At 46.5% G+C, this 72089-nt stretch overlaps 1 long non-coding RNA gene across 1 annotated transcript; it reads right to left on the minus strand.

Moving 5' to 3' along the window:
• Positions 1–5491: 5491 nt before the first annotated feature.
• LOC121621063 lies at positions 5492–56152 on the minus strand. Its single transcript, XR_006007602.1, has 4 exons — positions 55542–56152; positions 21500–21562; positions 8681–8745; positions 5492–6342 (listed from the first exon to the last, which is right to left on the minus strand). It is a non-coding gene; the product is annotated as an uncharacterized LOC121621063 (long non-coding RNA).
• Positions 56153–72089: the final 15937 nt, after the last annotated feature.

Consider the following 72089-nt stretch of genomic DNA (forward strand, 5'->3'; position numbering starts at 1 on the left):
TCACTGGCTGTGTAAACAGGGCCTGACTACCCTGAGAGTTGATGGCTATCGACCATCCCAGACCCAGGAATGACAGGTCTTATCTGGGCCTGGCATTGGCTATGTGAAATGTGTGTCTATGTGTGCACGAGTGTGTGTGCGCAGTACCTACAGCGTGTTTTAAGCAGTCTCTGCTCAAACTTCCAGGGGAAGGGGTTCAGGTTTTCACAATGTGTGAGTGACACACGGCCACCATCTTGTTTGTGCTATCATTGTGATAGATGGCTGTGTGAGTTCTCGTTGTTCCTCACCCCTCTGTCAGCTCTACACATCAGGAAACGAAATTCATGTGCTGCATGTAAAAAGGAACTTTGTGTGTGTGGGTCAAGGGGTCACTCCTCTCTCTGACCAGAGGATTCCTGCAGAGTGAGAGGCAGCAAAAATAAAGAGATCCTGATATACAGCATAATCAAGCACAGCTTCTAACTCAAAGGGCAAATAAAATCAGCGGAGCCTCGGCGCAACATCATCAGAGATCATCAGCGACTACTGGTACAAGAAGGCAACATTAACAGGCTGTTTATCAGACGTTGTACAGGACTGTATATGGGATTGCTTTGGATATGCATGAAGGGTCTGTGCAGTAGGCAATATTGAATGAAAGGGGAAGGATTTTTTTTTCTGCAGCAATCAAGGACGCAGACATGACTACCCAGAAATGCAAGCAAAATGTCTGAGCATGTGCAGGAAGTGTGAAGCATTTTGAGGAAAACGCGTGACTTCATCATATGCAAATGAGGCAGCATTTTAAAAGATACTGATGTGTAAACATAGATTTACACATCTGCTTGTTTTTTGGGGATTTCACGTCAGCATATTACTTTTTATATCTCAACAACTTGAAAAATATCAACATGATTTCAATCTAATTAAAATGTTTTTTCCTATAATGCTGCAAGCATACTGCAGAATAATGTGGCCAATTGATTGTCACATTGCTTTCTGACAGCTTCACTTGAAGGCATCATTTGTCCCTGCAGCTGACATGTTGACACCCTCTGTCTAAATTCACCAGAGTCATAATGACACATCTCTATCTGACTGTGTTTCCCAAGGTAAACTCCAGAATATCACCAGTCCTTCTAACGAAGTGGACAAGTGCTGACCTGACCTTTGGCTTGACCTTTCTTTCGCAGAGAGAAGAAATGAGCGACGCTGCCGGGGGAAAACGCACCTCTAAAAATTTTAGTGTCTTCCATTTAAATCTGATCCTTCCTCTTTGCCAGTGAGTAAAGGTCAACCCACTAAAGCTGCCGTGCTGAATCACCCTCAGCTGGAAAGTTTTCAGATTCTGAAGTAAAAAAAAAAAAAAAAAAAAAAGGGAGAAAATAAAAATCATTTGTCATAATATCCCCCGTCGGACAGATCTGGCTCTGCTGCCAGTGGGCAAAAAGTTCAAACGTGGCGCTCGGCGGCCTGGGAGTGACGTTCTCACCAAGCAGGGACAACTCAAAGTGTTTGAGGTGGTCTCACGGACGGAATTCTGAATCCAGGAGTGAAATGGTCTGTCAGTGTGATGTATGATGTAGAGGGGACGGAGGGCTGGCATCCTGGACTTGAGAACGTCTACCAAGCCCCTGCAGTCCACGCAGACAGGCAGGAGAGAGCGCACAAATTCTGCCAGCGTCTCACACATCTGTGTTATATACTTGCATGAAAAACGTGTCGTTAGGATAAATAATAAATAATAATGATGTAAACTCAGCTTAGCTCCTAATGTGTGAGGAAGCGGACTTGCTGCTAATCAGCGCTGACTGTAATTCATTAAAAAGCACTCACCCGGTCATGCATGACCTAAAACATAAAAACCAAATGACTTAATCGGAGGTAAAATGTTCATGATCGCTGGCTTGACATTTCATAATGCACTCTATAGTTCCTCTTACTATGAATATTTCTTTTCTCGTAATCTCTTCCCCCGAGAGCGCCCATGAAGGGAAATGCTGCGCTGAATCAAATTGTACTCGCTCATGAGGTCAAGCTCACATCATCTTTGCCGTAATTGAAAGTAAACCCACATCACTCCCCACCTCACCACCTCTCTCACTCTCATTACAGCAAACCCCCCCACACACACACTCTATTCCGCCCAACCCAACCCCCAAAACTCTCCCACACCCCCTTGCCCCCGCCCCTCGCCTTGCCACTGCCTCTCTGCATTGATGCTAATAATTACCACTGAATGGATCTGCAGATTCCCATGGATGTCAGTGGAGCCTTTGGCCTGTTCTGTCGCTCCCCTCCTCCTCTCCTGCTTCCCGAGTCTCCCCATCCCCTTCTCAATGGGGATTAAGAGAGAGGGAGAGCGGCGAGGGATGGAGAGGGTGAGAGAGGGTGCTTTGCCAGACCGAGGGATGGTTTCCCATGCAACTGCCTCATCCATGTCACCTTGCCAATCAAGGCTGTCACCATGAATAAACCAGAAACACTGCTGCATGTTTTATGGTTTTTTTGGAAGCACGCAGCCTTAATGTCACAATCAATTTACCGTTCATGTATTGATAAAGTTCGTACTTGCGTAAACGTGGTCATAAGAAACTCAAGGTAAATCCCATGACACATTCGAAAGTGAAAACCGGTTGGAAAATAGGTTACCTCTATAAAGAACAATTGTGGAAAATAAAAGAGAGAAAAGGGAAAGCAGCGGATTCCCACCATTTCTCCTGTGCAAGCAGAGCTGAGTGGATCGACGTCATGGTCACTGGGAGCCCACGCACCCTCAGCATGCCAGAGGTAACCGATACCCAGTCAGCGCTCATCCAAGCTCAAAAACCCACTAAAGCTATGCTTTCTTCCAAGGAAGTCCAGGGAGGGGCCAATCCAGCACACCACAGTTAATCACATCACACCACAAGGAACAGCAAGAAAGGGAGAATGCATGAAAAGTGTAGAGAGGTGCACTTTAAAGTGGCTACGAGACTTGGCATGATGGCCGAGATAAAGACAGAACGGCGTATGGGAAGCGCAAAAAAAAGGAAGTTATCTTACGTTTTCCATTCAAACCGGTATGTACCAGCGCTTCCATGCGTCATACGTGAGTCTTTAATGCAATATGCAACGTTCGACACGAAATGTGGACCTCTTCCAAGACCAAGTAGTAATTGTGTCATTTTTTTCTTCAGATGCAGCTCCAATTTGAGGAAATGGTTTGGAGTGTGCTTCAAGGCGTCTATGCTGCAGGAGTGTTTGGAACCAACAAGGTTTGGCTCCGGGCTGCATGTCAACCTCACTTCAAATTATCCTCATTAACGACAATTCCAAGGGGAAACGGCCATTTGTATGTGTGTGATACTCTGGTATACAGGGCCTGCAACAGTCCTGGATGCACACCAGCATGAAAAGTGGCATTTATTAGTCAGGGTCACAGGTTGCACCGAGCCGAGCCAGGCGGCCAATAGCAGCTCTTTTGGCTGATACTGTGGGAGAACCCTAGAATTACTTGACGTCACAAACCGATGCAGGAACACCCCAATTACTGGGTACATAGAAAAAGAGGAAAACAAGAGTTTATCTGCGACAATCTGCCCTGCATTAAAATACATTATCAACGAACAGGCGCGAATCCTCATCACTACAACAATGTCTTCACTAATTAAAGAAAATTAATCATGCCTTGTGGGCTGTGTATGAGGCCACATGCCTTTTCAAATGCCCCCCTCCTCCACACCCCACAAACACACACACACACTCCCTCCTTGAACCTCATGAGAGAGACAGTGAGACACAATGAAACTTGCAGCAGAACTTGGCAGAGCTTCAAGTGAGAGCTCAGAGGCGGCCACGAAGCTCATGCTTGACATTAAAAGTTTGTGGCTTGACACCGCTTGCTGGAACGCTCTTCTTATTGCGGAACGTTACATCAACACTCCCTATAGGGGAGAGGTGGAATGAGGAGGGAAGTCGGCATTGACAGTGTTTCGCACCCCCCCCCCCCTTATCCTCCCGTCTACTTCTATCATTTCCCAAGACTGTTTACCGCAAACACAAGAGCAACGCTGCCTGAGCTCATTATGGACAGCCAAGCCTCGACGTTCTGCCAAGTCCTGCCCCACAGCCTGGGTCTAGCTCTGTTGTCTTGGCAACCCAGCATCCAAGAACATGGAGGGGAGGGTTGGTTGTGCGCTGGTGCTGGTTGTGATGTGTTGAGCTGGGTTGGGGGGGGGGTTGCATGATGTCATCCTGTGGCATGGAGGGGGCCAATCAAACCCTGAGAAAATTATGTCACCTTTTGTTGAGCCGGTCCATTCAGGGCTATAGAAGTGCAGTGAATTGAGAGCTGCAGAGAGGTCATTTTTCCCCTGAGCTGTGTATGTGTGTGAGAAAAAGCGGGGGAGGAAAGAAAAAAAAAAAAAGGTGGTGGGGGAGGGGGGGTGGCAGGCAAGTCCATTGTGGACATGCTAATGTTGTTGACCATAAGCAGGCCCATAAAGATGTCATGAAGCTCAACTTCCAAAACATCAGCGGCGGGGCCTTCACTCTCCTTTTCTTTTTCAGATGGAGATGACCTTGTCCCCCGCAAATCTGATCCTTAATATGATCCCGATGACGCTTTGAACAACTTGTCAGAACATCGTCAAGCGGCGGAATAAAAGCGCGAGCACACTGCAGTGGAGGCTAACCGGGCCCGCTTTGTTTTATTGCAGAGAGAAAGGCAACAATAAGCAACCCCTTGAGGAATAATTGCCTCCTTAGCAACTCTGCAACCCCGCACTCCTGCACCCACGTCCCATCCCCTACAGGGCCCGCAGTCCCCCGCCCACTCCGAGCTGGCCCTCATTGAATCACAGCTGAAATTGACAGTGAAAGAGTTGAACTGGAAGTCGCTGCCGAATTGTCGAGCTCGCTTAAACTAAACAAGAAACGCATGTTGTCGCTCACGCTGGAGCGTCTTTCTGCACAGGATGAACAGCGGCGGGGATTTCTGGCCACAAAAAGGTGAAAACTCCCTGAAGGCTGACCCATGTTGACCTAGACGGTGACATGAAGCACTTCTCAGCCAGCAGCATCACGCCTGCGTTTACAGAAACTAAACCCAGCAGGCAAGCGCGCTTTCCATGATGTCATCTTTTTCAGGGAAACTTGTGATAAAAGTGCAAATCACTTCAAAATCGAACCATTATTACCATCAGTGAAGTAAACCCCTGTGATTCCCAACAACTTTCACTTTATCAACATTTTAAATGTCACATTTTGTCATTTTCACTTTTCAGTTTTACTCTGCTTCTCGTTTCCTGAGCAGTGAGGAAAATAAATGCGATGCAACTCCTGTTAGTCCTCCTGGTAGCAGATTGGCACACGTACCGGCCTGACTAGTAATGAAGCCAGCGTGACTAACAGTAACAGCAAACACACATATGCAGACACATAACGAACATCATTAAAGTATCTTATCAGCTCTTGGTCCCACAGATCTGCAGCTGCAATGACAAAACAAACAGGCAGCAGCTTGGATAAACTTTCTTTCTTTCTTTCTTTTTTTATTCCGCTAACAGGTTTTCACAGACACAACAAACACTATGAGGTTATAAATCATCATGAGGATAAACACCTTGACAGGATTATTAATCAATATCAACACAGGCTGCCAATGTGTCACAATGAAATGCAGCATCAATAACAGAGGGTTTTGGGTTGCATTCATCAGCACCTTGATCACAAAGGCTTCTTTGTGATGGCAATTACAAGATGTCAAATGATAATGTCACATTTCCAGTGAATGAGTAATCCTTCTGAGAAACCTCGATCACATGCATATTTATTAATTTGACGCTCTTTTCGGGAGATAAACTTTGTGTGTGACTGCACTGGTGGAAGTGCTGCTTTCTGGTCCATATGGACGGAATAAAAAATAACATTTGATTATTTTCCATTTACAGTTCCAGTGCTTGTTGATACTGTACCCAGAACACAACAGCATATGTCACAACTGCAGCATAGGAGCAATAGAATATCAAGAGCAGATGTATATTAAGGGAAAATATTAATCCAGGTTCAATTTAGAAGAAGTGAAACAATGTGTTGATCCATTGTGGTAACTCCGGTACATTCATCGAGCTCACTTTCCTATCAAGCAGCGCTCCAGACAGGCTTGACGGATCTGTTCCATAATGTCTGAGCGGCAGATTACGCCTCGCTGTCCCGCTGAGTTTATGTCACGGCTCCTCCGCGTCCAAGCTGCCGGCGCTGGATCCCGAGAGCGAGACTGTCAGTCACGGAGCTCACGCTGTTTCGCAGCCACGCCAGGAGCAAACATCTGCCGCAGGGGATGCTGGTCCGCAGTCCAAACCAGGATTTAGTGTGATCCTAGAAACATAATACAGAAACTAATGATTGACTGAGGCCAAAAACCACTTGAAGCCTGAACACTGACACATGTTTCTCATACCCACACTAAAGAAAATTAGAGGTATTTAATTTTCTCTGGCAACATTTGTTGTAACGTTAAAAGTAACTGCTCAGTGATCAGACTCATAAAACACCCAAAACTGATCAACGCAAACTTCTGCTCTGCTGATTCCTTTTACAGATTTGGCTGCTTTTCGCAAACTTTCCACACACAGAAAAAAAAAAAAAAAAACAGCTTGAGGATTCAAACTGGCACAAAGAAGCCGAGCCACCCAGATTCTCGTCCGCAGCCGAAATTATCACATTATGAGCGGTGGCAAATTCCAGCCTGCGTGTTTCGCTTCCAGCAGTGTGGATGCGAACCAGCAGGCCTTCTCACGGTGCAGCCGGAGCGAGCCACGTTTCCGTCCGATGCCGTTATTAAGATGTCACCCTAGTATCACTTCAGGCCAAAAAGAAAAAAAAAAAGTCCCGATTAAAAAGATGTGCATCATTTCAGTGATTAAAGGGATGAAACATCACTTTTATGTGTGAATAGTTGAGAAATCTAAGATCAAATATCTTAAATCAAGGCAATAAATGCTTGTTTTTTGTCTGACAAGATACAAGATACATCTCTTTATCAGTTTTTATGTGAGCAATTCACTTGCTTCAAGCTTTTTAATGCTAAATTATCTTAATAAGGTATTGCAACGTTTTAATGAGATTTTATTACTGGTGGGTAACTTAATGCTTGAAACTAGAATTTCCAGAATTATGAAGCTCACAAGTGGAAAACTGCTTTGTCGACGTCAGATTTTCTTTGTTCTCCAATTTTATTGCCTTCTTGTTTTCGATGGCTGAGTTTTTGCAGCGAAGATGATGAGAAAAATGTGTTTGTATCCGGAGCAACAGCTGGGTGACGGTGTTGTTATCTTATGAGAGCGGCGTACATCTGCTTCTTTCACAACAATGTCAGAACAGGTGAGGTAATGCAGGTAGGTGGCCCCCGGACAACCTGTGCTCTTGCTCTACCTGTGCTTACGCGCACAAACCTCACGCCCACGCACGCCATCCGCGCAACCCTGCGGTCGCCATGGCAGCAGAGTGGCGGGACCGGCCTTTCCCGCCCGTTCTTCGCCCGCGGAAGAAATAACGTGTCAGAGGGTAAGTAGTCATCCATCAGTGTTTCTCATCTTCTTTCTGCCTGTCTGCACCTCTGAGCTGGTTTACCTGCGAGGAGTCACGTTCCACCAGTGCACAGGAAGTGGCCTCGCTCTCGTACTCTTTCTTAATCCCCCTCCCCCGGGCCTCACACATCATCATCTCTTTCCAGCCCGCCGAGCTGCAGCCGCTCTCTTGCTTTTTTGTTCACACTCTATTATCTACCCTCATTTTTTTTTGGTTGCATGCTTTTTCAGCTTCACCACTCAACAATCACCCGTTTGCCTGATTTTGTCTATCTCGCTGTTCGCCCTCCATTCTGGTTTTTCCCTTCCCACGTTTCTCTCCTACGCCTCAGCTTGGAGCTGAGCCCGTAGAGCAGCATCAGCGCACAGAACCACGTCCCAACCTGCCTCTGAGTCTCAGCCTGCCCGCGTTTGCCTGTCTGTGCCTGGGGCTGCCACTGAGGCCGGCCCCTATCGCCCTCCCTCATCAGCACATCTACTGTACCTGTCTGCTGGCACTCTGCCATCCACACACACACGCGCACACACATACACACACACATATATGGTTCCCCTTCATTTACCCAGAGAACCTGGTAGAAGGAAAGAAAGATGATAACGCAAGCCTTAAATCTATAGAGAAAGACGACTCATGTTGGGGTCAAGCATGTTTGACCTCCTTTGAGAACACCCACGGGCGCCCTGAGAGGAGGCGCATGCATACAGTGATGCTCATTCAGCCTGCTGGCTGCCCCGCACAAGCCCATCAACAGGCTTCTTTGAAGGCCACCGACTCTGTGGTGGGTCATCAAAGCGTATCTTCATTCAGTTGCACTGAAAGGATCTGAGGCTCCTGAGAGACGCCGTGTTTGAAGTGATATCTCTGTGCCACTGCATTCTTTACCCTGCTGTCATGACTTGAGTTACACAATAAGGAAAAAAAAGCAAGAACACGGGCACAAAGCCAGTGCCACCACCCTGATCACGTCTCACACATATGTGAACTACCACTGATACCTGTGTTTGATCAGTGAACGCACCGTACTCCGGTTGTTTATAGCAACTGTCACTTCATAATAAGGCTTCAGTGTGTGATCACAGATTCCACTGAGTGAAGATCAAGCAAAAAAAAACAGAGTCATCCCTACCGGTTGAATCTCTTGAGATCATGTTTCCATGAGTCAGCTCCCCCTCGTCGCTCACCTGAGATCATCTGAAAAAGATAAAGGACGGGGAAAATGAAGTGATTCAGAGAGCAGCTCATTCGAGAGTAGACATAAAAGTCGGGAAAAAAGTGAGGATTCAGATGTCGTTTGGTTCGGCTCTGCCCGAACTTGCATTAAGACTCTGACAAATATTTTATTTTCTCACACTACAAAGAGAGAGCAATCAGTTCCTTCCTCTGTTTTTATAGGTGTGATGAGGTAGCAGTGGGTCTGGTCTCCAAAGGAAATATGAAGGGAGAGGTGATTAACACACAGAGGGAAACAGAAAAATCACTTGTTTGTTGACCAGTGAGTGATATGCAGGAATAATATCACGGTGCTTCAGTTTAGTGGGACATAAGGTCAGTCAAGAGGGCTGGGAAGCAGTGGTATAGAGGGCCAGGAAAGGCCCTCCAGCCCTATACCTTCTCGGTGCATTATCCTTAAGGCTCTCGGTCAACAGAATCTGGTTTTATAATGACCACATGGCTCAGACCTTCTCCGGTCTCTTCACAGAACATTTAGAAAGTCAAATCTGGAGTAGCGACACAGATTACTCCACTCTGTTTTATGTAAATCTAAGGTTTCAGCGGGGCTCTGCAGTAGCTGGCAGCTCGGGAGAACAGAGGCAGTCAAAGTGGATTTTCCATTGTACCATTTGAAATTATGTGGTGTGCTGGTTTTGTTTTATAAGGTTAACAGGTTCAGGTAGATATTGGATGAAGAAACTTCTTTTTTTTTTTTTCAATTGCTGGTCTCTTCAAACAGACATGTTTAAGACCGACGCTGTGCTCTCTGGACCAATGACAGCTTCGGTCCCCTCTTCATCCATTCACGGACAAAGGTGCTCTCTGCTTCTGAGTTTCACTGTCCCGAGCCTGTTACCTTGGTAACAAATGTACTGTTTCCGAGTGACACAAAGACTGAACCTAAGAACCTCCTTTCAGGTTGAAGGCTCCAAGTGTTGAGGGGAAAACAGCAATAACAGGACGGCGGGGAGAGAAACTGAATACCGGCAAATTTCTTCCCAGAGTTTCTGGAGGACATGGTAAAATGATTCTTTCTTTCCTCTCCCTTTTAAAATACCTTTCCCTGGCACCAGGCGCCATAGGTAGTTGTGTGCTGGTCCCACTTCTTTTATGTGCCTTCTTATATTTCCATTTTTTTCGAGCTATCGTACTGAGCTAAGTGAGTTATCATGTACACCAGCGGGCTGGAGCAGCATGCTGCTAGGCTAAGCCTCCAGATGAGGTAATGTTTAGAGAGTTGGCGAGCCAGGGGAAGGGTTGGTCAGGTCTTGATTAGCTCAGGGGTAGGGGCTCTCTCTAATATTGGACACCCCTTTGTGTGGCGAGATTACTACCTTATGAAAAACTGCCCCTGCTGACACGCCTGATGGGATCAGAGCTTCCTGCCCGCCGCATCGTCCTGCTTATGAGCCCTCGACACACAGGAGAGAAAACACGCAACCAAACAGCAAGCGCACACACTTGAAGCCCTCGGAAGAGGCGGGCGGGGGGCCGGGAGAGCGCGCACACAGCTCACACATTCTGTGTGTGCTTATGTGTAAACAAGCATGCACACACATGGCTGTCACCTCCCACGGCCGCCTTTCCCCCGCTTGTGTACGTGACGACCACAACCGATGACCCCCAGATGGGGAACAACCTGCACTTATTAACCAGGCCAGATGACACACAAGCACGCGCTCGCGCACGCACACTTGCTTTCGCTGCGGTCGTCTCCTCCGGCCACTCTCCAATGAAAATCACATGATGGACCACATCCAGCTCTGAAAAAAACGGCCGAGAATCTCCACCCCGAAAAAAACATCAACAAACAAAGTTAAAAACACACACAAACAAAAAAAGAAAAAAACACAGAGAGGATTCAGAGGCAAAGCTTTCAGGGGATTTGATCCCAGAGGTCCTTTAAAGTGGGCTGAGGCTATTGGATGATTTCAATTATTTGATATAATTTCTGATGGTCCATTAGTTCAAAATAAAGCTCTGATTATAAGAGATGTGTAAACAGAAAGTTGCAAACAAAAACCTGCATCGGAGTCTGAAGCAGAGCTGTACTTTTTTCCAGATGTGTAATCACCGCTTAATTAGCAGTGGCCTTACTTTCATGTAACCGTTTTCAAATAAGGCTTATTTAAAAACCAAGAACAGCGGAATAAATGCAGCACTCTGGTTTGTTCTCCAGCAAACTTCGACACCTCTCTGCTTCTACTGTTCGGGAGCCCACACCAACAAACGCTCGTATTTCTGTAGCGCACTTTGTGAAAATAAATAAATGCTCATAGGTGTTTATACACAGAAGCATGCAAGCACACATGCATGCACCCACACAGACACACACACACACACACACCGGTCAGGGACACTGGCACAACCTTGCGCCAGTGGTCCTTTAAACCAGTCATGTGAAACGACCCATTCCTTTCTGCAAATCAGATTACATCTCCGAGCTGAGGTCCACACACACACACACACACACGCACACACACACACACATTTAAAGCTCGGGCCTGAGGTCCACGCAACACACACACACACACACACACACACACACACACACACACACACATTTAAAGCTCGGGCCTGAGGTCCACGCAACACACACACACACACACACACATACGAACACACACACACACACACACACACACACACACACACACACACACACACACACACACACAGCTTAATCAGATTTTGCCCCACAAACCTTATCGTCTTTGTGAATGTACTGCAAGTATCAGCCAGGTCCGGAAACGCTGGCTCAAAATGTGCACATAAACCTGCAGGATACAGCAAATACACAGCATGTATGGACTACATACTGTCTGCTAAAATGAATGCAGTTAATGTTGCATATTTCCCTGAATAAGAAAAAAACAAAACAATTTCTTAGTCACGGGAAATCATAGAAGGCTGTGATAAGCCTCCTTTCAGGCAACGCTCGACTGCTGTTTGGCAGCTCTGCTGTGGAATGAGCACATGTGGAAACATGTTTATAGTGTGTTTGGCAGGAATGCAAATGATAGATGATTCGCAAATGATTCAAGTCCTATTCAGGTTACCGAGCACTGATGTGTTAAAGCAGGACAATCACAATAGTTTCTTCCGCTTAAACTAGTGTCAAATTTGCCTGGGTCAATGTTTTGTTTTAATTATTCTGTTGAGTGATCGACTTAGCAGCTATGTAAGTACATGAATGGCTGAATGAACACCATGATAAAACACGGTGAGCATACGAATGCTATCATGCTCATACGGGGCCGAACATTTTTGCGACTCTGCACATTTCAGATTCAGCGATCAGGTTTTTCTCTCAATCTGAGTCGCAATGTAAAAGAAGCTGGTTGCTGGCTGCTGGTGGACTAGTCGGCTTAATTAAACCCAGACAGTTGGAGGAAGTACAAGTCTCTGTCCCTACAGGCTCTCCGTTAAGTCTCCACTCTGCTAATCAGAAAGCCCTGCAACTGCATCAGCATGTCCCTCTGGCCCGAGCAGCAACCAAATCCCTTTGGTCTTTACAGCTTTTTAAGGAAATGGGAATTACTTCTCTATCAGGCTGTGTAGCTCATTGTCTGGGCGCATTTCGCCCTTGGTGCCGTGGAGGTCAGAGGGTGGGAAGTTGTGGGTGGCAGGAAGCTGAGACAGTTGCGCCAACAATGGGGTGTCAGGACTCTGTCAGTCAGCCCAACTCAAGTTCAACTCAAGCGGGTCATTCTCTCTTCACAGTGACACCTGAGACGGCCAGCGATGGAGGCCGGCAGCGAGGGGAGCGGAGGAGCAGAGGGACCGCGCCCTGGGTTAGATTGCACTGGACGCTCAGATAAGACGACAGGAAAGGGCAGACTGCGGCAGGGCAACAGGGGAAGCTGGCTGGGGCTACTGTTACCCCAGGAAGAGCTCACTCATCCCTCAGATCACCTGCCACACCTGTGGAGGCCAGAATCCAGTCAGTCACACGGTGCAACCAGCCAGGAGTAGGGAACTGGTCACCAAAGCCTCAGATTGGACTGAACCAATGACGAGTGCAAATCACTGTACTGGGGGCTTTATGCGTTTTGGCCAAAGAAATTAACATTACTACCATTTTTAAAGATTATCAAGTTTTGAGTCATTGCTGTCAGTGTAGAAACACAACTTACAGAAAGACGTCCTTGACATAGTAATCAATCAAAGTAATCTCGCCATCATTTTTGTCAGTGTTACACTGTTATGCTGTCAGTCCATCTGGGTGCCTTCAAGGACACCGCACGTGCATCTGAGGTTTGAAAAGTAGCAACTGAACAACAACTATTTCATGCAGGAAATGAAGAGACGTGTGTTGCATGTTGTCAGATTTTGTGTCAAAATAGCAAATGAATGCAACACTGGCAGCTGCTAGTTAAAATCCTGTGTCCGTGTACAGCTGCAGAACAATGTGACAACAGCAATCGCGAGGCAAGCAGGTTTCGAGTCTCTGCATGTTGGTTATGATGGTGGCATTTGTCATCATGTTTGATGTTTATGTATGCAAGCTAAACAATCAATCAATTCATTGATAGAAATCGAAAAAAAGAAAAATGCTGCTCGAGTAACTCAAGAGACATATGGTCATTCCTACAGCACACATTCTTGACAACACACACACACACACACACACACACACACACACACACACACCGGTAAAATAAACCACAAAGTCGTATCTTCATCTGGAGTGCATTTCCTGTCCTCTGGGTTGGCATATGGCGGCAAGTTCCTGCTTTACACCACTGCATCTCTCTGTTGTTGTTCCCTGCCTGCACAGGAACAACAGTCTTACCACTGAAAACCAGACGGGGCTTTAAGGACAAGGACCTCAACCTGACTTCTGTTCTGGGTGGAGGACATGTATAGCGGTGCGATGCACATGTGGAGGTGGATTATGGTTAGGATATAGTTATAGTTCCCGGTTTTGCTTAATTTTCGCACCAAGAAGCAGAGAGGTGCAATCATCGGTGTCATACACCGACCCAAAATCTGGAATGCAAATTTAAGAGGATAATAAAGTTACATCACGCGGCTCTTTAATAAGACAAATTAGACCCTCCTGCCTTGGTGAGCATACTGTGGAAAAACCCTAATTTGTGTCTCAAATTTCATAAGGTTGGAAATGAGAGAATTGTCTTGTGTGGAACAAAAATGTCACCAAATGATCGTCTTTTTTAACCCTGTAGGGGCAGTGGCCCGAGTGGTCAAAGGAGCTGTGAAATGTTAGTTTTAGAGTGAAGGTAAACAGCCTCTCCCATGGTGGGCCTGTACCCAACACAGAGTAAGCACATGTTTCCTATTGTGGTTAAAAGGGAAGGGGATTAAAGTGTAGAGCAGCCGGAGCCACAGCCATACACCCCATGGTGGGATCACAGTCCTCTCAGGTCTTTCAGTACTGCTGATGCAGCCCAGTTGGAAGTGGCTGGTGTGTGGGGAGAAGCTGTGGCCAGATCTATCAGATGGACCAGCCAGCGTCCTCTAGAGCCCAAATTTGAGGCCTTTCTCTGGGGCCGAGGAGGCAGGCATGTTACCATGTTGACAGAACGGCCCGACTGAGGCTGGCAGGCACTCGCGCAAACACGGGCTAAGCAAGGATTATGAAAAGGTGTTGAAACCGAGCGGATTTTACTTTTTGGTGCCCCTGTGAAAAAGTGATCACCTTCAAAACGCATATTAAATCCAGAAACAGAGGAAGAGAGAAAAAAAAGAGGTGAAGGCGCAGTTAGACTGGAAACAAGAAAATAACAGCCTTGGTTTGGGCTGCCAAACATGAGGTTTTCACCCCAGGGCCCCAGGGTCAAATAGGCCACATTCAGGTACCACAGGGGACAGTTAAAGCAGGAGACTGTGACTGTGCAGCCAATTAAAGGACACTTTAAAAAGGCAAATACTACAAGGGACATTGAGGAAGATATGCATAGTGGAGCATATCTGCACTTACCAAAAAGTGCCAATTAACCAACACCCCATGAAGCTCAGCTGTGACCGCTGCAGCTGGACAGCTTCCATGCGCAGTGAGTAAAAACACTTTGTGTGCAGGGTAAGAAAGGATTCGGAGGGAGGGCCAAACGCTGGTTGAGGGTTTACTGAGCTTGACTCGAGCTGATTTTCAAAAAGTCGGACCCGAGTCATAAAAAGCGACGCCTTGAGACTCGCAGGTGAAAACATTAAGTCTCAGCTTTTGACCTGATAAAAATCTCACAGTAAAAAATACATAAAGACTGCGTCCTGCAGGCACTGCAGACCTAAACACTCTGAGGATTTAGCTGCTGGGCCAAAAGTACTTGTTCTTAGCTTTGTATAACTATCACTCCTGGTTGGAAACAAAAATGCTCAAGTGCTCTGCCATGTACTTGCATCTTGTCTTGCAAATTGCTTATAGTGTCTTCTGACTTGACTTGGATGCGCCTTAAATCACTTGATACTTGAGCTGGCCTTGTTGTTAATCATGCCATGTACACTTTGCTCCATCCACTGAGATGGGATTCTTAGCCAGACAAGTTTAACGCAAGTATTCCAAGAAATTATGAAGTGTCATTCTTAACCTTTTGGCCTCAAAGCCTGCACACACAAACACGGATAATTACATGTCTATGTAACGTATACGTCTGTCAGTCTTGCGATGCTGGTGCGTCTCTGTGTGTTTGTGGGAGGAATTGGGGAGCAGGGATTCAATGCAGGGCCTAAGTGTTTGTGCAGATTTGCAGGACTTTCTCACCCGCAAAAACACGGCGGCATGTTAATAAGCATGTGCGGGTTCGTGTTTTGAAACTGGAAACAGATTTATGTAGTGTTCGGGATCAGCTCTTTAAAGGTCACACTGAACAAGTTAGCTCTGCTCAGTAAACCCTGTTCCCGCTCTGATCCAGGTGACTCTCGGCCAATAGTTTCACAACACACGGGACAGACACGTAAGCACTGCTCTCTCCTCCTTCATGACACAAGAAATTTCCGATTCCACTGACGCCACACTGACATTCAGCATCCTTGATTAAATGGTTCCTATATAAAGTGTTTCCATTAAAAAAAATAAATAAAATGACAAAAAAAAAGAAAAAAAACACTTTCTGGAGCCCTGAATTGTCAGTTCCAAACATGCCTCCAGCCGCAAGCACTGCCACAGAACAAGATGCCCTGGCATGGGATAAAATATCAGCCACAGTGACAGAGTTTTCCCACTGATCACAGCGTCACATGTGATGGAGTCAGAGGGGGACAGCTGTCCAACTCCCCTGATTGCAAACATCCTTCAGTGACAAACACACTTCAACTCATATGCATAGACGCACAAGCCTGAAAGCACGCCATTGCATGCAGACGTGCGTGGCCATATGGTCCACGCGCGCGTTAACATGCACATGCACTCTGATGCGAATGTCTGGAATGCGAATGAGGACTGCAACGGAGGGAAAAGGTGGGATGATGAGGAGCACGTCAAGGCTAATCCATCGCGGGATTAGGAGCGAGCAAATATTAGCAATAATAAACAAATGACTCACTCTTCCAGTCTGTGGGGTTTACAGGCCCCGGGGCTGCAGCTAGAACCCAGCAGGGTCTGGACCCAATCCCTGCTGTTTATCAGCGCGATTAGAAGCGGCCACTTGTAAAACCTCCATGGCAAACACTCGAGGGACTAAGTCTGAACCAATCGCTCCTCCCACACACATCTACAGCGCAGACCTAACAACCCTAAACCTGCTTACAAGCTTAAAGAGCTTATGTTAGTAATATAGAGATGACACGTTTATACAGAGAAAATTCAATTCAATTACATTGGTTAAAAAGTTTGATGAGCTGTCTTGATTTAGAAGTCCACACCACAGATGGCATCCCGCTCTTTAAAAGTAAATGTTTGCATTTCTTATACGCAGTGCATGCAGTGTGATATATCCTGAGCAGATATGAGCGTTTCCTGCTTTTCTGTGTATCATTTTAAATGAAACGTCTTTGGGTCAGGGTTAGGGTGTGTTTCTTTTTAAACAAATAACTAGCAGATTAATCAAAGTTGCAGGCTAGGATTTATCTGTTGCTCTTAACTAAAATGTTGCAATATGAGACATCTTGCTAATATTACCAACTTATTTCAAATAACATAACACAAGCTAGTCACATCAGTTAACACCAACTGATGTGAGTCAGACGTCTGGAACCACGCTACAAAGGGCAGAAGTTATTTTATGGCACCAGAAGTCAACATGGCAACGACAGCAGTGCTGCACACCTGTTCAGCATTATTGACAAAATATTGATTGCTTGCGCAGGTGTCACCATGGTGATAGTTATTGCAGAGGAATGTTGAACTGATAAACTAATGGCCCATAAAGTCCCGTTGGTTAATTAGCAGTGTGAGATGAAACTGAGATCAAAGGTACGGCAGTGACAGCAGGCTGCTGGTTGGTACAGTTTTCTGCTACCAGGGAATTAAGCACAGAGGAGAAAGGGCTTCCACTGGAGACGGAGCATGTTTCCCTCCATCTCTTCTGCCAGCTCTTTTGTCAGATGTGACTTCAGATGAGATTCTCCACTAAGTCTTGACATGGGTGGATGTTCGGAGGCCTTAATCTTACTCTGTGGATGGGTGTGTGTATGTGTGGGTGTGCTGAGAAGCAAAGTCTTCCCTTTGCTCTAATCCACCTTTTTTGTTTCGGTCCGCTTTTCAGACTCAAGGTGGAGAAGTGGCGAGACGGCGACGATTTGCCCGTCTGTGCGACCCGCGGCGCTTTACCTGCTGAGCCCAGAGACTCACCGAGCCTTAAGGACGCTGTTGCTTTAACCCTGTCCCCAAGCATGTCCCTGGACCGCACAAAAGCCATCTGGGGTGCGGCTGAGAGCTTTAGCAACAAAATAACGCTTTCAATCTGCACTCTGCATGGTTCTGACTGCAGGGCGCTGAGGTCGCCAATACCAAGACTCCTACTGGACCTCCTCCTCCTTCTCCTCCACCCTTCTAATCCTGGCCTACATGACTGACTCCAACTGAAAGCACCACACGCCAGAGGTGGGAGCCAAAAGCACTGTGAGATTCAAAAAAGACCACCTGCTCATCAAACTAAATTGCACTCACTGAAGGCAATGGGGAATAGAGAGGCTGAAAAGGAGGGGAGCAAGAGGGGAAAAAATAAGTTAGAATGAAAAGAAAGACAAGTCACTGCGCTCCCTCTGTGATCTTGGCAGACAAAAGAACAAATTACATTTCTGCGTCACGGCACCCGAGGGTCAGAATCGGCATAGGGTCCCTCTCAGCGCTGTTTGTGTGCGAGCATGCTGATATAGGTTCCATCAGTTCCCACAAGAGAGCCAGAGAGGTGCACAGGCCTACCTTTCAGCCTTTCATCTTGGCTTCTTTTGTATTCCGCCATACACTTGTGTCTGTTGTCTCTCCCCTCTATCGGGCAGAATTGACTGTTATTATTCCAAACAGCATTATCTTTATTAATGCCACAGGTCTCAGGACTGTGCACTCCCTGGGAGCCGGGTCTGGAGAGAGCTGCAACCAATCTCCCTAGATAAAAGCTCAGCGGAGAGCTGTATGCAAGCCAGACAGCTCGGACAGGCCTTCATCCTCCCTCCTCGTTCTCAGAGAGAGGTATTAGGCCCTACAAAGACTAAGATATGGCTTTAATCTTAGCACTTTCAGCCAGACAGAAACATTTGAACTGAGAGCAGCTCTCTGAAGGCTATCAGAAGTCACTTCAGGCTGTTAGGCACTAGTCAGAACAAAAAAAATATATATTATTAGTAAATACATTTTTATAATATCTGAAAATTGCAAAAAGAAAAATATCCAGAGTGAAAAAGTTTTCAAAGCCACACTGAGGGAAAAGTTTTAGAGTCGCAAACTGTTCAGGCTCTACGTCATGAAACTTTATCTTGCGGCGCTGCTGTTTATGGACGTCCCCTCCGCTTCTGCTGCGGCTCACGTTGTTGGTGGCTCGTACGCAGGCGGCGCGGAGGCCGTTTCCCAAAGTCAGCCATGCGTGACAAGTTATTTTAAAGGTGGTGTGGAGAGCTGACGTGTGGCCAGGCCAGGCCAGGCCAGCGGCTGGGGTCTCGGCTTAGTGCCTCAAGCCCCTCGCTCCACTGGTCACACAGCTCCCGGCCCGAGCCCGGACACTGATTTATGGGACAGGGGGATTACCATCAAACCAGCCGTGAGGACCACCCAGATGGTGGCACAGGACGGCGGCCGCACAAACACACACAGGCACACATGCACGCAACTTCAAATATACATTCGCACAGGCACTTGTACGTACCTCTTTACACAGATATCCACAGAAACCCAAACAACTACTGACTTAAAAGCACAGAAAAAATCTCGCCGTTTAAGATGTTAATTGTTGAAGATTAAAACTTTCTGGAAATAACCAAACATGTAAAGCTGCACATGTTGTTTGTAATGGCTCTGTTAACCACTCAAGTGCAGTTGGAGGGATTAGTTTGCTGAGGCTTCCTCATTACCACAAAACAAGGGAGCCAGCTTTGCTCATCAGGGTCATGTGTGTCTGCAGGATGTGCCTGGTTAGAAGTAATTCCTCTCAATCACGTCATACTATTTCTTTCTTTCTTTCTTTCTTTTTTTTCTCACTTCAGTTTGCATAATGCACGATGGCTTGTGTAATTTTCTATCTCAGCTGAGCCAGGGCCAAAACAAGAGCCCTCCATGTAGTCACAGATGAGGAGCAGGAGCCAGGCTTAAACTCTGGCTTTCATCAAAACTTTTGTAAATTCTTTGAAATTGGCGACACCGATCGCAATGTTTAATAACTCCACTTTCCACTTTTCTCAATGCAAGTCTGGACTCCTCTCATTTTCACTCCAAATGCATTTACCATCCTTTAATACTTTTCCACCGGGTCACATTTTCGTCCAAGACCACGTGCAAATACGCTGACTGAAAGAGGAAAAAGGGAAGGAAACCTGCACATATTTCTCACTTGCCAGGGCACAGCACGGCTCAACCTCAAGGCACCGGCTGGATGAGCCGAACAATAAGAGTCAATGACAAATCGGACGTGGTGCATTCCTTGGGCAAACACTCACTTCATAAAAGGACGACAGGTAGGCAAACACTCACCTGCCCTAAGCTAATAACGCATGTGGAGGCAAACACACACTCACACATGCACGCACTTGAGCTTGTCGATATGTTGGGACAACGATGGGAATTTGACAGTGCAAAACTGTTAGCATAAAGATCAGATTTGCCCAGAAAAAAAAAAAAAAACAATCTCAGCGAGAGCCATGTTATATTATAACAAAACCACAATACAAAAGAGGAATGCAAGAGATCTGTGTCTCTTTGTGCTGTATTACAGTGCTATGTGAAGTGTGGAAATTGAATGGTAAGCTACATGACCATAACATATGATAGGCCCACTCTGTTTAGGGTTTAACTTAATCACTGCACTGCAAAAATAAACAGAAAATAAAGTATTTTAACTAAGGCCAGCATGATGGCTGCAGGAGGAGGATTTATGGGGCTTACGGAGAACGTATTTCATAATAAGTTGCATATTATAAAACACGTTGGTTTGTGCTTGTGTGCATGCGTGTGCAGTTTTGATCGTCCGTGAGAACGTTTAAAGAAGGTCGGCGTCCTCGTGTGTCAGGAGACCCCTGATGACTGCGCTCACTTTCCTCCCAAACACACACATTTTCCCTCGCGGCCTTCTTTCCCAGCAGAGCAGAGCGGCCCTCCGGTGACAGCACCGCTTCGCTCATTGGGATGCACCCTCAGCACTTCCTGACCATGTGACTCCCTCCAGCTGCCTTTTGATTGGACGCTCAGGGGCGGACAGGATGAAGAGAAGAGGAGGGGGGGGGGGTGGCGGTGGCGGAGGGACGGCGGGGAGCTGCCTGGCAGCGGACGCGTGAGAGAAAACAAATTCCTGCCCGATCGCCATGGTGATGAGTCAACAGCAGGTCGGGAGGGGTGCGGGAGGGGGCAGCAGAGAAGGCCGGGGGTTGTGGGGCACAGGCTGACCTGCTGTAGTTAACAATTCATCCCCGTATCCGGCTCCCAAATGATTGGGCAAACACGGAGTGCTGCAGAGTCAAAAGGGCCCCAAGGGGCTGAGAGAGGGGCATCACCCTGGGGTGACACGCTGACAGGCACACACTGGTTGGTAGAGGGTGGACCAGCTGAAAGAGGGAGCAAGGGATGGGGGGCACCAGTGAGGAGGGAGGGGGGCCTAAGTACATTGAGTACCACAGGCCACAGCGTAGTCACAAAACAGTATTGATGGCTGTGGCTTTGTAAAGCGGCGCAATTAAATGATTTGTGTTAAAATGCCGCTCTGAGGACGAGAACAATCTTTTAAGCAAACCACAACAAATACCACTCAGTAGCTCCTGGTTAAATTCTTCACGTTAAGCTAAATAATTAGCAACATTTGGCTACGGGTTGTGCCAGCAGTTAAAGCAGGAGTTGCATCAGTTTTATAAGCCTAAACCGCAGTAACACCACAGTATAAAGTCTCTGGCACACATCTGCTTTGTTACAGATAGTTAGCAGTTAGCACATCTGGGCGAGCCACAGGAGGCACGGAGCAAAAGCACTACTGGACAAAAAAGCTCCGGGACGAGGACATAACTTCATCTTATGACAACTAAGCTTTTGCCAGTAGGGACACGTGGTTCAGCACACGGACAGAGAGGGTTTCCAAGAGAGAACTTTCACACCACAAGCACACTGAGGCTATTCGTCTTCAGAGGCACACATACTCACCACAAGATCCCCGGGAAGCAATTAAAGGTTGACGTCTCAATCCAAGAGCTTCGGATTCCGTCACTGCGAAAAAGAAAATCAAAAGAGGACAAACGTCACTTCACGCACCAACTATATAGTGTTACATCGCTGTGTCTGTTTAACTCACTCGCTCCCCATTTGCTCAGCTGGGTTTATTTAGGTGAAACAGTGTCGGGGCGTGTAATATGAGGTACGAATGGAAAGCGGTTCAAAGCCTCAACCCGCAGGCCCAGGTTCCAAAACACTGACCACTTTTACGGCAGAACACAGCGCCGCTTGACAATAACGGGTCAGAGGCAAAAATAACAGCCGAGCGACGGGCGGATCTCATCAATGTCACATCATACAGAAGAAGAACCGCAAGATTCAATGCTGCACTTATATTAGGCTAGACTTTATGTAGTGTAAGCTTCTGTCTCAGTCAGCAGAAGCTGTCATGTGTAACTTTATGCACTGTCACGGCTTGGTCCGCGCCCCAGAATCTGAATCCTATTATCCCGCTGGCCATCTTGCTTTGAAGGGTTGAAATGCCACCATTACAACAGACCTTTCCCTGGGCAGCGGTGCAAGGAGGGTGTGTTAGCAGAGTGGACCTGTTACTGGTTCTCCACTGCTACTCACGTCAGAGCGCTGTGTTTTCACAAACACTGCTGAAGCATGTCCTTTCTTTGGAGGGAATTAGGATCCTCTCTGTAATAATCCACCCAACAAATCTTATAAATGAAAAACAGGACCGCATCATTTATAGCGTGTCTGTCAGAACACAAAAAAAAGAGGAGGGAGAGGAACAAAAACAAGGGGGGGAAAAAGCAAGATGATAAAAATAGCAGATGTTGAGAGTCACTTCTCGAAAGGTGTGTCATTCGGGGAGTCTGGGACGAACTTTTGGCCGTGGCTGGGCTCTAAATTTAGCATATTTGCTAAAATAAAAAGTGAGTTCAGTCGTTGGAACTTTCTCCCCTCCATTCATGACCTCAGCGGTGCAGCCGGCGTCACTCGATGACGAAATACAAACCATATAAAACAACAAAAAAAGGACCTCCTCAAATACTCTGAGTACATAAGGAAACAACCGCAACTTAATGTTCCCTGTAAATGATCCTATTATGGCACTCTGAGTCCAAATCAACAGAAAAATATGGCTGTGCACAATCTAAATTTAGAGCAGAGCTCGAGCATGAATTACAGCACCTTTTACATAACGACTTTAAACAGGACACAGCCTCTAGTTTGAGACACAAAAAAAACAAGGATTGCAGCCTTTTGCTTAAGTTTCTTTGACTGTAGGTTCGCAAAGTGAATGAAAGGAAGCGTGACACATGCAGAAAGCTGCCGTGCTTTTTGTTTACTGTATCCCAACATGCCGGAGATGAGCCTGCGTGTGGCGGGCTGGGGAGGATGCCCCTGGGCCAGGCTGGGGAGCAGGCGAAGCACAAGTCCCATCTAAGCACTAAAGCATGCTAGTGTCGGGCCTGTAACTAAAACACAGGCGTAAACACAGGCGATGCTAAGGATTACACCCAGAAATACAGCCGCGGGACAACCCCAGACAGCACAGGTGCAACCATCGCCGCGGACGCATTCTTACCATCTCCGTTCTGCCACTGGAGGTCTGACTGACAGCTCATCATCTGCCCTTGTTGGCTGCGTGAAACTTGTGTAAACATCTGCGGGCTTTTGTATGTCTGTCTGTGTGTGTGTGTGTGTGTGTGTGTATGCGGGGGGGAAGCCACAGGTGAGCAGGACACACACACACACGAGGATTACAATGACCGAATGTCATGTCGAAGAAGCCTTGCAGCACAATACCACATTCCTTCACAGCCTGTCAAATCTTCTATATTTGATATTGTTTGTCTCCTTTTCCCCTCAGGAGTTTCATCTGATCTTCATCAATTTTGGAAAATATCTACTAAGACCTTGTTTTGACCAATAGGAAGTTTAAAAAAAAAAAAAAAAAAAAACATTATGTTTTCTAGAAAGCAAAGAGAATATTTGGTGAGAGCTGCTGGGATTAAGTGAGAGGGAAGCACATTTCCTCAGTGAACAGCACCCTCTAGAGCAACACCCTACATTCGATCCTGCACCTCACTCTCATTGTTGCTCTTCACAAACAGCAGAGAATGACACCCCAATGACAGATTTCATCCGTAACCATTACGACATGTAAAAAAATAAAATAAAATTTAAAAAAAAATCATTTTCATTTGTACTGTGTGAAATGAGGAAATCAGACATGCTCACAGGTTTATGGTTGTTGTTTTTTTAAAGACACAGAATAAGCAGGTCGTCTTGCCCTCTGGCTTATTTCTGAGCCGCACATGGACGATTCCAGAGGTGAGGTCGAACCGCTCATTTTCCCACTGTGAGTTGATAATGAGGCAGGCCGTTATTAAGATGTTTGCTTTAATCGTGTTCAGGGTTATTAGGGGCGGTTTACAGTACACAAGAGAGATTAAGGTAGGCCACGCATGACGGAAAGAGCCGGGGAGGCCCACGATAAGCCCGCTACCCACAACTGGGAAGCGGGCTGAGAAATATGAGCGCTCAGTGGGACACGAAGCCCAGCAAGACAAACCTGCATCCCTCTCCCTCACTCGCCCGCTCTCTGCTCGCCTTGAATCACGTTACACAACCACAAAGGAATGCCTCGTATATCGGAGACAGATTTAAAACAAGCGGAAAAGAAAAGAACAGTAAAGAGAGGATCTCAGAGGGATCCCATTGAAGCCGTGGGTGCTGTTCGGTTCCTTTATGTTTGCATGAAAGGACAACATGGCGGGGAGCTTGGCAGTACAGTGAAGGCACGCTGCGGTGACACAAACAAGCCCGGACACATACGCACCTAACTCCTTCACACATGCTTACATAAACTAAATCAGGCCGAAGACGCGCGGCCGTGCACGCCGGCCGGGGAGCGCTACACGTCTCCTCTATATTTTTCCATGCCATTAATAAAAACAGACATCGCACTGTTTCAATACGCTTTGTTGGAACTCGGGGAGCACTTGAAAATCCATCATTTTATGAGCTTTTTAAACTTTCCCACAGAATTCCCACCGATTTTCCGTACATTTGACCCGCACACATTAAAGTAGCACTCAATTAGGACGGCACGCTGGGCCTGAAATGGGGAACTCATATGCTGCTCAAATACAGTATGACTTACAGTTTAGCACTCATATTTATGAGACCCGTGCTGCATTAAAAACAATGCTATTTCCTGACACACAGACGATGGAAAGTCATTCATTAACTGTAATTAAATGATATTTGTGTTTCTGAATGCTGAGCTGAACTGCGTCGGATACACACTTCTGGATTTTTTTAAGGTTGAAGCACTTCGATAGGGAGACAAAAGCCGGGTTTGGTTTATGTCCACTCTATCCACGTCTTTGTTGCTGCATTTCATTCAGCCGCACAACAAATGAACCACAAAAATCTAAGCTCAAAAGAAAGATTTCACACATCCTTTTGGACACATTCATCAAAGGTGTGTGCGTGTTTGTCTATGCGTGTATGAAGTTAGCAGAAGGTCAGAGTGGTGAAGCATTAGAGCGGTGTTTGCTCTCCTCCATGTACTCTTGGGGACCAGCCTGTTTGAGAGTTTGAACAGTGACGTGTGAAACCCGTAAAAAACAGGACATAGCGCCGCTCTGTTTACTTAAGAACACCCAAAGAATGGCCTGCCATTACAAAACAAATCCCTCAGCCTGCATTCCTGCCGTCCATCAAACCCTACCTGTTGAACAAGATGTGACACAGAGCGGAAAAGGTAGTTACAAGATGATCTACTTCATGGTGGGATGACTTGCAATTTGTTCCGAGGCTGTCAGCTCTGTGACCTTCATATCAGGCCCCAGGAAAGAGGCAAGCATCCACAAGTTTGCATGAGAATAAACGCTCTCTCTCTCCTGGAGGTATGAATGTGTGCACATTAATACAGAGACACAACTTATATCCCGTCGCCGGAGGAAACTAATATCTTCATTATCACAATTATTTCAAATATTTTCTTATTATATTGTTGGAGGGAATCCGATTAATTTTGCATCATGATCTTCATGCAAGATTCGCAATATTTTTCAACTTGTGCAACTTTCTCAATTTATGCACGTAAAGGATATGTGATTTAACCAATAAAACAGAAGTGAGAATTTAATTCCCTTTTGAGTTAAAGACTTTCATAATGCCCCTGCAACAGTGGAAATCACATCTTGACAGCGTCATATGACTTACTGTCACATGATGATAAAATATGACTGCATGAAAGAAATAATGTCTATTTTAGTCACCAGAGATGTCACCTGTCACAAATCCTGAGTTTTGAAGCGCTGATGGTGGTTTTGCTGCATTTGAAGTGCTTTCTTTTCATGCCAGAGAGGGTTTTCTGAATCCGGCCCAATCTTTCCTGCCACAGCAGATCAATGGGCCTGCACACTATTAACCACAAGATACTGTTATCAGAAGTCACTTGGAAAGCTTGCAGTGCTCGCAATAATTAAAACACGTTGCAGGCGTCAGGGGCTGGTAGAGGTGTAACCAGAGGAAAACAAATACACACGATGTATCATGTGCATCGGTCTAATTTTCTTCTTTTCACTTGAAAATGAATGTGGAGAGCTTGAGGAGCGAATATTGGGGCCTGTACAAGCTGTGGTTTATAGGCAGGAGCAGCGTCTCTCTCCTCTGGACCTTCTGGAAATCCAGAGCCAGCGAAACTGTGACACCTATTGAGCCGAAACGGTTATTTGATCAACAGAAAGTTAATCAGCGTCTATTCTGAGAACCGATTACTTGTTTAAGTCACGTTTTTACCCCACAGTACAAAATATTATATTTCATTACAGCTTCTTAAATTTAACTATTTGATGTTTTTCTCAATTTTGTACATTTGTAAAAGAATAACTCATGATGTTGTGACAATTTAAAAAAAGTATCTTGGCAGCTAATAACAATTATTTTCATGATTGTTTAAGCTGCTGATATTTTATTCCATTTTATTTTATTTTTTTGAATGAATCGATTAATCATTCAGGCTGTACAACATGAGACAATTCTTTAGAGTCTAAGGTGACTACTTGCCACCAATCCTGAACCCAAACATATTTAATTTGCTAGAATGTAAGATGAGGAAAAGCAGCAGATCTCCACATTTGAAAAGCCACAAACATAAAATGGTATTTTTGCCTGAAAACTGAATTAAAATAGCTGCGAGTACTTTACACTTAAACTAATGCTTAGCAATTTACACTTTTGATTCACGATGTATGTTTAACCTACATTTTGAAAGCCCAAAGTCAACAGACACTTTAATAACGGTGCCTTTTTCCTGCCTTCTGTCCCGCATCTGTTATCTCAAACATTTTAACGATGTTTTTCGGCGGAGATGCCCGACTCGCTCTTATGTAACACCCGATTCAGCCTATGAAAACAAACTGATGGATCCGATGGCAAAGCAGGGGTGACACTGGGTGGAAATCAATCAAATGGAACATATGAAAAGAGAGAGAGGCACCACAAGCCTCCAGCTCCCTCCCCTCCCCTCCCCGCCATCATCCTCGTATCAGAGGAGCCACTGGGAGAACTGGATGTGATTTGTATGTGTGTTTTTGAAGAGGGGTGCTCATAAACAGCCATGAAAGGGGCCCCTCTATTCAGCCCGCCAGCAGAGATGCGCTTCACTGGGTCGGCCTTTTGTCTTCCCCTGTTCACAAAAACTTAAGCGTAGGAAAAAAAAAAAAAAAAGGGGGTTGATTCTCTCGATGTGAGCAGGCCCAAATGATGCCATTAGACTGGGTGCCCGCTTTGGGTGAAAAAGGCTTCAGTAGCGTTTGAAGTGATTTAAAAGATGCAGGAGAGAGCTGCCTGCAAATCCTGTTTGGGAATAACACTGGAGGAGAATGGGGAGGTAAAATGCCAAGCTGGTGATCATTCTATAGTATGCAAAATTGCTCTCAACTCCGTGAGTGCCGTGGATGTTAAAACAAAAGCTGCGGAGCATTCCTTTGTCACGTGGTGAGGGTCAATGTGCCGCGGTGGTGCGTGGGGTCAGGAAGTTCACCAAACTTCCCACGCTGCCTTACACCATAAGATTGCCGGTTAGAGCCTGCAGCGCTCTTCATTACTGGCAGGGGAATTTTGTTTCCAGTGCCCAAGTGCCCACGCCGGGGGATGAGCCGGAAAAAAAACAAACATAACAGACTTCCTCATCAGCATGACAAGGCTAACGCACCAGCTGCACATCCAGGAAATAAATAAAAGCTTTTTCACATGAGAAAACGTGGCAGGTATTTATAGTGATGTCACAGTGATTTACGAGCTAAACAGTGCAGGTATGACACGTATTGATGCTCGGCCACTACAATGCAAAAACCTCTCCACTCAGGCGGTGGAGAGCTATTCTGGTGAGGCACGCAGGTGATAGCTTGACACCGTGTCATCCAATGGCATTGTGCGGGGCACGTCACCGCGGTGCCCGTTTGTCGACAGCAACCTAATAGGCATGAGAACCTGACAGTGTCAACAAAGGGACAGTGCCAAACAAAACCACTTGTTATGAGCGAGAGGGCTCCTGAACAGGCTAGGTCCGGTTCCACTGCTCTCCACTCAGCCCTCACTTCCAATTACATTAAGTCTCCTTGACATCTCAGCTATCAGGAAGAACGTTTGGTGTTTGTTTTTTCTTTTGGTCATTAGCCTCTATTTTCAGCAGCTACCCACGCTCACTCTCAGACGAGCTTTTCTGTGTTTGAATTCCTTGCATTTGTCTATTTTCATATAGTTTAGAATTTCTTTTGTTGTTGCTGCGAGAGCAGTGCATGGAATTTCCCCACTCTCCACTCATAACCTTTAGGAATAATGAACAGGTAGGTGGTTTTTATTAAGGACGTGATTATCGACATGTAATCAGTCATGAGATCACCTGTACAGGTTCTTCTCGTCCCAAAAGGTGTGAAAAAAAAGTGTTCATGGTTAATGGAGGCTCATTGGAAACATTTCTGGAAAAGGGACTGCTGCACCAACGCTTGGTAGTCTTGTAGAAAAATGTACCAAAAGAGGTTGAAAAGCAAGCAGTAGTTAAATACTAATCTGTAAAAACATCATTAGAAATTATTTACGCACAGCAGGTGAGCTAACAGTGAGTTGGCTGGGAACAAAATTGGCACCAGGCTGATGGGTTTTCCCCCACTTGCCATATTTGTCAGCTGTCTGGCCTGCCAAACAATATCACCTCTGATTGCACATGACGGGGTAGTCAAATGACCTGAATACCTTACTTATCACTGCTCGTTAGCAACACAGTTTGAGAAGTTTGAGATAAAGTTTCTGCTGTAGACGGCAGTCACCTGGGGGACGGAGGGACAGTAACTTCATGTGGACACGCTGTTTTCTTCACGGCTACAATACCTGCTTGTCCTCAAGGTTTGTCTTCCGTTCAGTAAAGGACACGCGAGCCACACAAATGACGCACAAGTAATTAACCAATTGTGAGGCCTGCAGGGAAGTGTGAACACTGAGCAGCGATGCTGTCGGGAGAAATGTGAACACGCCACGGCTGCAGCCGCTCCTTCAGAGCACTATGTGTCCCACATATGTTACTGTGCACAGTAGTGATGTGCCGATCAGCTCTGATGTCATCCGAAGCCGCATGCGTGCATTAATCATCCACCCGCCACCCACACGAACAAATTATTTTCTCTGATTTAGAGACCCGCACCCACATTTCCCTCCACCCCTATCAGTCCCTGTAGGCTACACTGCTTTTTCAAATCATGTCGAGCAGCGCGAGCTCTCCGGGCGATTGCTTTATTGTGTGTTGTTTTGATGTATGAGTGTTTTCTTTAATGATTTACTTGAATGATTAGAGAGGCTGCTCACAGTTGTTTGAAATGTTTCCATGGACGCAGTAATGTCACTGCAGCACATATCTACAGCTCAGGATTTATCAGCTTTCGCTGTATGAACCTGGACTGTGTGTGAGACTCACAGAACAGTAATTACATTAGATCCATTAGGTCGTGGCGGGAGTTTTAAACAATAATTGATAGGCTGCTGTGCCTCGTGCATAAATCCTCACAGTGGCTCTCTTAATGGGGAGACACACCACTAATGGTAACGTAATTAATATTTTCCTCATCATTGATTCATCAGCTATTAATCAGAATTAACTTTTATGACCCGCACGTACTTCACAGCATTGTGCAGGCAAAAGGGCGAAAATTTGCCTCTGCACACTTGTCATGTTTCCATTGCTGCCGTTTGGAGCTGGAGCCGATAAATACCCATGACGACGGCAGAGTCACCTGACCTGGGAATCAATGGCAACTGTAATTTTTCCCGCAGAAGACAAAAGATGTTAGTGGGTTTTTCATCCAGTGTGAAAGACCTGCATCCCGGTTTTCAAAGCATCCTTTTGAAACCAGGTTGCAGGTTCTCAACAATGAAAATGCAACTGGGGTGCACCCTGGAGGCCATGATGTCAGTGGAGGTCTTTACCGGGATTCTTGATATGGGGGTCCTGTGGGCTCCTGCTGATAAGATTGAGGAGCAGGTCATTAGGAGACCCTCAGCAAGCTGGCTAACAATGCTGCCTCAGTCCCGGCTATCGGCCATCTCACCACAGACCACATGTGGGCTCGCCGGACAGGGCTGTCAGAGTGGGACCAGCTCCTCTTGCAGAAACCATCTCCACCCTATAAAACTGTTTCTCCTGAACATGCAGGATAGAAACTTGCACATAAACTTGTTTTATGGCTTTTATTTAAGAGTAGGAAAAGTTCAAATCTGCTGCGCGAGGACTCACTTTGTGCTGCGTTCAGCGACGTCAAGCAAACATTTCCCACTCGTCCTCTCTTAAGTGACCCTCCTTGCACAAGCGTCGCCGAGGACTCTCTGTCGAACCGGTTGGTGGCGAAATCACTGTTCATTGTGGTGCCTGTTGTCATGGATACACCCAGGTGTTGCTCACGAGCCAGCGCAGAAGAATCAGAAAGCCAAGGCGCTCACTAATCCCTCTCCATACCACAGTGTGTCAATAATCAGGAATGCACTGCCTAAACTAAACCATTGTTCCTCTGCCAACTAAATCACAAATATAAGCACTGACACTGCCTCTGGGCACTGCCGTCTCTGGGACTGGAAAAGAAACGAACTGAAGAGGAACAACAAGAGTCAGAGATGGAAGAGGGGAGCTTTGATTCCTCTCCAGACAGCTTAATACTGTCTAAATCATAAAGCTTTCTACTACAGTGCATGGGGGCATGTATAGTGTTGTACTGTTGGGGATCGACAGAGTCAGAGCTCCTGAGAGGACCAGCTGCTGTCAACAGTTGGAAGGCTTTGAACTAGCACTAAGTCCTGAGACAGCAGGAAATATCCTCTTCACTTCTTTGAACTCGGCCCCATTAGAGTTCAATTCAGAAAAGAAAACGTAGTAAAAAAAAATTAATCTCGCAAGGATTTATCCAGACGCACCTGACAATAGCGTCTGATCTTTGTGGACAAAAGCTACCAAACCAAACGAGCGGTCGCCCACTGTTCGCCTGTCATGGAGGAAAGTTTTATTACTTTGCTCCTGAGCAGAGTCTGTGGCAAGCTGCCATCTTCAGAATGACAGGGGACTCTCTAAAAGTTATTTGTCTCCTGCGTCATTACTCTTATATGTCTCGCTTTCTTTTGAATGGTAGCTGACACGTTAAAGAGCCGTGTTGACATAAAGTGGCAGCAGCTCAAACGTCTCGCAGAAAAAAACCAAGGCTCATACTTTCAGGTCAGACGTGCAGACGTGAGCCGTCCGGAGTCCGTCACATGTAAGACGAGACAATAGCTTGCCTGTTGTCTCTCCTCCTCTCTGTCTTCTGTATGTGTAGTCAAATGCTGCGGTATCATAAAACAGAGAAACGCAGAAGTGGGCGAACGGATGCGGCCGGAGCGGCGAGACCGCTGCGGAACGCCCCGGCGCTGAGAAGGTCCTCCTGAGAGCTTTATTGTGTGGGGCGGCTAGCCGCAGCAAGTTCTGCTTCCCCGAGATGCAAGGCCTCGCTGCAAGCCACAACAATGAGCATCTTTGTCAAGCAACACTATTATCTCTGCACATTACTGTAAATGACAGGAGAGGGTATGTGTTGAAGATCCCATTTAATGAGCTCCAGGTATGTGCTTGTCATAAAACGAGAAACTAATTTAAACATCTGCAGAGCTGAGCTCACGCGCCCCCTAAGAGCATGTAAGGGCGGATCTGAAAGCCGCTCCTGCAGAAAGTGATCTTAGAGGCTTTAGCTGCGAGGAAATGAAGTCCAAAAAAAATCTGATCACTTATCCTAAACGTCATCTCTAAAAACACGCGGGGATATGAGGCTGAATTCTTTGGAAACAAATGCAAGTTTAAAACAGAGCTTAAAACCAGAAGTTATATGGATGCACAAGCTGCTTTGTCTCTTTGTGGCAGCTAAGAGGCTTCAGCTATGGACTTGTCCCGGTTTCTTGTGGTCTTTAAACCAGGTTAAACAGCAGAAATCGTCTTCAAATGAATGCTTTGTGTTTGTTTGATGCAGTTGTGTGTGTTTTAAGCGTCAGTCCGACTGCACAGACCACAAATTGCTTAGAAGAAGGAGACGCACTTCTTCAAGAAGGCATGTAAATGCTAAGTGCTAACTGTAAATGATAAATGCATGCCAGAATAAACATTAATGCTTCAGAGGCTGATGAATCATCTGTGCTTGGCTTAAAAGAGCTAAAAACACAGGTATTTTTTTTTTAAGTCAAAGGCGATCAGACAGGCAGGGACACTTGACCCTCTCTTCTAGACTGCAGCTCAACCTGAACTTGACCCCCCCGTCACCTGCGTTTTAGAAGGGAGCAGGTTGCTTTAGGATTGTCTGACCCCAGACGTGTAGAACTTCCCCCCACACCCCCTCACTTGGCAAGTGCTCACTCGTCCTGATGTCATGCGTCTAATTGCTCTCGCTGCGTGGGATGTGAAGTCTGATATAAGGTACATTGTTGACTGTGTGCACGGCCTTGTGGGTGTGTGTGTGTGTGTGTGTATGTCATGAGGAGCCAAGCTAACACTTGCCTGCAGCAACACACACACACACACACTCATGTCTTCACCTGCCACAACCTATCATTACCGCTGTCACGTAGCCACCTCCGCAGCGGGCCTCGCAAGCCCTGACAACCACCGGCACACACACCTGGAGGGCCGAACACTTAGTTCCCAGCTCTGTGCTTCGTAAACACAGCCTTTTAACACACACATATTTAAACACACACACGCCTATTCATATCCTGCAGCCTCAGCTTCTACCTCGCCCCTCCCATTTGCTGTAAAATATGTCTCACTTTTCTATCTCCCCGACCGCAAATGCTTTAGTGCTATTTAATTTATTTCCTTTGTTATCATTTTCCTCACCAGCTTAGTGAAACAACAGAGCCAGGTTGGCAGCCGCTTCCAGGCTGCTCCTGTGACTAGACAAACAGCAGGCAGCGGTACGTATTCCAGAGCAAACACAGCACGAAGGAACGGATTCTGAGAGGTCGAACGGTACCATTCAACAAAGGGAAGGGAACTTTCTAATCCAGCTTCAGGTGGAGCAGATTACAATTCGGCGGGCCTGATATTTAGTCTCTCTTCTTCATCTATGTTTGCTTGAGCCAGGGCAACTTGAGAGTGTCCACGGGTGAAAGAACACACAAAGACCACTGAGCAAACACGCAACACCTGAGCACAGGCCGCCTGCCACACATGCGTGACCTTTGCAGAGGCTGTCACCGTGACAAATCAGACACAAGGAAAAGCTTGTGAGGATCCCAGCCTGCTGGTTAAGGGCCGCTCAGTACAAACAGACACTTCAGGCCGAGTTAATCGAGTGAACAATGGAGGACCTCTGGAACGTGCTACCCCAACAGAAGCCTTTGAGAGGAATCACTGTGGTGTTTGCCCTCCTTTGTCATGTTACAAGGTTGTCTTGGGCCCGTGCTTGCACTGCACCATGTCCCATTCAGAGAGAGCTTAGCGTGTAGCAGGTTACTCTGATAGGTGTGTGAAACCTGAAACTCGCTGGCTTTAGAGGCAAACTGTGTAAATGGAGAATCCAGAAAAACAGCATGTCACACCTTGCAGGCCTCGGTTCTATTCGGCACTAAAAGCAGATTATCTAGATTATCAGTGCACTCTCTTGCCATGACCTTGTACATGATTTTTCTTGAATGTTACAGATTGCAGCACGCTGTTTAATGACATGCAAAGTGGTCGGAAGCTGTCATTTACAGAGAACACGCACCCTCTTCACTCGAAATTGAATTCTGCATTTCTAATAGATCAGCAACTCTTTCTCTCTTAAAGGATAATTTCACTTTTTATGTGTGAAACAAGTCCCTTAAAGGGGAACTCCACTGATTTTGCACAACAAATCTATTTTAATGTCTTGAGGACAACTGCATGTGTGAAATAGTTGTATAAAGCCTTTTGTGGCTCCACACAGTCTGATGAATTGGCTCTGATGATGTCACTTGAGGCAATGTCAGTTGGGGCTGAAGAGTTTGAAAATGAAAAAAATCTGGGGTTGGAAAGAAGTGAGCTCACCAGACCCCTGTAGCCTGCTCCTGATCTCTGCTAGACTAGCAGCTCAGAGTAGCACTAGCAACAAGCATAACACACCCATATCTCCATACAAACGTCAGCAGTAGAGTTGCATTATGGGTAATGTTTAGGTGCCATGTTCTGAGAAAGAAGAAGAAATTGTGGAATAAAAGACAATATCTCACTCATTTTGATCCCTTTTTTGTATTGCCACACAAATAATTGCAATTAATGACTTAATTGTCATTTTTTGTTTATTTTATTCAACTACTTTAGCAAAAGCCAAAGAGTTTAAGAATACACATCCAGTTGATTTACGGAAAATCGGCAAAAGAAGATGCAAAGAAATGTGCGTTATGCAAATGCTAGAAGTCAAATGTAACATTTCTGTTCCAGCAGTCAGCTGAAATAATTGCGATCAAGTGATGATGTGATAATTGTGACAATCCTTCAGGTGCTTTGAAAACATGGGAACTTGGAAAAAAAAACCTGTCGAGTGGACAGATTATCTTCTGACTAATGAACGCAGATTGATGTTACACCACATCGCATTAGTCTAAAAGCTAACATCGTGCAATGCAAAGCTAAGTCATTTCTCTCCACCTTATCTCTGTGCCTGCAATTGAGTGTGCGTGTTCTGCATATGTGTGTGTTTGCACCGTGTGCTACGAATGACCTCATCAAACCCTAGAATATACAGCGGGGGGATCTGGGCAACATCAGGCTCGAGCTACGCCACAGAGCCCCGACGGTGTCTCTCCGCTTCATTTAAATACAACAATATACAGGTCCACAGCCCACTCCCAAACACACATACACAAACCATTCACGGCATGCTAAACTCAATCTCACTCAGGGCGCGCCTGTGCACGAGCGTACGTGTGTGCGCGATTGATTGCAAGTGGGCTGAAGGAAGGGCAAGGTTCCCGAAAACCATGTCATCTTCATTCAGCATGGCGAGTTTTAGAGGTGCGCGGTGAGATGATACAATGGTTCGGTTGCTCAAAATCAATTAAATTTTTTTCTTCTTTTTTTCTCTGAAGCTTTAGCCCTCAGCACACAAGCAGGCTGGTGTAAACGTTTTCCTTAATTCGCTGCTGTTGCAGTCACAGTATGTGACTGCTGTGAGAAATATGCAGAGCTGTCTCCAGTAAGAGAACTTGGGGAAAGATCCAGCCTCAGGATATGTGTGTGTGTGTGTGTGTGTGTTGTGTGTGTACATGCAGAGGGCTCAGGCATGATCAAACAAAGCACATCCAGGTACAGTATGCCATCTGTACTCCCACCGCCTCCTGCCCCAGCCCCCCCCAAAATTTACTCTCCCCCACCCTCTCCATCTCCATCAGAGTCTTTGCGGTATATGGAGTGTCAGAATGAAAGAGGCCTTGTCTAACAGGCTAATCCTTGGGCGATTAGTCAACGCGTTTCGATTAAAAGCTGCCAATGCTGCCACACCCCCATCCTTCAACCCCCTCCCCCCAATGGAAATGGCAGCCCACAGGTGTCCATACAATGTGTCTCATTAGAAAAAAAATGGGTGATGGGAGGTGGGTCGGGGGTGACTTTCACATGAGACAGAGGAGAGGAACGAGCCAGGAGCGATGCCTGAACAATCCCTAACAAAGGGCTTGACAGCAGCTGCAGGAACTTACTGTTACAGTAAGTATTTCTCTACTATTTTTTTTGCATGCATGCATGCATGCATGCATGCATACTCTCCACCATGCCGGGTTAAATGAGCTTTTTTCTTTCTTGAAAGTATAAGAAAACCGAAAAGTCAGTAAAGAAAGCGAAGAAAGAAGGAGGTGGCACGTTTATTTTTGACAGATTATCCCTTCATCAGTCAGTGTTTTCTGTAAACAGCCATTTCGAAGTGGAAGGATTGAGAGCAGAGACGGGTATTTCACCTAATCAGCCTCATACACCCTCACTTTCCATCAACACAAATACCTCATCTTAAGGGTATTCCCATGCTAGAACACGCCACCGATGACTTTGATGAAACTGTACGCAATCAGGTAAACATACAGTTCACAATGCGACGCTCAGAGGGAGCTCCAGCGCACAACTAACTGTTTGTGTTAAAACAGATGTCTGAGGCTAAGTCTGTGAGGTGTTTTTACACTGTACGTCCATTTCACAAATGTGTGTTACATAAGTGCATATTAAGGGGGTGATGTGTTTTAAAGGGAAGGTAAGAGACATTACAGGAGCTAAAAGGCCTCTTTAGCTCAAAGGCATCAAAAAAAGCAATAAATCATTTTAAAACAACATATTTTTGTAATGATCTTTTTTCTTTTCATTCCTTTTCCAATCACAAATACTCAGTTGAAGGACTTGCTGTTTAACTAGGTTTAATTCCTCCATTGTCATTGTGAGTTTAAGCCATTTTTCTTAATCTGCTCCTAGTTAACCGGTGGCAGCTTGAGTATCAGGAAATGACCTTTGGCCCCGGAGACAGACTACTGTACTTCCCCAATCACATCCATCGTGTGCCTAACCTTGAATGAAGGCTCTGAGGGGGAGGGCCGTGTCTTTGGAGACCGGACGCAGAGAGGAATCACTTACCGCGTTTTCCCCAAGAGACCCCAGTGGAGTTATACAGAGGAGGGACTCAAATAACAATGGCAGGAGGGAGGGGCTGAATGTTTCCTGAGATCACATGTTGTTCAGACGACCGGAGCACTTGCCAACCAGTCAGCCCGGCCGGCTGTGCGCGGAGGTCCACGGGGCGAGAACACACATGGTTTGAGTTTGGCTCCGTGTAGGACCGGGAGGAAAGAAGGGGCCTGGTAACAGGAACCCTCCAATTCTCACTTCCTGCTTCTGCTGGAAACGTGATCTGAGTGCCCGTCGTGCCCATCAACACAGAGCGCAGTGTTCACCCGGCAGCCGAGGGGATAGCGCGTTCATGCACGGGGCACCCCATCACGCCGAATCAGCCTGTCAGCACCCTGGAACCCTGAAGGCTGGTGTTTCCCTAATGAGCTGGAGGGGGGAGCGAAGACAATCCCATTCAATCACGCTGCCAATCCTCCTGCGCCACGGCGGCATTTCTACAGGAAGCATTTGTCAAACAGAGGGGCTGCTAATTAAATGTTGAACAGGCAAGACGTGAGGAGTGTCTCTTCCTCTTTTGTTGTCTGAGAACAGCAACGCCAGAAACAAACAATATCTTAAGTGCCATAAGGGGAGCAGGTTTTCAATTACATACAGTAGATAGATATTTACAGCTGATAGTGAGTGTAGAAAGAGAGGATGTACACGGGTGACGCATTGGGAGAGGCCATAATTATAGGCTTGTGCAACTATCTTAATTACCTTTACTACCTAAGAGGCAAATCAGTGTCACTTAAAGTGCTCCTGGAGGTAAGAACTCCAGGTGACCTCCTGGTCCCTCCTTGACAGCGGAAGATGACTCACATCAGAATACTACAGGTTACATTTGGTCAAGTAAACATGCCACACTAGTAAAACCGCTCGAAAGGGCCCACATGCAGGCACCGATCACCTACGTTTGAGCTAATTTCTAAAAGCTGAGAGGCAGAAAAGATGGTCACGCAACATTGAGACTACTCTGGGCAGTTTTGCAGGAACTGGAGCAGCTTTTTGGGCAGAAACAAAAGTCGCACGGGGTGAAGCGTGCGCTGTTGAGTGTCCATGTGTGCTGTGTGCGTTGCCAAGGCCCGAGCTCCATTGTTTATGCTCTGCTGTGTCTGGGTCAGCAGGGCTCTTGACTGAATTCTTCCCCCAGCATGCAGAAAGTTTTAACGGTGTTGTTGCAGGAGGAGGAATGATTACATTCTAAAAAACACACCACACCATATGTCCTAGCGAGAGCCCAAACCACACGATGACATACAGTAGAATCCAGCAGGCCTTTTAACCCTGCTCCTGCGGCTCGCCAGCTGACGCAGCCTCGCCGCGGCTTTGGGCGATCCACTCACCTGGAGTTATTTCCAGGGAAAGAGCAGGACGGAGCGACGTCCAAGACGGCAAATGCTTATTCAGCAAGTCCCCAGTTGACGGAAAAATGGGACGGGAAGACATCACAAGGGGGAATTTGTGCTTAAGAACGCCTTCGGTTAGCGAAAAGTCTGGTTTTCAATCATGCTCCGTCGTGACCCCAGAATTGGCAAGTTTAAAGTCCGACCAAACACATTAGCAGCTGATTTTAATGATGTCCGCACTCCTTGCACTTCTCCTTCCTTCTCTTGAAGATGTGCCAGCGGGTGCAATTAGCTGGTGTAGTGTGTTTGGTTAGGGCGCAGACATGCTTCTGGGCCTTGATGACACTATTGAGCTACAGAGTGAGGCACTGTGGGAAAGGCTCCGGCAGAGAAGAGTAAATGCAAATGTGGCTTTGGCAGCAAAGGTCATTAGTGCTACTTCACAGATACACAACCACGGCTCTCAGAGATGACTACTCCGCTTTTGCATACAAAGTTGGCCCTTCTGTGCGAGCCTTCCCACAGAAGCTCAACCTGGTCGGGAGCCAGTCGGTTACCTCGATCGGGACCTCACCCTCTCCCTTCCCGTCTCCCATTTCACCCTCTCTGTACTCTCCTTGTGTCTCATAACAAGACGGAGCATGCTCACTGTAAACCTCTTGGGGGGTGAAAGGGATTGGGAGATTAAATTTATTTTGAATTCCTTCCCCTTAATGTGGCAATTACCCCCCCACTCCCCCCTTCTCTCCTCTCCCAGCAGCACAGCACGAAGTCTGTTCCAAAGCACATTTCGGTTATGTTTTGTACACAGAGAGCATTTCTTTCACCCCGAGCCGAATCTCAGACTTCACAGCAGAAACGGCCTGCCACTCATTCCACTTAAGGTGGATTAGATGTACTTGTACTGCCGAAAAAAAGTGGGTGCCGAGTACGAATCTAGTTTGGGATAAGATAAGGAAAGAGCAAAGCAAAATCACTGCTAGTTGTGTTCTTGCATGATAGTGAAAGCAAACACACAGAACTACTGACTCCAGCATAGAAACTGTAACTCTGAATGCAATATAATGAAATCCTAACTTGACTTAATTGACTTTATTCACTTCAGAGCAAAAGGCCTTTTAAAATGACATTGCTGAAACTAGAAGTAGTGAACTGCTGATTGAAAACCGCTTTTGAAACTGGCCTTGTGAAAGGAAATATTCCTCAGTGCGAGAGAAGTAGATGGCTAAAAGCTTTAAAACCATAATACTGTGGTTCTTAGTCACACCTTGTTGCCACGTCATAAGCCGGGTCATTTCTGTTTAATCTTAGTCAGCAGATCTGAAACTGTGTGCGCTGCTGCGCGAGATGCTGCCATTTTTCCTGCATCTAAGACAAAGGTCAGGAATGCTAAGGTCCGCAATGCTACAGTTACAAAAGTGTGTGACTGTGACGTCCGATATCCCCAAATCCCTGAATTCCTCCACTTGTGTAACAAAGCCGGCCGGGGACGGGAGATTTCTGGGCTGAATTTTTTTTGTGCCCAGCCTCTCGCCGGCGACACAGACTCTTCCTCTGGTAGATGAATCCCACCAAAAGGGCTCTATTTCCTTCTTTTCTTTGGTTGGAGGGCCAGTCACAACCCCCCCTTTTACTGCATTTTCACACATTCAATGCATCCAAAATGGTCTCGTTTTCTATCAACTAAGCTTCTTAATTGACGTTTCTATACAGGCGGGGATTAGCTGATAAGAGGGGGTAAAGAAAGAGAGGGAAAGCAAAACAAAAAGAGGAAGTGAACGGTCAGTTGGGGGGAGGGGTGGCAGGACACCAAAGGATTACCCCTGTCATCTGTTCCATGATAAAAATACATCTTCAGATGTGTGGGGAGAAGGAGGAAAGACTTTGTGAGGCATCCAAGAAAAACGTGCGCTATCAGGCACCCTCTCTCCAGGAGAGAACAGAGGAAGGCCCCTGCAGAGAGGATTCAGTATTTCCTCCACCAGTAGCCGCGGTTAAGACGCTCCGAGGACCTGGAACTCTTTCCATAGGCCTGTCCTTGGCTCGCGTATCTCCAGCTCTCCGTTTCTTTACGTTGCTTTACACAGCTGCCCGGGGCCCATTCGTGCACTACACGTTTTCTCGTCACGTCATGCCGTAATGTTCTAATCTGTTCTTTCCATTGTTTGCTGACTTGCCAGTATGTTCTATGATTTTCAGTACAAACAAGGGGAGCGGGGCTGTAAAAGAAGGTTCCGTGCTGTGGCGAGGTCTTCAAACTCTTAAGAGCAGCGCTGTAGAATGACTAAGTACAACAGGGACTGATATAGTGTAAAAACCTGTGAGCACACACACACACACACACACACAGAGTCACAGAGTGCCAGCTGTGCCACTGACGTAGGTGGAGTCCGAGTATCAAGCCAACACAGGCCTTTATAATCGTGCTAGATTTATAGGCGTGGTGCCTTGTGTTCTATATCTAATTACAGATTTTTACAATGATAGCATGTTAAATGAAATGTAATACAAGCGCGTTGGAACCATCGCTTTGACCTAGACATAGCAGCCCGTGAAGCTCTACCTTTTAATTTCACGATATAAGGTTTCAGTGAAAAGGGCTGATATGCTTCCTCCTCAAGGGTGCAGAGGTAATGTCACTGGCAGAGAAGCAGACAGGAAAGTTTTTTTTTTTTTTTTATCTTTCACTCAGTCCTTCCCTCAATCTGCCTCTCATTTCCAGGCTTATCACTCCGTTCTGTCTGAGCTCACTCTCTCCTCCCCTCTTCTCTCTTTCCTGGCCCCCTTCTCGCAAAGGCGCACACTCCCTTTATCTTACATTCGACAAACAAAGGTGCCATTAAGCCGCATGCCTTCTAACAATATTTAATTAGGTTAAAACGAGCAGAAATGGCTAACTCTGACTCCAGGGAAATTCCAGCTGGGGATGGCAGGGGCTGCGGGGCCAGTGGGAGGGGTTCGGCGGGGGTGAAGAAGTGCGAGAGGGAGGAGATGAAAGTCGAGCTCCATCTCTTTTTGATGGATTGGTACAGACAAGGGGGAAACTTAACACGCTGTTTATTTGACCGTGCTTTCCGTATGCGCATATCATATTAAAAACCACAAGACGTCGGCAGACGAGTCAGAAGAAAGGCCTCTTTCCCTCCCTCAACAATACCCGAGCTGTTTGGGCTGATTTATGCAGCACGAAGGTCTCAGCGAGGGGACAGAGACGCGCACTTCCATGTGTCACTCGCCGACACTCTCCACCGCCACCGCCGACCTGCGGTGGCGCATCGCAAGCACACACGAGCGCGTGAACATAAGCACGAGCGCACACACAGAAAGTATCTGTCAGTTAATCGCTACGGTCTCCCGTCTGACACCTGGCAATAAGCAAACAATTATAAAGTTATCAGGCCACAAGGTGTAACAGTTGGCAAACTGGGACAAACTGCATATCTGGATAAATAAATAATTGCAATGTAAGCTCATGCAAATGAGGCATGTATGTATTCTGGACAGTGGAGCACAAGCAGCACACTTTTAAATGCATGTTTTCTATATCTACAATCATATAAAGGAGAGCAAAGCATGCCGTTATACTCGTCAACGGCATTAAACATCTCAACGCATTAATCTGCGTGTCAGTTCTGAGGAATCCTGCTCTCCACGCGCTCTAACATTTGCAAAGCAGATGTCTTGATTAGAGCAGAGCAACAAAATCAGTCACCCCCTCCGCCAACAAGACAAGAAACATTAAAATGCACACAGGCCGTTAGCGTCACAAATACTGCGGCGCTTTCAACACCGAAACAGCTTTTCTAATAATGACGCAGTATCCCCGACAACTCAACACAGGAGATCGGATTGTACAATAAATGCATTGAAAAAATACTGGACTCAGTCCAAGATGATTAGCGAGGAAAAGTGAAGACCACCCGTGTTTGCAATAAAAACTAAACGCTGTATAAAAACTGCGGCTCTCATGTCCAATCACATATCATAGATCAGACTGTTTATGAGACAACCTGTAAAGACCAGGGGCGAAGGCTCAGCCACATGTTTTACTGCTCTGTTTGAATAATCAGGTACAAGTAAAACAAACAGCTACAGAGGGGATGTTTAGCAAGGAGCTCGGGATCCAACTCGGGGTAATAAGTGTTCATTAGTTTTAATAGCGTGGCTCCTGGACCAAATGAAATGAAGACCAGGAGACCACATCCAGCTAATGTAAATAAACCAAAAATCTCCTCCACTGTCTGTCTCGCACTTCCTTTAAGGATTGGGTAAGAGGAAAGCAGGAACTGGAAGCTCATGGCATCCTGAACAAATGGTAAAGTTTGCCTTCTAATTGCAATGAAAAGACGTTCAGGCGCCGTGTGCGTGTATTGATCTGAAAAACAGAGACTTCTTCGCATCTGGGTCTTTTAGTTTCTCTAAGGCTGTTTTGTTTTTAAGTGCTATGCTAAGATGGTGCAAAGTGTAGAAGCAAAAATGTGCGGGACACGAGTCAAGGGTTGTTTAATTTTAAATAAAAGTAAAAATATATATATATCTCCAATGACCCGTCGCTTATGTTTGAAGCCCATGTTCGTCCATTAAGCAGATGCTGGTGTTCGGTGGCACATCTTGATTCCACCTGAGCCCGGAGAGAGGCGGTGAGGCAGGCCCAGCGGTCCAGACGCCCCCCCCCCCTCCTCAACACAAGCCTGAACATAAACATGGCTTGGGTCTGGTTGAGGAGAGGGAGACCCCGTTTATTTATGGACATGTCTGGGTCCGGGACACAATTATAGAAAGATAGATAGAGGAGGTGAGGGACAAAGGGAAAGGGCAGGAGAGCGTCACACATGTGGACGGCTTTCAGCGTCGTCAGACGGTTGGAGATCTGGCCCACCTACACGGTAGTAGCTGCGTTAAAGGTGCCTAGGCACACACCCTTTTATCTACAGACTCAGTCCAATGTTCAAACTATAAAACATCTCAAACCGGGGGGTCAGAAGCAACAACTCAACCATTTACGGAACTCATCGATCTTGCTGTGACGTCAAACAAGCCTGTGTAGCCGGAGGTATTAGCCGCATGGCGGGAAAAGTAGAGCACGGGTGTGAGGCCAGGGAATTCAAAGAATTTTCCCGTGTGCTTACCGGTAAAAACCAAGCCCACTGCAGGTTTATGAAAGTATGGCTGAGTGAGCCCCTTTTCATCCCCAACTGTATCGGTTCAATCTAGATTTTTACAATAGGGCTTTACAGCTTAATAGCCTGGCTACAGAAACCCAGACATCGTAAGGTGCTTTTATGGCTCTTGTTGCTCTTTTATGGCTGGGCCAAATGTCATTGCTTCACTGTACGGCACAGGGGCAGGTAGAGCTACATAAGAGGAGCTAGACAGTTATCTCTCTACGATAATGGCTGCAAGATCTTGGACGTGGACCTGAGAAACTGTGGTCAGGACGAGGAAGGCTTGACGAGTGGATCGCCGGCCCCCAGCGCACGCATGTGCACACAGTTTGCATTCGAGCTAAAGCTACGCTCGCAGCGCATTGCGTCACAAACCCCGGTGGCTGCTGCGTTTTCTGTTGCCGTTCACAAAACAGTAACCCGGCAGGAAAGTTGCAAGACATTTGTGAGGAAAGACAACAGTGTTCGCGTGTTATGGTCATCACAACGTTGCAAAGAGGTGCATATATACTGTAGGTGCTAGAAAAGCTACGTTTATCTTGGTGACACTAATAGATATCACTGTGGCAGGCGTCCGCTGGCTCGTCCGCCTCTGCGTGAATGGCCTCTGCTCGTCTCACTTCAGCATCGTCACGACATGGCACAGGGCAATAAAACTCGCCTGACGCAACGTGCACACACACACTCTCTCTCTCTCTCACACACACACACACACACACACACTTAAGTATAAACATTACACAATCACACCAAACATAAGAGCAGCTTCAGCTAATTAAGACCACGCTGCCTTTTAATGCCTGTTTATATCTGACTCTTAAATGAATGCTGCCCCCTTCCAAAACAGCTCAGCCAAAGAGCCAAAGAGCGCAGGAGCTGATAGGGAAAGGTGGGATGGAAATTAGAGTTGGAGCGAAGGGGCTGGCAGATAGCTTTGCCCCACAGTGTCCCACAGAAAGGCTTCGCAAAAACAAAGCAAAAAGAAAAAGTGTTTATTGGAAAGGCAGTTAGGCCCCAGGATGGTGTTTATATTATTTTAGCAAAGCTGATTCATTCGCTGATTAAAGAAATCGACACAGAGGCAGTACATTTGAGGCGTAAAGATTATCAAAAGTGCAGGACCGTTTCAATTTCTTTGATCTTCGTGATTCAGTGAATGATTGAACGCGAGCGAGGGAAAGGGAACTTTAATACCTCTCAATCAGTACCATGTGGGGCTTTATTGGTGTGCTGCTGCCATTCTTGCTGCCTTGGCGGGCATGAAGGACGCGGAGACCCAGGGGGCAGAGGGACCGGCCATCGCTCCCTCACATCGTTAAAGTCGATAAGCTGGCAGCTGGCGGGAGGGGAAGCTTGCCATCAGTAACCACCAGGTCCCCGACCACTTCGCTCACTTTTTCCAAAAGCCTTTTCTCAATCTGCTCCCTGCCTCTTCACCGCGGTTCGACCTGGAGGCCGCTGGAGCGCAGGCCGGCAGGTCCGATGGGTGGCGCCGCAGTTCTGGAAAAGTCCAGCCTCACCTGAGCGACCTTCACCCTGTCCCTGAAGGCCACCGGGCTCCCCGTCAAGCCTCTGAGTAACAGTAAACATGTGGAACCAGCTACTTCGACATCAGTGCTTCCACATGCCTCCCTGCCTTTACGGGCCACGCCATGCACATAACACACAATTAATACTGCTTTTAGAAATGTCACAGTTGTGATTACGCCTGGTGGTGGATCGCCGTTTAATATGCACAGATTTTTTTGGCTTTCAAGTCGCAGCTTGCACGGACTCGGGGATTAACCGAGAAGGTGGCGTGGGCACGCGCGTGCTCGAGAGGGAGAGACAGATGTCTGGAGGAGGCGAGGTTGGCAGCGCTTACGGTGGAGGAGCGCAGGCTTTGTAAACGAACAGAGGAACACACACAAACACACGTTCCCACCTCACACAGACTCCCCTCCTTCCACCGCGCTGAAACCCAAGCTTACAGCAGCCGCGCACCGCTGCTAATGCCCTCCTCGTGTGTATACGTTGGCGCTGGGGTGTGCACGCACATGTGTCTATGTGTCTCCTCCGGACTCCCCCTCCACAGCTGTCCATGCCCCAACACACATGCGCCCCATTTTGGCTGCTGCTGATCCGAGAGCTGCGGCGTCGACGGGGGGTAGCAGCATCGGCGCAAGGCGTAGTTATTCATTTTCATTGCAGCAGGGTTTCCCCTGATTTCTAATTGGGGTGTTGCCAGCGTTACCCGAGGAGGCCCAGTGTTACAGCGGGGTTTACCCAGTGGATGGGTGGAACGGCGTTGAGCAGAGAGAGGCGGGGGGTGCTACGTACGTTAAGGAGACCTGTAAAGGAGCTGCTGCCACTAACAACACCCCATTAACGTCAACCACAGGGAGCAAAGAACCAAAAGAAATAGTTAGAGAGAAAGGCTCACCGTGTAATGCTTTATTGCACTGCTGCAAAATGTGGTTGGTACAACAGCCAGCATGTGCAGTCTGGGTTTCAAAAGTGAAAAAAGCAGCTAATGAACAAGTGCTTTCCTAAAACGCTGCTCGCCTGCAAAGTACAGAAAGACAGAGAGTCCGGGGTCAATGATTAACTTGAACAGTAGACAGAGGTTTACAGATGCCGTCCACTTGACAGATATACACCCAGACTTCCTCCTCTGTATCTCTACCAGAGCTCCACCTTGACTTGTTCACTCTTCCCGCTCTGCTATGCCTCAACACAGTGTCTGCAATAAAAAAGCTTGGGAAAAACACGGATCTCTTCCCTAAAGGCAAGCGAGCTGCCACAGTACCTGCCTGCCTGCCTGCCTTGGACACGTCTGGTCAGGTTCTCGGCTCTGCTAGCCTGCGGTGGCTGTTATCAAAAGCCGCTGAGGGATTTAGATGATCAATTTTTGTGTAGAGATGAGTAATTTTGGAGAGCTTTAGGAGAGATGGGACGGATAAGCAGCTGGGAGCAGTGTTGCAACCACTGGCTTCTGGAAATGTATGAGGTTTGACGCGGGCGCTAATGTCAACAGGCCCTCCACAGAGACGTGAAAGTGAACTGTGGGCAGCGTGGGCAGTTGCACTTTCGATGAGAAATAAACAGAAAAGAGGTGAAAAAGAAAGAACAGCAGCAGAAGCAAACATCGGCCGGCAGCTCTGATAAGGCCGCAGTTTGGCATTTGATGTTGGTGTTGGTGAGAAAGCAGGGCGTAGATAAGAGAGATTCAGAGGAATTGCACACAGTGTATGAAATATTACAAAGGTTATGCAGAGGGCTGTGTGTGTGTGTGTGTGTGTGTGTGTGTGTGTGTAGCTCTTCAAGGTGGCTAAAGTCCCCTTAGTGACAAACCCAAAAGGCGAAATCTGATTAGCTGCAGATTATGAACACCTTGACATACACCTACACCTGCACCTGCGCAAGAGGTGTGGCTACATGTTTAAAGTACATGCGCACCGTACTGATACACGCACTTAATCTACAGCAGCCTGAGACGGCGTGCTGCACATGTGCGCACATGAAATACAGCACAGATGGCTAAACTGAGTGTGAGTGAAACAGTTCGCATCAAACACGCTGCATGTGCGCACAGTTACACAACACGCAGATTAACGATTCACTTGTGATTACAACTCCTTCCTGTGACTCTCCTTGCCATAATCTCCGTCTGACAGGAACCTGAATGACTGCATGCTCTGAAATCTGATTCGCTGAAAGCAAACTGGTCAGCGTTCAACAATGGAGCGAGCGCGCCGTGAGGAAGCGGAGGACTGGGCCTTCCGAAACGAGCGACGCAGCCCTGAAAAGAAACTCTGACATTCAATATTCAAAAGGAAATGCATTCAAAAGAGCTGAGTCATTTGTATTTCATCATTTTAAAGATCTGACGGCACTGAAAACTGCTAAAGTTTTATAAGTTCAAACACATGCATGAAGCAACAAACAACAATGATTATGAACTACCATACTAAGAAACACACATACAGGCCACCTGTGGGAACTAAACTGTAGGTGGCATTATGCTCGTGCCATTGCCGCCATCCAATCACAAGCGGCCCCACCTGTTCCTTAACCATGTCACCTGTACCTTTCTCTCATTCATTCTCCGTGTTCTGTAATGTCTGAAGTTCACAGAGGAGGAGTGAGGCCAACAAAGAGTCGAACAACTTGCCAAGTTTCTGTATCAAGATTCAAACAACAGGTCTGGTTGCTGTTTCCACATCACCGCTGAGCCCTTGTGTTTGTTCCTCTACTCCGCACATTTCAAATCACTTGCCCAATTTGCTTAAATTATTCTGAAATCTCTCGCGCTGACGCGCTTCGAGCAATCAGCACGAAGGGCCGCGCAACAGTCGACTCTGCCGGTTCAACAGCATTTCAGGCCGGAAGAGGGTCAGGAGCGACAGATGTACAATGTGAACAGTTGGCTTTATTGAAGTTCACTCTGGGTTTATCGGTGTCGGCACACACAGAGGCACGCGGCCACTTTGATCTTCAAAGGGAGATGAGCAGGAATGAGGGGCAATAAGAAGATAATAACAGCAATCTGCATCCATTACTCCACAGATCACAGGGTTACTTCAACATGCAAAATGGCTTTTACTTTCCAGAGGGGGCACCACGTTTCATGTTACCACATTGCCATCTAGTGGTGAAACTGGAAACTAACCTTTAGGCCACTAGAGAGCCCAATGTGCTGAGCATTCAGACCCACACTGGGAAAACTTACTGAATTATAAATATCTGAGCATTATCCTCAAAATTTACCTGAAGAATCAAAAGTGAAAGTACTCATTCTGCAGTAAAATAGTCCCAAACAGTGTTTTAATATTATTTATAATGTTTCTGAATTAATATTACTGTTTGATTCATGGATATTGCATTTTAGTGCTGCAGATGATAAAGGTTGAGCTCGGTTTAACTACTTTATATACTGCAATGCACCATGTTCTGTAAGATCATCTTGCGTTTGTGGCCCTGCTGTCCTGCAAGAACCACGTATCTCTAAAAAAGTCTACTTTTCACGAGCTCAGAAAAACAGCCTGTTTTCAGCTTTGTTCATTTTAAGATAAACCAAGAGGGGTTTTAAATAGTTTATTTTGTTAAAGAAGAGGGGGAATTTCCTCAAGACAAAAAGGAATATTAATCCTTCAGTATATCAGGAAAATTTAATTTGAAAATCACCAAATTTGGAGATACACAATGTTTACTAGACAGGACACAGCTCTATGTACTGTAGAGGACCTTGTCTACCTGTTCACTTATGCAAAAGTGACACCTTGTGGGTGATGCAGTCAACTGTAGCACTGTAACACTGTGCACGGCAAGAAAAAGAAGTGAAGCTCTGTTGTTGCATGCAGCCGAGCCAAAAGCAGGCAGGTAGAGCCGTGTAAAGGCTTTGACCTCCACACGTGTTCTACACAATACAGAGCTCAAACTCCACTTTGATGTGAGATATGAAAATATATTAAATCGTACTGTGCTACATGTAACAGCGAGCGAGAAAGCAGAGGAATCTTCCAGTATATCTCAGAACAAAGATCAAACTCTGACCTCTAGTGGTGTTTGAAGAAAGTGATGCGTTTTTGTTGCCTTCAAGTATGAAATACTAGAAAAACTTGGCCATGTTCTCCTTCACATTTCATTTGTGTGTGGAAAACATCACTGGAATCACAGGTGCAAATAAGTATTATAGTCAATCTGTCCATCTAAACATTAAAGCAACACTCATGTAGATAATTCTAATGACCTAAATGACCCAATGACCCAGAAACCTGACCTGCTTTGCAAGGCAACAATAAACCTACCAAAAACATAACTATCACAGTTGGATAGATATTGTATTTGTATTTCTGAACCAGTTTTAACCTTGCACTTGTGTTTTAATTACTGCTTACTTTCTATTTTCATTGTAATTGGAAATGCATGAAATACATTTCTCAGTCTGATATAATCTGAAGACGCTGAGAAACATGCAACCTTGCACTAACTGCAACTTGTTTATATCACATTTCAACAAGTTGCAGTTAGTGCAGTGGGTGGGTTTGCAGTTAAAAAAAACACATTAGGCCAAAACGTGATTGATATCTGATCATCATCACAAAGGTAGTTTTTGTAAGAGTCAAATATATCATTTACTTTTCATAATAAAACCTTCAGTTCATAGTTCAGTGCTGGATTCGTGAGATTTGGACACACAGACCGAGAACTGTACAGTTTCAGGAGATCCTGACAATGTTGTGATATGTTGTACATGCATTAGTATTCTGATTAATTTTATAGTTGGTGTTAGAAATAGAGTTAGGTAAGGCTTTATAAAGGTGGCAACAATAGCTAAATGACACATTTTTAATGTATTCAAATGCAGATGGCACATGTGTTTGTGAGGGCTTAAATCTATACCAACAAAGATTAGATTCCTTTTTTGAATTTCATGTCAGTCATTTTTCACTCATGCATTTGTTTTAATAGCTATGGATATTGTATTTAATATCAAATATCACTGGGACAATGTAGATTTTAAAAAGATTTAAAAGAGGAATTTAGATTACATTCTGAGAAATTTAGACAAAAATATTATTCAATATCTATGAAGAACCTTTATGTTATACTTGGATGATGAAATCTGAGCAGAACTGACACAGTTAACAGTTGCAAAACACTCATTTAGAAAACACAAACTGGAGTCCTTCATCCTAACTAAGGTTCACAGTTAGCGCCACAGATCTTTAGTGGCCGCCAGGGGAAATGCAGCCGAGTAAACTCTCTGTTCTGCCATTACTCAACTTGTCCACAAGGGTGCAGCAGAGTCAAACAAATGCACAACTCCCAACATCAACTCCAGGTTGCACTCGAACATAGCCATCTTTGCTCTTTACTTTTAACAACATAACGATTTCATGCGGACAAAATGCAGCCCATCAGCTTGTCGTAAGATCTGAATCCTCTCAAACGAATGTGACACAAAATCCAACCCGCTAAAGAGCACAAATGTCTGTCTTCTTTGCAGAGCCTGTTGCTGATGACAGCCTGACGTCTGGACAGCCTCCAGTCCATTTAGCTGTCGTTACAGCACTCTGGAACTGTATGCTTATCTGAGCGTCTGGTCGGGGACACTGACAGCCAGTTCTTCTACCTCCACAGCATCGCCCAGGAGCTCAGGGCTCCCTGTGGCAGCTTGACCACATGGCATACGGGCCCGCAAGGAGCATCCGCCTCCTGGTCAAGCAGCTTTAATGTGACAGGAGAAATTGTGTGCACCTCCTAAACGTCAACAATCTGCCTCAATTGCACTTTTTTATGTGAAAGCGGGTGTAACCGGACCTCATCCGATCTCCTTTAAACAAAGGCAAATAAAAGCATGCATGCACTAAAAACTGTTCTCTCCCACACACACATACACACACACACACACACACACACACACACACACACACACACACACACACACATAAACAGAGTCGTCTGAGGAGCCTGGTGGTCCGCTGTGTCCCGGGGAGGTCACGCAGGAAATTTCACGCTCCTCTTCACACTGAAAATGTCTCCTTTATCCTCCCCACTGAGAGGGAAAAGAAAAGGGAAGAGAAGTGAAAGGGTGGTCGTCCGCTGAATGAGGATGGCTTACGCTTGTGTAGGTGTGACTCGCTGGAAACGCGGTGGCGTTGCCACGGCGACCCACACCCGGCTCAGCAAAGGCCGAGCGTGGTCACAGGTTCGGTGGAATGTGACATTTGTGAGAGCGTGATACAAAGGGAGGAATTTTCCCTCCAAAACGGGAGCACGAAGGGAACGAGCGAGGGCGGTTTGCGGGAAAGAAGCAGGAGGAATGTCTGGTATTTTAAAGCTTGATTTTTGTTGCATGCGAGGCAGCTTCAAAGAAGACACCTGAAGGTCCAGCACCATACACCTGGGGGGCTTCAGAGTGACACACACACACACACACACACTCCATCCACATGTGCTAATGAGGGGAGTTACAGTTATACAGCGCTGCTTCCTCGCCTGTGCAGTGTCAGGGAGGCGGGTGGTGCGTGCAGCCTTCCTGCAGCTGAATGGAGCGCTGTCTGTCTGCGTCCGGGCCGACAGAGATGCCCCTGTGTCTTTGCTGTTTGCACTGTGTGCGCCTGTCCTCCACCCATCTTCCTTTCACCTCTCCGCACCTCTCCATCTCTCCCACACTCTGTTTTTTTTTCTTACATTCCTGCAGAGTTCAGTTGGGGATGTGCTTAGATGGGAGGTCAAGGACAGGAGGGGTGGGACGATTTGGAATGGAGGGCCTTGAGGCGCGGAGTTGAGTTAAAAAGGTCTCAACGCCAGGTGCAGGAGGATGTTCATCAAAGAAGTGTCAGGCCCTGAGGCATCATTTCGAAGAATCCCCCACTCATGTTCACCACTTCCTCTAAAGCTGCCACACTCTCACTCCTCAAGCCGTCTGCCTCCCTCAGCCTCCCACTTCCTGATAGCTCCCAAAGCGGGACAACACCCTCATTTACACACGCCACCCTCTAAGTTGTGGTTTCCCTTTAGGAAATCAGCAATCTGCTGCCATTACCCCACCGGCACTTACACCTCCTCTCCCTCCTCCCTCATATTTCTTTAAACAAAGCATCTCTCCCTCGTGAGCATCATTAGAGACTGAGGAGACAATTGTTGGTAGGCCGGGAGGAGGAAAGCACCACACAGACGGTGGCAACAGGCCAGCGGACAACACAAAACAGCTAATTAGTCTGAAGCGGTGGTCTGGTGTCATGGCATCACAGAGGGCTACAGCTTTGTGTAGCATGACGGACATGCTCCTCTGCTGTGCATCACGGGAGGATTAGACATCCATGTTTGGCATTTTGACAGCAAGAGCGTCTCCTCGAAACGCTGCGCATTTCATCTATAAAATTTTCAATTCTGGCCAGTTCTGAGGAGTTCTGAGGCTTTCGTGTCAGATAACTCGTAAACTCGCCCCCCATTTCTCACACGTTTCTCCTTAAAGCTGATTGCCGTGAGAAGCTACCGCAAAACTTAGCAGCTGAGAGAAAAAACACAAATGGAGGGAAAATCACGAAAGCGCTGAGGGGGAAAGAAAAAAAAAAACAACACTTTACACAGTGCTCCCAGCTTTTCAAACCCCCTCTCTCCTTCTCCCTCTCACACACACACACACACACACACACATAAACACATAGGCACAAACACATACACCTCGAAACAAAGGTGCCATTTTACTCAGGAAGGGTCAGCAGTTCTCTCCATCAGACAGGGGCTTGTTCTTGGTCAGAGGCTGCTGCCCAATCTCAGGCCACCCTCCCCTGGCTCCGCCGGCCCCCTCTGGCCCCCCCTCTGGCCCCCACCACCCCGGAGACAAGCTCCCCATTGTTCCTGCACTACTAATAAATGACAGTTCTCCTGTTCAGACAAACTTTAGAGCTCATTCTAAACACACACACACACACACACACACAGGCTGAGTGTAAATGGCGCTCTCTATATGAAAGGATACACGGCGGCTTTTCTCGCAGCCTGACGTTTCTCATTGAGCTCATTAAAAGGTTATCTGACACTCATGATGGAAGGATATTTTCCTGCGATGTGAGCCTCGTGCCCCGCAGGCTCGGTGAGGTAACGCTGAAGGCGCATTTGCTACAAAAACAGGGCGCAGTTAATGCGTAATAAATGTCCCTATTGCTTTCCATTTCCCTTCGGCGGGCGAACACGGTCATGACACTGAGACGCAGTTCACTGGGAGGTCACGCTGCTCAGTCAGCGTTGTCACCTGCCTGCAACGACACACACACACACACACCAGATACTGAGCCCGATCAAGGCCAGGGACCCGAGGTGAGACTTGAGCTTAGACATGATAAATCACCACTCAACTTAAGCTCATAAACACACCATTAACACGCTCGACCACAGCAACTCGATCTGTTTACCTTAACCACTGTGCTGGGGACCATCGCTCTCCTGGCAGGCCTGTGTTAGCACGCCTGGGGGCCCTGATGCACGCGTCTACCAAATGGGGCCGCCAAGCTCCAGCTCTGGGCCGCAGCATTTTCGCAGTGGTGCTGCTTCGGCGGCGTCTCAACGCCGTATGAGGTCATTTTCCAGCACTTTGGGCTCGCTTTCATACAGGCGAGTGGGGGGTTTTTTAACTTGAAGGAGCCGACCACAGGCCTCTGTAGACTCGTTGCATAAGATCGCTAGTGTGGAAAGAGTGTGTGTACATTTAGTGTGAAGTGTGTGCATTACCTGATTTGTCCAGGTAACATTTTAAAGTCAGTGAAAATGGTGTTCGCCGTCTAAGAATTTGTGAAAAATTGCCAAAACTGAAGGCGTTATGAGCTCAGAAAGCTCATTATGTAACACTTATACAACAGATGACAATGCAGGTGAATCTAAGCTCCGACAGTGATGAGAGGGTTCATATTAAACGTTGAGTGGAGTAAATACAGCTTTGTTAAGTGAGCCTGACCCTGGTGTGTATACGGCTCTCTGCTGCGGTTCACCACAAGCATATCATATGACAGCTCAGCCAGCACACTCAGCCATGTGAGAAAGCAAATTCCTGCTTTGCTATTCTCAGCTGCGAACCCAAGACACAAACAAGAGCAACCCAAAGAAAAGTGCATCTATTGAGACGCTGCTTTGGTGTCCGGCAGACAGTTCCAAGCGGGTGGCGTGTGAGAGTGGGCGTGCAAGGGCGTATCTGTGTTTATACGGTGCAGGGGTGGTGTTGGCAGCGTGCAGGACAGATGCCGGGCGAGCAGGGGGTCACGTCAGCAGACGTGCTCCCGCTCCGCCGTTCAAAAAACAAAAGGAGGAGGAAGAAGAGGCAGAAGTTGTGAGGAGTGTTTAAAAAAAAAAAAAAAAAAAAAAAAAAAAGCCCCAGTGTTTAGTCAAGGCCTGCTCACTGACACAAAGTCTGTCTTTGTCTGCCTCCCAGGGTGCCAGATAAAGGAATTCTTGTGTGTCGGGGGCTCTGACCGAGTTTATTTGACACTTCAGCTCCTTTTGTGAAGCAAGTGTCCCACCGTCAATGCTGGCCATGAGAGTCACTTGGCATTAGACAGAGGGTCCCTCTTCAGTGGAGAAAGGGGGTCTTGTTTGGAGAAGATTTTTAATGGAGGGGGTGTATGGGGGGTGCTGAGCTGGAGGAGGCGGGGGGTGCTTGGTCTGTGCTCTGCGCTGTATACAGACATATAGTGGGGCTCTGTCCCCTGCCCCAACAATAGGTGGAATTCTCCATTGCAGAGGACGTGGACGGGATTGAGGAGTGCCAGCTGAGGGGTGAAGGAAGAGGAAGGTGGTCGCTTCATCAGATTACTTGCACGAACACACACCTAACATGAATGCAATGCCAGTATGCACACAGTATTCCCCTACATGGAGAGCCAGCGTGTGACACCATACAGGGCTCACCAGTGAGCGCGACCACATGCACCTGTAGGATCCAGCTCCAACGCAGCATCATGCAAATCTGTCTGTGCGCGAACAGCAGCACGGAGTTGATCTCATACACACGCCATTAGCCAGGTAGCCCTAATGACTTCACCCCCACCCCGACCGTTTTACCCTCACCTGAATGGAGTCACTGTAGGAGAGGTGGGTGGAACGCATGCTGGTCACTGTATCCACACTGTTCAGTTATTCTGCTGCACCTGGTCTTTCACAACTTATGACAGGTCGTGGTTCTGGGACTGGTCTGTGGACACCTGGCACTGCAGGTGTATGGCGACGTCAGGGGAAGGACAAGTCCTGCAGGTGTGTGTGTGTGTGTCATCAGGCAGCAACAGCGTTCAAAAACTGAACCAGCCAGTCAGTATTGAAGGGGAGAGATGCGCGCGCGTAAGAGAATAACGGAGCAGTGTTCTCACGCGAACAGGTGAACTTAAACACGCGGCGCAGACCGGAGGTTTGACTCCGTCTATGAAACACGCCCCCCACCACAGACACTCATGAGACATAACTGAAGAATAGCTGTCCTAGTCCCGAGGGAGAGGAGTTCGCTTGTTAAGTGTGATTTGGTGGTGAAGATGTAGGCCAAATGGGTGTGTAGGGAGATAACGACAGAACCTTTGGTCAAAACAGCCTTTGTTTAATGTTTTTATTTCTAATCTTATTGTCTTTCACCTTTATTTAAACACTCTGAAACAGAGGGTCTCGTTTTCTTTAATTTGGGAAATAGCTATAGGAGCTGTTTATAGGAGTTACTTTCCAGCTGGGACCCCTCTGGAACACCCCCAGAGCGCACTGGACTGTGCTGCACGCTTTAAAATCCCCCCCAAAAGAAATTCCTCTGCGCCCCCGAGCGCGCAGAAGTCGCAGGTAACTCTCTTTCGCTCACGTACCTGCTGGATGAGGAGACGCGTAGTCATTATCCAAACTGCCGGACATCTGCTGAGCATCGCTTTCAAAATATATTCCAGGGTATTCCTTTCCTTGCGCCCGAATCCGCCGTGACCAAATATCGATTTCCGAAAAGCGTATCACGGCGTTGGCCCTTCATGACCCCGGCCACACGCGTGAAGTATCCCAAGAGACTCGTCTGTCCGCCAAACGGCGTGTCCAGCAGAAGGAGTTGGGCAGCGGGAGTAATGGACACCACTCATCCCGTGTAAGAGACAGTATTTCCTTAAATCCGACAGGATAATTCACAGCTCGGGTGCTGAATCCATCAGACGTTGCCATCATCAACTTTGACCAATAATAATAATATTAATAATAATAGCTCCTCCACGTGTGTCAGTGCTGTAACGGCAACATTAAATCCTCTTTACGCGTCCAAAGTATCCTTGCAAACTGACTGGCGCTCTGGCAAACCGCGCAGATCGATCACTGCGATTATTTCCAAAAGGCAATAAAAGAAGCCGGTCCCTCCTCACGGTCCGGCGCGGCGATGGTCTCCGCCGGAGCTCCAACTGGCGTCTCCGTCGCTGGTACGATGCGCTCCCGTGAAGAGCCTGAGCCGCACTGAGCCATAGTTGGAGCAGAGCAGCCCAGCACATGCTGCTCTCCGCCGACGTAGGCGCGCAAGGCATGACGGTATGTGGAGTTTATTGCTGTCGCTGCCAAGTATGTGAGAACAAATCAGACTGAAACCTTTAAAAAAAATAGAAAACGAGTAGAAAAAAACACTTAAGTTACAGTGGCAGTAAAGTATAATTTAAAGTACTTTAAATTCCTTTTGGTTCCACTGAAAGGTAAAACACCTTAGGATGATAATGAAATGCTTTCACTTACATTAACTTACAGTAAATCATGACAGTTGAAATAAAAACTGCTCCTTGCATTATCAACCATCTGAGCTTTGGTGATAATGTCTATTATTATTATTTTTATTATCATTATTATTACTACTACCACTACTACTATCTGTAACAATGGAGTAAGTTCTTATGTCATGACTTTAGGCTGTTATAATCTTGTTGCCATCACTCATCAGGTGTCAGTTTGAGCCCAGGTTGCGTGTGAGCCCTGCGTGAGCAGTGTGAGTGAGTAATAATGATCATCTGTCGCTGTGCAGAGATACAGGGATGTCGGTGCCTTGAATCACCTTCCCATGAATGAATCTCTTGTCTTTCCTACCTCACTTTCATGTCCTAACCACCTCCAGGCTTGCTTGTATTTCTGGGATCATAGCTTCCCTTAAACGTCCAAAACGCGGACTGGATTGCCGGGAACGGAGCGCAGCCTCAAGGACTAGACATAGATTTTAAACAGCGGGCCTTTAGTGAGACAGTGGAAGGAGACTCGAGTTTTGCTCAGTTAAATGTGTCAGAGCAAAAGGCTAAAAACAAGTACACTGATTACTTTTATTTTAAATTCCACTATAATAAAACCCATGTGAGTATACTGCATATATGGCTATGTGAACTATGGTATTCACTTTGATATAGTTTGGTATTAATTTGGCAGCATATTTTTAGAAAACCCAATTTTCCCCATATAGAACTTACAACAAACTGCATTTTATATCCCATCATTTATACATAAGTAGGAATGCAGAATTCCTGCCATAAACTATTATGTGCTCCATGTAATGAATACATGGAGTTGAAGTGGCTTTACCCTCAACTGCACCACTATTACTGATCTCCAATCTCAACACACAGGGTGCACTGCACTTTGAGCGGGTGAAGCTCCACTCCACCTTTTCCTTTACTCCACGTTTGGCTGCGCTCCAGTGCAATCCTGGAGTACCTGAATTGCACGCGATTCTGTCAATTGCAGGTACTTGATGGCTTTCTTGTGTGCCGGGGTTGAAAAGTTGCTGGAGGTTTGCGCACACAGCATTGCGTGACTAGAGCTGGGGATGAAAACACAAAGACATTGTTTTCACTGATCAAACCCCCTTTATAGTAACTCAACAGCATTCCTGTCTCGCATTCCTAAGCCACCGCTGCTGTGTGAAGGGTTTTTTTTTTCCTTAATAGAAAGAAAGAAAAGAAGGTTACAAATATTTATCTGGTTCACCGTGTTGACCTCACTCCTTGCACAAAAGTCACTGTACTCCCACAGCTCATTAAACACTAATCAAGGCTGAGTTTAAGAATAAGTACAGACAATTATCTTGTGGAGGCAATTATCTCTTATCTAACACAATGTGATTAACAATAGAGCAAGCAGCTACTCCTGCTTTAATGCTCAGACTCATCCCAACAACAAATAAAATGAAAATGCATTACTTCTTGATGTGTGCATGTGCTTAATGCATGCACGTCTGCAGGCCCGCCTGCGTGCGCGATGCTTCGTGCATCCCCCTCCTCCTCGCCTCTACTCACGCCAGTGCATCAACGTAGGCATGCGCTAATGTGCACACAAATGTTTTCCAGATTGGTGTGACAAGGATAATCATATCCAGAGAGCTCAAAACCGTTCTGAACGCCGCTCACACAGATGGGAGGAAAAGAGGGGGGTGCATCAGAGAATCCAGGGGAAGCGAAGCTGACTGAGTGAGGAGAAGATTCAGATTTTGATTTTTTTTTTTTTTGCAGCATAAACAAATTGCTTTGCGTACACATCCAGATGCACAACTGCAAAATGAGTGCAGGAATGCAAACATGCATGTGTGGAAATGTGCTCCATCCAGAGAGCCCGTACAAGCGGCACAGCGATCGCCTGGTAGTGGTGAAACAAATCTAATATTTACTGGAAGCGATGACCTCTACGACTCCAGCTTTCAACATACAAAACATAGAGGGGAGGACAATGGAGTCAGTCATATCTCCAGTGTGTGCTCTGAGAGTGATTAAGATTAGAGGACATTCATTACTGGCCCGGCTCAGACAGAGAGGGGCTTCAGAGCAGAGCTCTTGTGTTGGACTGTTTGGATGTCCTATCCCCTTGTATCTCTTTGACTACCTCCAACACAAGGCTCTATTCAACCAGACTGGGAACAAATGTTTCCTTATGTGGCTCTGAGTGCCCGAGCTCCAGCGACAGGATAGAGAGCAAGAGCCTATGAGACCGATAGACACAGAAGGTTACAGTAATGCAGGCCATGCTGTAGCTATTTAACTACTCAGCCCATCTTATGGTAGATGTGAGCTATGCTATTATGTTGGGGGGAGGTGACGTCATGGAAACGAAGGGCTAGATGAGAAATGATAAGTATTTCCCAATAACAGCATGCCCTTTCACTGGCATGGCCCCCACCACAGCCTGCCACACTTGGTTTCCCTTCCTTATTTTCCCACTCTTCATAGGTGTTATTATTTCTGCATCCGCCTGGGAGTTAATTCGGTAAATATCAGCCAGGAAACCTGAGGTTGGATTCCATGTTGGCAGCTCGTGTAATTTCGTGCACGGCCAATATGCAGACTTCCGTCAGGTTTTTGGCCCCTCCATGGGAACCGAAGCTAAACGGGGGTCACGGCGAGGTTTCAGAGTGACGCGGGTGATGATTAGTCATGTGAAAACTGGTTAAAGAAAATGGCTTGTGCCTGCTCTATATAATAAGACATAATGTGGCGTGTACCTCTGTTCTATAGAATCACACAGGATAAAGAGCTAATCCTCTTGTGCTGCGAGACTGATAGGGCTGGACTCCTTCCAGCACCTCAGGGAGGCAGATCTGTGGAAGGGAGGCTCTCTCAAAGAAGACCATGTAATCAATGACCCCCCCGACCCTCCTCCCCCTCCCACTCTGTTATCCTTAACATTCAATTGTTGCTAAAGAAGCAAAGATTTCGCTAAAATCCCCTCTTTACCCCTCGCTCCCCTCAGGCCTTTCCCCTCTCATCCTGCATTGAGATGTCAAACTGCAACAGGGGTTCTAATGTTTACTCAAACATGTTTTCCCACTTAAGCAGAAATTAAATGAACTTTTGGCCTGGACTGGCTGTATAATACCACTGACATGTGCATGACTCATTCCCCCTTCTTCCCTAACATACATACACACACACACACTGGGCAAAGCAGGGGAATTTCTTTGGACAAACACACCCTTCCTGGAGACTTACCATCGTGTGACCATGAGAATTTTTGAACCTGCCGGTGCTTCGGTTTATTGGGTTTCTGTGTCAGAGAGCACACACTGTAAACATAAACAAGCGTAAAGCAGTAATTATCAGCTTAATCCCCTGCAGGAAAACACCATGCAGACGTACACCTAGGTATGCAAAGTCTGCCTACATGACGTGTCATTTTTTTTTTTTTTTTTAGAAGTGAAAGACATAAATTTTGGCTTTGTAACTCACCTAAGGACCCGTGCTAAGGTTGTCTTAAGGTTAAAAGTTGAATTATGAAAAGGTGCAGGTGAGGCTGTGTACTGTGAGGACTAAAACAAGTATCTGTGATCAGTACGTAGGTATATGCAAGCTTCTAGGTCTGTGTGTGTGTGTGTGTGTGTGTGTGAGAGAGAGAGATCTCAGTGGCAGGCTGTGTGTAGGCAGCTGGGAGTGTGGCAGGGCTATGCGTGACTAGGAGAAATACACCTGTCTCTGTGCTCAGGTACGGAGGGGGAGCCGGCACGCAGGGGCCTGCCAGACGAACAATGCTCCCTATTGTACCTGCGCTCTGACTGCAGACGCTCACAGGAGAGGAAGCCCTGAGCTCAGTGTGTGCGTAGCTCGCTCGGCCTCTCTCTCTCTCTCTCTCTCTCCGTGCTCACACAATCACACGACACACGGAGTCAAATTATTTATAGTACACATATTGTGCTGACCGCAGGCGCCCCGGGCTAAATCCCAATAACTCTGCCTTTTACACGCAAGCTGACAATCAGAGCCGTGACTGACAGATTTGACTTCCAATGGAAGAGAAGAGGCTGAGTGCTGGCAAAAGGACAAAGGTTGTGTTGGGTTACATGCAACTGTCGTTATTCACTTGAATGCAACATGGACAGAATGCAGAAATCGCCTGGTATATAAGACTGATGTCGTCATTTAAAATTTAATCATGATTAATATTATTACTCCACAGCTAACACACCTACACACAGATAAATCAGAGGTGTTACTGTAAAGGTCTATGATAATAGATAGCACTAGACTTTCAATATAAACCCATGGTGTGACTATTGTTAAGTCATCTACTATCAGTCTCACAGCAGCCCAGGCTTTTCCAGGCGTTTTGTTCTTGGCACAGATAAGGCAACCTTGAGATGGAGAGCCAAGATACTATAGATGTAGAGACAGCGGGAGACAGACAGTCAGACAGGGACCCGGGGAGAGAGGCCGCCTGTCGGTAAATCAGTGGGGCTCTCTGCGGTTTCCACAACAAAGGCCGACTCTCATTTCGCCTTGATTTGTTGGCCAATTACGCTGAAAAATGAACAGGGCGAGCGCAGAGAGGGGGTCCGGGGACGAGAGGGAGCGCTGCAACATCTGCTTTCAGACGTTCTGGTTCTGGGCTGAGCTCGGGTGGACACCCCTTCTGTCCAACAGAAAGCCCAGCTGCTCCGCAGATGGGGCCTGCGATTTGGTCCCATTTGGTGTATAATGTGTGGCCGCAAAAAGAGCCCGATGCGTCTTTGATCCCATTATCTGGAAGTCACGAAGGCTTTCTGCACCTCTTTTTACGTGCTTTTGCATGGAACGCTGCAGTGAAAATGCCATCGCCTAGTTATCTATTCCTGTTAAATTCCTTGACGTGTGTGTGTGTGTGTGTGTGTAACACCAGCGGTATCTTACATGACTCTCTGTGAGTGTGTGTGTGTGTGTGTGCTCACTGACTAACGCAATACAGTCTTCATAAAGGTAGTATTGTTAAGTTGCGTGCGAAGCTCATGCTTTAGGCTTTGGGTCCCCGCCCACCCCTGTAAACCACGGCCTTTTTTTCCTCTCCTTTTTTTCCCTTCTACACCTTCCCCTTTCTTTTTGTTACAGGTAAACATTTGATGTCCGCACGCAATCCCCAGAGAGTCTCCTCCCCTTGTTCTCTCCTCGGCTCCCTGGCTTCCACTCAGCGTTACTCACACTCTCGCACACACACACCTCTCTCTCTCTCGGCCATGCACACACAGACACGCTACCCTTCCCTCCCCATTCTTCTGGCATTCCTCTCCTCACTGACTCAGCACCTGTTTCCTATGGAGGTTATTAGGCTCCTCTCTGTTGCTCAGTGACTTATCGAATTTCTGCTCGGCCGTCCACTGTCAGGCTTTTCTGGCACCTTCTACCCTTTTTGTCCTTGTGATTTAAAGTTGCACCTAAAAGCCTGGCTGTATTGTAGCTTATCTGGCAAGACCCTCATGTGAAAATGAACAGCATTACTATAAAAACCAAGCTGTTAAAACAATAAACCTGCGACCAAAATAATCTCCTATTTTTACACCGGACATGAAAACGCCAAGCTGTTCCAGCCACACTGAACCTGACCTGCTACAGCGTCACTGACCTCAGAATCAACCACACTGTGAGGCGAAAAAGGACTGACAAGGCGCCTATAACGAACGTGCAAATCTCACAGTGGAAAATGGAGCTTTTATAAAACATGATCAATATACGGTCAGTGTGTACATACGACACAGTAAGCAGGAGGTTTCAGAGATCTTAAAGGCTGCCGGTGGAGATTATGCTTCTCTAGGTGCGCCAGAAGCAAAAAATTTGTGTGATAAATAAATAAATGCAGCGGGTTACGTCTCTCAAAGATGCAAAATAGAAACAATGTGTTTTCTGAAACCCTCCAAACACGCAAGCTTCGTCTCTCGCTATCGTCTCTGACCACATCTCATGTCCTCACCAGCTCCGGGAAAACCTCAAAAACAATCGTGGCGTGTGAGTGTAACCGAAAAAACCCTACAAAGTAATTGAATCTAACCTTCCTCTATAAAGGAACAATAATAAGAAAAAAATAGACAAGTATTAACAAATTCGGTTGATGACAATGGAAATTTGCAGGACTGTTAGAAAAGGAGGGCAATCACTTTTTGGAGGATATGATGCAAAAATATGTGATCTTTGCAGAATAAGTGTGACTCCTAATTCACGCCAATGGAAATATGTCGGCTTCATTCAGCTTTTTTTATTAATACACATCACACAACAATAAGAGCACCTTTCAGTCTCTTCAAATTTATGTACCCATTACTTTGCTGTTTCCTGTGTTGCTGCTACACGGTTCTGAGCGCTGCTAATACAAAGACAATGTGTGTGAATAACATCCAAACTATTTATTGGTGCGTGTGAATGATTGTGATCTAACAGATGTTGAACACTGAGGGAAGGTAATAAAACAAGTCCAAATCTGGTCTGCGGACGCCAGCTCTGCCAATCTCAGTCACGCACATCCCTCGAGCTGCGCTGCACAAACTGAGGGAAGGTCTGACTGGTTCTGACACATCGCGGGCGACCATCGTGTCCGAGCGGAGAAAAACACGAGCCTCACCGGCGGCACATGTGTCTCCAATCAGCGCTAGTGAACGTATGGGCAGGGAAGAATCTTTTTAGCTTGTTAGCAATATCAAATACACCCACACATGGATGCGTGCCTGCACAAATACTTTCGTGCTGCCTGCTGACAAACCCAGACATGAGAGTTAAGTTAGTGCATGGGGACAAATTCAGGCTGCACGGTTACCAAACATATAGCATTGCTCCTGTGCATGGATGATTTAATGATTCCTGTAGATTAAGGTTACTTCCTGAGCATGAAGTTCATCTGAGTCCTGCCCGTTCTTTTGATTTGGCATAAAAGAAATTATTTCAATCCCCACATTGTTGTGTCTCCTGTGATAATTGTGGCCGCTGCTCCCTTTCATCGGGGGGCTTTTGGCTCCCTCCAACCAGCCCAATTAGCGGCCCGGCTGAGGTGGAGCGCATTGTGCAAATACAAACAGTTACTGTACCAGCATGAGCAGCTCCCATGGGTAGCCTGCAACAAGGCCATGTTAAATGAATATTAGATTTGTTGTGCCTACAACAAGTTACCTATTGTTGTGCTGGCCTTTCTGCTGCTCTGGAAAAGCCATTCAAACAAGATAATCTGTCTGCGTCTCGTCATTGCAGCGCGCCGTTTCCCCGTGCGCGGACAAAGCGCTGAGACAAAGGGGCTGTTTGATTGGGAATATGAAGCAATTGGTGTGGGAGAATAAAGGGATACTTCTTACAGTCTCCGCTGTTTGACACTGGAGCCCTCCATGCAGGAACAAACGCCGATCCAAATGAAGACAGCAGAAATCCTCACCCAGCTTTTGCAAACCTCCCACGTGTCTTCCCTCCTTTCCCATTTATTCTAAGCCCTCAACTCCGTCTTGCCGTGTCCTGTCTGTGTCTATTGTTTCATGCCTAGCTCATCCGTCGCTCTCTGCTCTCACTGGGAACAATTGCTTTTGTCCACAAAGCCAGTGGATGTCCTGGATATAAGGTGTGACAGTTGGGTCAGGCCTGTGAAAGAGCTGCATTGTCCTTCTTCACACCGCAAGGTGTGCTTGGAGACAAACCAACAATGTGGCACAGTAACGATGAAATACGCTTTCTGTGCAAATTCGTACCACATGGCTGCTGAAGGAACCATTGTTCCTTTTCATTACCCGCATTAAGTGGTTAACAAATATTTCAGTATGTATCCATGAGACCAGTGTTCAGATCCTTTATTTAAGTAAACTTACTAGCAGCACACTGTAGAAAATATTCCACTGCAAGTAAAACCCTGCATTCAAAACCTCACTGAAGTAAAAGTACGTAAGTATTACTCGCAAAATGTGCTTAAAGTATCAAAAGCAAACACTCATTATGCAGTAAAATGCTCCCTGTCAGTGTTTTAATCTTCTATATTGTGTTTTTGTTGCATTTTACTGCTGTTTATATGCATCATATTCTATAAAATCATCATATGTTTGTAGTGTCGCTGTCCAGTAAGAAGCACGTATCTCTCAAAGTCAGCTTTTCACAAGAAAACGCCCGCTTTTCAGCTAATCCAAGAGCGTTCCAAGTAGTTTATTCAGTTTACCAAGGTGGAGAATTTTCTCAACCCGTCAAGGAACACTTAATCCTTCAGTTTAGCAGGAAAATTCAAATTCAAAATCACCCAATTTGGAGATGTGTGGACAAGAAAGGGTATGACACATTGCAGTCTGAAGAATAACAGGTGACCAAAGCTGTCAGACAAGAGTAGTGGAGTACAGAGTGCAATATTTGCCTCTGGGGTGTCGCAGAGCAGAAGGACGAAGTGGCATAAGCTTAGTTACATTCCAGCAAAACACAGTCATACAGATGATGCCTTTTGGAAGCTGGAAGACTGATGTCATGTTGCCTGATGTCTTCATGCTCTAGAGCCTTGGAGATTATTATGACTTTTACAGATGTTATTCGTTACATCTTTGTTTTTTTTCTCTCTGAAATGGACGTCGCAGGATCGGTCAACAGGAAACCGTCACCCAGTCCCGCAGGCACAGACAGACGGTGTGGGGTGTGCTGCAGCGCATAGCGTGTGTGTGTGTGTCACTTTCTCTCTGGTCATGTCAGGCAGCTGTTTGTAAACAGTCCTCCCCACGCCCCAGCCAGCTAATGACAGGGTTGAGCTGGAACACAATGGCTGCTTCCTGGCACGCTCTGGCAGAGAAAAGAGCAGCACGGACAAAGAAGTGAATGCAAGAGGCTCATCTGCAACAAAAGTGTATTAAACGTACTGATGACAAATCGTGCACTCGTGTCACGCAGGTCAGATGGTGCCTGGGAAGCATTTTGTCGATCAGCGTGGCGTCGAGTGACTTGACTGTACAGTTTTCTTTGTCGTGAATACAATGCTTGTGAATGCACTGAACCTCCTCTACACGCATGGCTCATTTGCTGTATTTATAGTAGCTCTCCCAGCCGAGCCGCAAAATCCAAGAACTCGGTGAGACTTTCGGAGACACGGGTGCGTCATGATCAATGTCACATTATGCTCGGATTGAAAGGCGCCCCAAAAAGGCTCACGAAGGCCACTATTTAGCCTCACCTCTGAGCCGACTTCCCACTATCAAAAAATCCGAACGCTGTTCCACCAACCGCCCAGATCTGAGTGTTGAGTTTTGTTTTGCTTTTGTTTGTACACAACACATACCGCGCACGTCATTCAACCGCTTGCGTGCATCGAATGCTAACGTCAGCCGAGAATTACCATTTGTGTTGTCCTCTCTGCTATGAAGGAACACCCACAGGTAACACATCCAACAACCACTTCAAAGGAACAATAAACAGCTTCTGCGACTGGCAAATCCAGTATGATTGCCATTAACTCTCATATTGCCATTTTACCTTTGACAGAGCGAGGTCACACCTCGCGATGTTTTGCCGGCGTCGGCTCAGAAGAACTGGCCTGGAATCAGCGGCGGGCACATGAATATCGCGCCGTGGAGGCTCAGCGTATGGAGTCACTTTAGCCCGCCTGCCTTTGATGTGTGAGAAAGGTATGCCGAGGTCCGACTTCTCTCGCTGACTCACTCAGCTGGGAGCTAGCGTGACAGCCGAGGCAGGTTAATGTGTTCCCCCTCCAGACAAGCACAATGAAATACGACGGAGCGGCTGTGGCCTCGAGGCAGAGGACATGAAGCGCGGAGGAAACAGAACTTCTCTGTTTGAACATTTTGTGGGTTTTATTAGCAAGTCCTCTACTAAAAAAAAAAGCAATTACACAGGGCTTATTTCATGTCTGTATTCAAGAAGTTAGTGATATACTTTCGGTGCACATAACAGGAAAGGATCATTACAAACCCTTTTGATTCCACAAGTGCATGTAAATCCATCCCAGCCCTGGGCAGCTCTGCTTAAAAGAGCGTCAAACATTTCCACCACGACTCTGCGTGATATAACAACTCAGCTCCTCGGCTGACCCCGTGGAAGTTCTTTCAGTCGAGCTGATGGCAACTTTTAACATGCCTAATGTTGATTCTGTGCTGCAGAGTTCATGAAAACAAGAGTTCCGAGCAGACTGGAACGACACGCAGATTTGTGGAGATAAAGCCGAAGGGTACAAGCGATGCTATTGTTAATTGACGACTGATTGCAAAAACAATAACAGGGCAGTGTGCAGCATGTCTGGTTCTTCAGACTAACAGCAGCTGTCTAAATCAACTGTGTGTAGCTCCACACACACACACACACACACACACACACACACACACTGAGAGGCAGTTTGTGGAAACCAGTAACTTAAATTCTGTCCCTCAGATGGCTGTCAAAGATATGGAAACTAACACACCTTTAGAGAAATGTTGTCTCAGGCCGACAGCAGTGCACTTTCTAAAGCCAAAATGTTCCACTTGGAAAACAGTATTCACTTTTTTGAAGACAAATGTCCACCTGAAACACATCTGTAAGCCTGCAAGCGGCAGCGACTTTGCAACATATTCCACATCACCTGCAATCCACCCACAGGCCGTCACTGTGCGCCCGTATAGCGAGACAATGTGGGTTTGAGCAAAAGCGATCCCATAAAGAGTGGAAAGCTTTTCAGAACCATATCAACATCATAATCGCCTTATGTTTGTTTAGTCAGAGGTGTAAACCGTGCATAGTTCCTGCTGTTGGATCACTAAGGAGTCGGGGACCTGTTGAGGAAAAACATGGTGGTCTGGCTAGATTGAAGCGAAGGAGCTAAAAAGGATCTGAGGGCAAAGGGAAGCGGGTTAAGTAGCATGTGGTGGTGGTTTGTGGAGGGATGGTGCGTCCTAAAGGGGCAAAGTATGTGTGTGTTTTGGAGTGGTTGATGGGGGCTGAATGGGGCACTTGTTGTTAAGAAGAGATATTGTAATGCACCCGCTGCTGGTGGCCCCTTCTTTCTTTTTATTGAGCAGATCGTAACATCTCCTCTCACAGGAAAGGAGAAACCAGGGGGATCAGGTTTGGGGAAAAGGGTTAGGACGTAAGAAAAAAAGCCTACCCACACATGCACACACACACACGCATAATGACAGCATGCTCACGGTGGAGCACGCAGAACAGGTGTTTCCACACAGCTGAATTTCCACTGTGCTCTCCCCGTCTCATCTCTTTCCCTTGACTGACATTTATAGCGCCAACAATGGACTGTTAACCTCACAGTAGCTCTTTATGATAGCGAAGGATCTGCATTTTTATTAGGGGCGACTGCTGAAATTGCTCCTCGCTCTGCTCCCCCAGCGCTGCGACGTGTGATTCCTGCCGCGACACAAAGTCCAGAGTCTGCTGCCAACACACTGAGGATGACGCGGAGCATTGGTTCACCTACTGAACGCCGGTCAGAGCAGATTACTGGGGCAGTCAGGTGACCCGTGGCTTCTCTGGGGCAAAGAGTCACCCGGGCGACTGACGAATGCAGAAAAACGAGAAGGCGCAATGAGCCTGATCTGAAATATGAATGCAAACAATAACAACCATAATGAAAACTAAATAAACTGCTTTTTTTGTTTACTTGAAAAAAGAAAGACCATAAACTGGTCTAAAGCTTCAGCTTTAACATCAATGTGCAGCAACCTGGAAAAGAATCCCAGGCATTTTTGCTTTAGGTGTTCTCTCATGTAAACAGTATTATTATGCTACATAAGTGTGTATGGTTTGATAATATCACACAAATGTCAACAGTGGTTGACTGACTCATGTACCTGTAGTAAGTATAATCATTTTTTTCCCCCCCCTCCCGGGAAGCATCTACAGATGCTGTTAAGGCTGCAGGTACTGATGAGTGAAATGAAACGTGACTGTGCTAAAATGTGGCACCCAAAACTTAAAACTGGTAAACTTGGTAGAATAAACGCATGCACCATAAACTCAACATGCATCCAATCAATACATGACGTGTGAGCGTTCAGAAACGGAAAGACTGAGTCAGTGTGAGAGGTGAAAGAGAGAGGTTCCATGCACGCCAGCCCGCACGCCTCGGTGTGTATCTAAATATATGGATATTAGTGTAGGTGTGATGTGCGAGGCCGCATCCAGAGTCGCTCCTTTGTTGTGTGGAGCAGCGTTGCCCCGAGGGCTGCAGCAGCGTGAGTGTGAGCTACGTGGTGCTCTGGAAAACAAGAAAAGCGGCTCTGTTTTTGGATGGCTGTCTTGGCTTTGTATGAGCGCTCGCTGGCACGCAGTCAAGATCCTGCCCCTAGAGAGGGAAGATTAATGACAGCTAGTCACGGAAAGGCTTTACAGCGGCAGCGAGCGAAAGAGAGGAATAGAGTGTGAGAGGGAAGATGGAGCAAAGGGAGGGACATGTGTGTGTGTGTGTGTGTGTGTGGGGGGGGGGGGGGGGCAAAGGGGTGGGACCGCTGTGTTGACGTGGGAGTGATTGGGGTAGGTCTGAGTATAAAGGTGTGTGAGTTTTTGAGTCTGTCTGTGCAAAAAAAAAAAAAAAAAAAAACAAGAGCCAAGCGCAAACACAGATTAAACAGATTAAAACAATCCTCATCAACTTGCATCATTGTAAAAAAAAAACACAGAGAGCACAATGACTGGATGCATTCTTCCTCGAATTTCATCACACTAATCCGGCTAATGTCCACATGACAGCTCTGACAGCCAGTTAACTCACGAAACCTCGCCCTCCTCCTCCACCTGTGATCAGGCTCTATATGCTCAGCACCTCTGCCAAATCCTGGGTAGGGTGAGAGATGGCTAATTACACAGGTTTTGTTTGGTTATGGTCTAGACATGACATCTATTCCCCGTCCTGTAACGGCACCAGAGCAGACGGTGCAGTGAATCGTCATGTAGCCCATTGTCTTCCGTCACCAGTCGTGATTGCGTTGTGCTCACTGTTCCTTGTATAAACTTTAAAGGGTGCAGTTGTTCCTGGAGGTAAGTAACCTGGAGCAGGACTGGTACGCGATGAAAGAACTGAGGCCTGAGGCAGCTGGGGCAGACCTCTCTCCCTGTCTCCCAGCCCAAACCCCGAACCAGATCCCGGGCGCCAGGGCAAGTCCGGGTCACGGTGAACTCACTCTCCTCATCTCCTCTTTCATTCCCTGACCACACAGCTGATGACCTCACTCCTCTTGGAGTCCCCGACAGACTCGAGTCTTTGTATCGCAGATGAAAAACTACCCCGAGCAAAGTTGGACCAAAGCTTGCTCTCAAAGCGAGGAGGGAGGACGAGAGCATGTGTGTGTCTGCTTTTTTCGAAAGCTGTTTACTTCATTCTGGAGACCCGCTGGATTCCTCCATCATAATGCTTGGTAAAATGCTCCATTTCACGGTGCCAGGCAATTCTGACCACAAGAATGAAGGGAAAATGATTCTGTAAAACCATTTTTATCCCAGAGAACATCTCCCTGAGCAGAGAAAATGACTTTATAAGACAGTGTGTTGAAATATCAAACTAAGGGCTGCATTCAGCTCACACTTTCTGGGAATAACAGTCACATTGGACAATTCTGAGGGACGCGATTCACCACCAGTGCCAGCGCTCAGTGTTGTTGGAGGTTTTTGAGGAGATCAGCAATGTTGACGAACTCAAATACTTAATTGCGTTTTAGTCGGCTAAACTTAAGGATTTTACAAATCCTGGTATGTTTACAGGTCTTGAGGAGGGCTATTGCATTTGAGATGAAAGTTGTAAGAAGCCTTTCGTGGCTCCAGAGTTGTGAGAAGTCTGTAAAACAGCCTCAAGTGATGTCGCTCGAGGCATCATCAGTTGGGGCTGAAGTTTGAAAACGAACAAAAATCTGCGGTCAGAAATAAGTGAGTCCACCCGACCCCTTCGGCCCAAAACACACCTGAATCTTTGACCAAACTGTCTGCACTTGCACTACCCATGTTGCATTGTGGGTAATGGCTTTCACAAGGAAGTCAGCGTGGAATAAATCTGTTAGCTTATTCGGCTGCACCATTTTTTCTAATCAGTCCATCATGAATCTGACAATGTTAGGAGTACAATGACATTCTGAGGTAACACAACTTTGACATATCTTCACTTTTAAGTTCATACGGTAAAATTATTACCCAGAGCGGCATTATCATTCATTTAGAGTTGTGTCTGGGGCCACCTGATGAATGCAAATCCAACACTCACTCTCTTTTAGGCTCGTTTTTCTGTCCTGTTCCACGTCATGTGGGAAATATCTGGCCTTCAGCCACGACGTGTTCACTATATGTTCACTAGCTAGATGCTGTTGAATCTGTCTACCTTTTAGTGCTGTGCTGGTTGTGTACAGTGGGTTTTTAGAGCTTTTTGATGAAAAAGCTGCCCAAAAATGATGCTATGAGAGCGACAAGAGTGCATCAAAACTGTAAAGTTGCAACCGGACAGCTAAATGAGCTGAAACTCACTATTAAGCTCCATTAAAGCCGAGGGGAGCTGCAGATTCAGGTTTCAGACGCCGTGATTATAAAAATAGAGATTATGTATGCTGTAACTATGCTGTAGGTCATTATAGAATGATGAATAAAGTAGCCCTGGCATGGACTGTTCAAATCATTTGTCAATAGACGTCTTATGGAGGTTTGCATTATTTCCAGTGTTTGGCGAGGGGGTTGCTGTATTTGCAATATGTCGAAACGCTTTACCAAGAGAACTTAATCTATTACTGCGATCAGCACATTAGCAGTGCAGCTTCAGAGAGCTGAAAAAAAGAGAAATCTATGGTATAGCACTCACTCAATCCCTTCAGCATTTCCATCGGTGCACCTGGAGGAAATTAATTTAGCTTAGCAAAACAGTCAAACCCAGTGGTACATTACAGAACCGTTTTATCTGGCAGACTATGTAATACATACTCTCCGCAGCTGTGATATCTCTGAATCGGACCACGGGCGCCTCTAACTGTGGGTTATCTGCAGAAGACAACGGTGCATCCGTTTGCAAAGATGCTCCCAGGCAGGTATAGCTTTACTTAAAACTGACTTTACAGCCTTTGGAGCCAATTCCTCACCCTTTGACATGGCATTTCACTGTGTCACCTGCCACCCACTCTGCCGACATGACTGGGGAGAGAACAGAGTGGGCGGCAGGGAGAGAGGGAAGAAGGGAGGGGTGCTATTGTTGGCACACTCCCACAGTTCTGTAGGCTGGGGAATGTGTAGAGGTGGAGAGCGGGATTAAAGAGAATAAATATTATTCTTTCACAGAACTGCTCTGAATCAGCGTCGAGCAGCACATTTCAAGCTGTATAGATCGGATGGGATCATTTGGGAGAAAGTGCTGCTATGGTGACATATAAAGAAGGGAAAAAAATGTTCAGCGGTAACAGAAAACGACGGGAAAGTGGGAGACAAAAAGAAGGTGAACAGGGATTGGAGCTTAAATGAACTTTAATAAAAGGAGATTCATGGTAGGCAACACGATACTGAGACAATTACTTTGACCTTTTTTAGGAGACACGCTGGGAGCTTTTAGAGGCCATGTAGCTCAGGCTTTGACAGGTGAAGGGGTTTTTTTTAATGATCAGACTGGGGACGTCTTAAATAAACACGAGTCATATTCATATCATACTGAGAATAATTTTAAATACGCTATATCATTTCCTGCTGATTTTGAGTTTTTGGACGCCGGACAGTTCTGGC

This window comes from Chelmon rostratus, chromosome 17 (genome assembly GCF_017976325.1).
Source record: "Chelmon rostratus isolate fCheRos1 chromosome 17, fCheRos1.pri, whole genome shotgun sequence".
NCBI lineage: Eukaryota > Metazoa > Chordata > Actinopteri > Chaetodontiformes > Chaetodontidae > Chelmon > Chelmon rostratus.